The following is a 71651-nucleotide window of genomic DNA, read 5'->3' on the forward strand; positions in this document are numbered from 1 at the left end:
TTTATGTGATTCCTTTGTCATAAATGGCCAAATAATAGAATTGCCCAGTTGAAATGTGTTAATGTGTATAAATTAAAATTTTGATAGGTGCTAATAAATAACCTTCAGAGTTTCATTTTATACTGTTTCCTTACATCCATTTCAACGTCAGATAGCATGCATTTTTGTTTAAATATTTTTTTAGTTGTCAGTGGACCTTTATTTTATTTATATGCTGTGCTGAGAATTGAACCCAGTGCCTCACACATGCTAGGCAACAACCCCAGCATGCATTTTTGGTGGTTGATTAAAGAAATGCTTAAGGTTAAACATTAAGTTGTGCACCCTACATTTTTTTTTAAATAAACACTTAAGGAATTCCTGTTCATGTTGTAATGGAGAGAAAGAGGCCTATACATACATTCATTCAAAACTGTTTATTGAAAACCTGCTGTGTGACAGATATCAATGACCCTGGCACAATAACAAGGAATAATAGAGATGAAAATCCCCAGTCTGGTGTGGCCATTGTTAACCATCAATGGGACTCTTGGGGCATGTCATAAAAGGGACTCTTGACAAAAAGCAGGGGCAGGGTGGGTGAGGCACTGTGTGACTAGGGACAGTAGGAATCATTATTATCACCAGGCTTGATGTGAGGGGAAGGGAAAATTACAAGAACTTGGCAGAAAATACCACCCCAAGGGGAGCCGTGGCCTAGGAAGAGGAATATTGTGATGGCTGTGTCGCCTCAAAGCTCCGTCCTTGTCCCCAAAGCCAATTCGTGCCAATTTAATAATGAGGATACTGTTTGAGAAAAAGGAAGAAAGTTCTGTTGCTTTGTTAACAAAGGAGAAACACAAGGGACACAGAATCACAGGCTGTGATTCTGTCCATCTGGGAGAACAGGGGACTTTTCAAGGAGCTCTTCAAAGGCTGCATTCCAGGTGTGCCCTGACTGGGGTCCCAGGACACCCTGATGGTATGGTAACATTCACTTGTTAATTTGGGAGATACTCACTGGCTAGGTCCTCTGGCAGACATCTCCTTCCTGTGGAGTGAGCACAGATAGCTCTGGGTAATCTTGTTCCCTGCCTCCAGGTTTGGGAGGGGAGAACGAGAGGTGCAAAAGGAAAACTTGTCCCTTTTAAAAATAAGCCTCAGAGCTATATATAGTCAAAAGGTGAAGTGCATCCACGGGTTCTCCAGGGCTTCTTGTGAATTTTTCAGTTAGGTTCTTTCCTGCCCCTCGATTATCAGTCAACTCATTGTGTCATTTGTCATGAGTCACACTTCTAAACTCAGGACGTCTTCATCCACACAAAGTGGACCACCAAATGAACCTCCCTAAACTGCCTCTTCATGTAGGCCTTTCAGGAGCTCCTCCGAAGGGGGCAGTGCACTTCCAGATGAGGCCCCAAGCCAGGAAGATGCAGGCTCCCCCCCGCCCCTTAGTTGTTTATGGTGGGCTCCCCAGGGGGCCTTTGCTGAGGGTCCCACGTCAAGGCATTACAACAAGTACCACGTAAGTGAACCTCTTGCTTACAACACTTGTGCCTTGGGTACTGTGTTCTTTCTTCTTCTTCTCCCCGCCCCCCACCCCGGACCTAATATTTGCCATTCTATCTGACAAAGAAATAGCTTTGCTCACATCCAGTATTTAAATTCAGTGAAAGAGGCGATGGACGTTTATAATGGATACTTTGGTTTGCATGACACTTGCTCTCCGTGTTGGGGAGTTCACTCTATCTGGCTTCCATGGCAAATCAGAAGCTACCTTTAAATGGGGCACAGTCATCATGAGTTGAAGACACGCCTTACTCCAAAACCCTCAGAGCGTGATCTATGGCGAGTCTTCTAATGCAGGTACATAGTATGTCTTACCATTTATTTAGGTCTTTGATTTTTTTAAATCAGCATTATATATATTTAACATGCTTGCATATTATAGAGTTATATACATTTGGTTTTTTAATTTGTTTGTTTGTTTTATGATGCTGGGGATGGAACCCACAGCTTTGGCACAGGCTGGGCAAGCATTCTACCACTGAGCCACATCCTCAGTCCAGCATTTTACATTTTATGAACAGAAGGGAGGAGAATGGACATCCTTACTTTGGTCCTGTATTTTTTTACCTTTTGCATGAAAGACTATGATCTACTTTGTGCTAATTTTTGTGTAAATTATGGAGCAAGGAATAAGAATTGAACCTCTGCCTACCGCCTACCCTCCGCAAACACCCAGTTGTCTTATCACCATTTATGGAAAAGACTGCCTTTTCCTCATTGAAAAACCGTGGCACATCGTAGAAAATCAGTTGCTCAGGCCATCAATGCATGACTCCTTTTCAGGACTTCATATCCTGCTTCATTTATCTGTTTGTGCATCCTTATGCCAACACCAGGCTATTTTGATTACTGTAATTTTATATTAATTCTCTAAATAAAATATTATCAGTCCCCCAACTTTGTTTTTATTTTTTAAAATTATTTTGGTTATTTAGATCTTTTGCATCCATGCAAATTTTAAGGCTTCCTTGTTAATTTATACAAAAGAGTCTGGATGGTATAAAATGAAATATTTTGGAAATGTGTGTGTGTGTGTGTGTGTGTGTGTGTGTGTGTGCACGCGTGTGCATGTGTGCATATGCCCACTTATGGCAACATATCAGAGATATAAAAAGTAATTTTAAAAGTCACATTCATCTAGCATGAAGCTGCATTCACACTAAAAGTTTAAGAATTTTTTTTTTTTTCCATTTGAGATGGAGTCTCATTATGCTGCCCAGGTGGCCTCAGACTCCCTGGCTAAGCATTCCTTCTGCATCAGCCTCCCAAGTGGTGGGGACTATAGGCAAGAGTCACCATGCCTAACTCTGACTTTTATTAATCAACTATTTGACATTTATTAATTGAGATGACTGAAAAATATGTTCACCAAAAAAGGAACCTAAATTCATTAAGATGTCAATTTGTGTTTCAAGATTCAATAGGTCTCTGTGAAGAAAGAAATATTAAAGCTAGGAGAAAGGCTACTAGATCAGGTTTTAAAAATAAAAATGACTTGCTGCATTGTTGGATGGAAGCAGCCTTAGTTATTTAAAGGTTGAGCATATTCATCTGTTATTATTCATAATAAATATTCATATTCATATTAGCATTCATTATTCATTATTTCTTTTTGCAAATTTATAATGAATTACTTTTAAGTTAGAGCACAAATAAAAAATTGGACATTTCTTTTTTTTTTTTTTCCCTCTGAGGCGCTGGGGATTCTAATCGTGGTCCTTGCGCATGCTAGGCAAGCACTCTCCAAAAGGAGACATTTCTTCAGCTCCAAAAAATTGGACATTTCTTAAGAAAAAAAGGTAGACTTCCTTTAATTAGGGATTTTGAATTATCCTTTGATTTTCTTTTCCATTATAAATGAACACAATTACAGAGATCATATTAATTTTAATAAACCTATTTCTTTCTTTTTTTTTTTTTTTTTTTTTTTTAATGGTACCGGGATTAAGCCCAGGGGCAATTAACCACTGAGTCACATCCCCAGCCCTTTTTTATATTTTATTTAGAGACAGAATCTCACTGAGTTGGTTAGGGCCTCACTAAATTGCTGAGGCTGGCTTTGAACTCGTGATCCTTTTGCCTCAGCCACTGGAATTACAGGCATGTGCCACCACACCCGGTTCTATTTCACTTTAAAAGATGGTCTTCATTACTTACTTTAATCTCTTTTCATGTAAACTATGGTACCATGAAGCCTCTGAAAAAATTCAGAAAAGTAGCAACAGGAAAGAATCAATCTCAGTCTCAGTCAGGTGGCAAGAGGCTTATATGCTTATTTTAACTGTGCAAATATGTAGTTTAATGGTGTTTAATTGTGAAATGTCAGTGCCATTACAGAAAATTTAAATCTTAAAACTCTCTTACGTTGGTGCTGTTGGCCCCAAAAGACTAGCCAAAGTCTTCACTGTAATTATCACTGCTGAACTCATTGGAGGGATGGCTTAAGTCTGTCACTGACTCAAAATGAGAATTCCCCCCTTTGTAGATAACCTGTGAACCCAAGTGAGGCCACTTTACCCACTAAGGAACAAAGCAGAGGAAACATGCGTTGCTTTTCTGAGAATGGAAAGAAGGAAATGAAGAAAGCAGATGGAGAGGGTTCTGGGAAGAGAACCGTGGCCAGGAAGGTGTTCAGGGTTTTTGAATTACACTGAAAAGATGGAGCATCTAGATATCAAAACTAAACATCAAGCACCATGGTCAATATTCACCAAACCTCCAAACAAAAAGATGGCAGGATATCCTCACCAAGTCCAGAACAGGGGGCTTGATGACACACTGCTGGAGTCCAGCAGCATCTGTCTATGGAGTGCAACAAGGTGGGACCATCGAAAGCAGCACTTCCAGAAGAAGGGGGTTTGCTGTCTCCAGCACCAGGTGGGTCCCAGGACCCTGTAAGACAGGCTGAAGGAGACACAGCAGCCCATCTCCCATAGGGACTTGGAGTCCGCTTTCAGGACAGGACAGGATTTTGCTTGTAGTGGAATCAAAATGAAGCAGGATAGGGACAGTGGAGATGAGAGAGGGCTGAGGTTAATGTGCGGAGGAGGAAAAGGCAGGGCATCTCAGAAAGCAAAGTCACCGTATTTTTTTTTTTCTTTGAAAAGTTTGACATTTATTTGCTTCCGCATAAACAAGAGGGAAGAACCTTCAATATAAATCTTTTTTAAGTCTCTATCCTTAAAATTTCCTAAGAGTTCTTAACAACATAGAGAAAACAAATTTGTTTTTTTTTTTTTTTTTTCTCATTAAACTTTTGTTTTAATGGGTCTCAAAATTCTGTGACAGATTTTTGGTCAAGTTGTTTCCATTAAAACTGATTTTAAAAACTAATAACTTAAAACTGCCACACACACACAAAAAAACAAATGGTCCACAAAACATTCTCCTTTCCTTCTGAAGGTTTTACGATGCATTGTTATCATTAACCAGTCTTTTACTATTAAACTTAAATGGCCAATTGAGACAAACAGTTCTGAGACCGTTCTTCCACCACTGATTAAGACTGGGGTGGCAGGTGTTAGGGGTAATATTCATTTAGCCTTCTGAGCTTTCTGGGCAGACTTGGTGACCTTGCCAGCTTCAGCAGCCTTCTTGTCCACTGCCTTGATGACACCCACAGCAACTGTCTGCCTCATATCACGAACAGCAAAACGACCCAGAGGAGGATAGTCAGAGAAGCTCTCAACACACATGGGCTTTCCTGGAACCATATCAACGATGGCAGCATCACCAGACTTCAAGAATTTAGGACCATCTTCCAGCTTCTTACCAGAACGGCGATCAATCTTTTCTTTCAGCTCAGCAAACTTGCAAGCAATGTGAGCTGTGTGACAATCCAGTACAGGTGCATAGCCAGCACTTATTTGGCCTGGATGGTTCAGGATAATCACCTGAGCAGTGAAACCAGCTGCTTCCATTGGTGGGTCGTTTTTGCTGTCACCAGCAACATTGCCACGACGAACATCTTTGACAGACACGTTCTTGACATTGAAGCCCACATTATCTCCAGGAAGAGCTTCACTCAGAGCTTCATGGTGCATTTCAACAGACTTTACTTCAGTTGTGACATTTACTGGAGCAAAGGTGACCACCATGCCAGGCTTGAGAACTCCAGTCTCCACTCGGCCCACAGGGACAGTACCAATACCACCAATTTTGTAGACATCCTGGAGGGGCAGACGCAAAGGCTTGTCAGTTGGACGAGTTGGTGGCAGGATGCAATCTAAAGCTTCAAGCAGTGTGGTTCCACTGGCACTGCCATCTTTACGGGTGACTTTCCATCCCTTGAACCAAGGCATATTAGCACTTGGCTCCAACATGTTGTCACCATTCCAACCAGAAATTGGCACAAATGCTACTGTGTCAGGGTTGTAACCGATTTTCTTAATGTAGGTACTGACTTCCTTAACGATTTCCTCATATCTCTTCTGACTGTAGGGTGGCTCAGTGGAATCCATTTTGTTAACACCAACAATTAGTTGTTTCACACCCAGTGTGTAAGCCAGAAGGGCATGCTCACGGGTCTGCCCATTCTTGGAGATACCAGCTTCAAATTCACCAACACCAGCAGCAACAATCAGGACAGCACAGTCAGCCTGAGATGTGCCTGTAATCATATTTTTGATGAAGTCTCTGTGTCCTGGGGCATCAATGATAGTCACATAATACTTGCTGGTCTCAAATTTTCACAGGGAGATGTCAATGGTGATACCACGCTCACGCTCAGCTTTCAGTTTATCCAAGACCCAGGCATACTTGAATGAGCCCTTTCCCATCTCAGCAGCTTCCTTCTCAAATTTTTCAATGGTTCTTTTGTCGATCCCACCACATTTGTAGATCAGATGACCAGTAGTGGTAGACTTGCCCGAATCTACGTGTCCGATGACAATGATGTTGATATGAGTCTTTTCCTTTCCCATTTTGGCTTTGATTTAGCGGTGGTTTTCACGACACCTGTATTCTGGCGGCAAACCCGTTGCGAAAAAGCGAGAAAACAAATTTGAATGCATTTGTTACAGCTTAATTATGTGTCCCGTATGGATCTCTTAATGGAATGTTTTGAAACCAAAGCATAATTTACCACAAAGACAAGTCAGAAAAAGAAATTAGATTTTTGAGTGGTGTGTTACAATAACCTGGACAAAACCAATTATTAACTAGTAAAATACTCATAATAATTAGCACGTGCAACAGAGAAAATTAAATCCTATGTTATATACTGTTAAGTATGGTGTCATACATAAGCAATCTTTAAATGTTTCTATCAATTGTATTCATCTCCCCACATATATTAATTTTTATTTAAAACAAGAAACTGTTCTCTCTTCTCCTGATTCTCATGTTTATCAGTGCAAAGTAAAACAAAGCAATCTCAGTAAAAATGGTTTATTACAATGTTATTTTAGAAAGGTCTATTCCTCAAAATGTCCAAAATGTTCTTAAAAGATGTCCAAATCCTGAGAATGATCAACCTCAATGGCCTCCTCTGCATCCAAGTTGGTTTCACTGTGTCCTTCCTGTGGCCAGGGCCTCATTTGTGTCACTTGCAAAAGTTTCTCGTGATGTATCATCGTCTTCTTGAAAATTCAGACTTTTAATAGCTTGTTTCATCTTTTTACCCAACACTTGTGTCCTCCTCTTCCTAGCAGCTTTTTGATTTTCATATTCCTTTGATTTTCAATGTAGAAGATATCCTTAATTTGTTTTTCACTGATACTAGGGGTGTTTTTCAGGAGATTCAGGAAAACTCCACCTGGTGTTCTTCTGTGGCTACCATTCATTATAAAAAGGCCGCCATTTTGTTTAACTTCTGCAGTTTCCATCAGAAGTTCAATTGCCTTTTTATTCCCAAATATTCTCACTACTCGGGCTATCAGATCTTTCTTTGGTTCCTGTAACCTGAAAGAAATTTCATCAGCTACTTTCTCTTGAGAATCTTCTTCTGTGATCTCATACCGGCCTTTACAGTTCATTTCTAGTCTGCACCCTACTGTCTTTGACAGGTCGTTTCTGGTTCAGATGACCTTGCCCATTTTCCTCTTCCCTTGACCCCATTTTTTGGCTGCTATGCATATATTCATCTAGTTCTTTGTCTAGTTCTTTTGTACATTCTTGAGATTCCCTCTTAAGTTTCTTAGCAAGCAAATAATTATAGGTTTCAGATTGTCTGCTTTTGTCAATAGCGCCCTCCATTCCCAAGATACCAAGTTCAGTGGCCACTGCATCTTGATTCTGTTCCTGTAGCACGGCACCCCATAGATTGTCAACCTTCCTTCCCCAGCAACAGGTGGCTTCTCACTGCTCTGGTCAAACTGAAATGGCTCTGGTTTGGAAGGAGGGTTAAGGCACTTCTGCCGCTTGCGTTTCCAAATAGAGCTGTCTTCATCTGAATCAGAAAAACTCTTCACTCGAATCCACACTTTTAACAGTCCGATAATGTGACACTGGCACATATGCTGTCGCAGTGCTTTGGAAGGACCTCACAGCACTGTCCCCATCTAGTATTTTCGGCACTTGGAGAGGCATGTCTCTGGCTGCGACCGGCACGTCCGTCTCCCGTGTCGGCGGCTTCCCGCGCCTTCTTCCAGCGGCCCGGCGCCCACCGGCAGCGGGCGGTCAAGTCACCGTATGTTTGAGCCCTGCACACAACCAATAGCAGAGAGAGCTCTGAAATTTGAACGGCTTTTCTGAATCTCTTCTTTTTTCTAAGAGTTCAGAAAAACTAGTTTGACCTAAAAAAATGAGCCATAGGAGAGGCCTCTGTTTCTGCCAAGATGGAGTAGCCCCGTTCCTCCCAGGATTGAAACTAGAAATTCCTGGAAATAAAACCACAAAGAAGCTGGGCACACTGTCCCACACCTGTAATCCCAGTGGCTTGGGAGGCTGAGGCAGGAGGATCTTGAGTTCAAAGCCAGCCTCAGCAACTTAGTGAGGCACTAGGCAACTCAGTGAGATCCTGTCTCTAAAAATAAAATACAAAATAGGGCTGGGGATATGCCTTAGTGGTTGAGAGCCCCTGATCAATCCCTGGTACCCGAAACAAACAAAACACCCACGAACCGAATGAGAGAAACTCGGAAAAGGTACACGTAAGAAAACAGGTTGTCCAGCAACCTCAAGGCTGATGACCTATGGGGCAGTGGGCTGCCTGAGTTTCCCCAAGGCTCCCACATCCCAGGCACAGGACCCAGGAAGCCTCCAACTAGAACTGACAGCTGGCACAGATCAGAAAAAAGCCCAAGTCTGTTTTCCTAACCAGAGGTTAGGGCACAGGCAGAGAGGGTCAGCTCCCTCCTCCCACCTCTCATTCTGCCTCTCATTCTTTCTGCCAACAGAAAACCTCTTGCAATGCCTTTTAGCCTTCTTCCAGCCCAAACCAGAGGAAACCCCACGCGCCTCCTACCCCATTAGAAGCAGGCACAGCTGTCTTGACTTGCTACTGTAATGGTGGAGCTGAGATGCAGCGCCCTGCCTGAAAGCAAGTGCTCTGATCGCCCACCAGGGTGGTCAGAGGGGTCAAGCAGCCCCACCCATCACTGATGGAAGCTGGCAAGGCAGCAGAAGGCAGGGCTAGTTACAATTAACCTCGTTCCTCTAGCCGATCATCATGGCCCACCCGGGAGCTGACCCGCCACACCCACTTGGCATGGCCTAGGCAGAATGAGAGGTGGGAGGAGGGAGCTGACCCTCTCTGCCTGTGCCCACAGCAACATGGTGGCACCCATCAGCCTTCTCTCCCCACCCACCCACCCTCCCGGGAGATGGTGGGGCCTGATCATATAACCTGACTCAGAGTCAAATGAGGTGGTGTGAGTCAGTATCCAACAGAAGGTGACTGTGGGGTGAGGAAGGCCTTGAACTTTCACCCCACCCATCTTTAACAATGCAAGCTGAGTCAGTGCCCCATTTTTTGCCAGGGTTTGGAGAAGCTCCACAGGAAGCTGAGCAAACACACTGACCTGCCCCTTGCACTACACCTGCTGGAAATGACAAGTAGGCTCTCTGTCCGTGATCAACAAAGTACCCAGGATACAATAAGCAAAGTGACTTCTCATTCCAAGAAGCAGGAAAATACAAGAATGAGGAAAGACCATCGGTAGACACCAGAATTAAGATAAATCAGACATCAGAATTAACTGACAAGGGTTTAAGGTAATCATGGTAAAAATGCTTCAACAAACAATTATAAATTTGGGGAAAACAAATAAAATTTTTTTTTTCTTTTTTGATACTGGGGATTGAACCCAGGGGCTCTTAACCATTGAGCCACATCCCCAACCCTTTATATATTTTATTTAGAGACAGGGTCTTACTGAGTTGCTTAGGGCCTAGCTGAGTGGTTGAGGCTGGCTTTGAACTCGAGATCCTCCCCCCTCAGCCTCTGAAGCCCCTGGGATTACAGGTGTGCACCACTGCGCCCGGATTAAAAATCTTAATCCGGAAATAAAACATTTTGGAGCTGAAGAAATAGCTCGTTTCTGAGAGCACTCGCCTAGCATGCGCAAGGGCCGTGGTTCGAATCCCCAGCGCCTCAGAAGGAAAAAAACAAACAAACAAACAAAAAACTCTTTAGAGATGAAGAAATAGCTGTGTTGGAGAGTGCTTGCCTAGCATGCGCAGGGACCGCAGTTTGAATCCCTGGCACCTCAGTGGGGGAAAAAAAAAGTATTTCAAGAAATGAAATGAAAATATAACAACCAAAATTTAAAAACCTGCTGAATAAGCTCACAGTGCACAAATAGAGATTGGAATCAGTGAACCTGGAGATAGAGCAATAGAATTTACCCAATGCAAACCAAAGGGAAATAGAATAGAATAAAATAAAATAATGTAATATAAAATTAAAAAAATCTTAGGACCTGTACAATGATATCAAAAGGGTTAGCATTTCTATCATCAGAGACCCAGGAGAGGAAAGTGTGGGATGGAAAAGATATCTCAAATAACCAAAACCCAAGATTTTCTAAGGAATTCTATTAAGTAATCTCTCTTTCAATCTGTACTTGCACCATATAAATGTACATGTACTTTGTTTTAAAATTTTTTTAGTTATAGATGGACACAAGAACTGTATTTTATTTATTTTCATGTGGTGCTGAGGATGGAACCCAGGGCCTCATGTATGCTAGTTGAGCACTCTACCACTGAGCCACAACCCCAGCCCCTGTACATGTACTTTTAAATAAAATCTAATCACATAAACTCATCTAATCACAAATAGAACTTTACATAGGTGCACAATACACTCCATCCTGTTAGTTTTGGCCTTTCCAGGGTTTGAAAGTCCTCTCCTGGCTCTTTTTGAATCTCGACTCTTCTCTTCCGAGCATGTGTTCCCCATCAGGGCTGTGCGTTGTCCTGCCTCCCTGGAGATGACCTCCTGGCTTTCCTGTGGAAACACCACTCTTCAAGTCACTGCTTCCCTGGTGTGGCTGGGTAGACCACCCCCCGCCATCTGAGGTAGGCATGTAACTCAGGCAGGGCAAAGTAGGATCAGCCCCAGACACACAGGGAGCACCACTTTCCTCCAAAGATGGTAGAAGGGTGAGCCTGACTGGGAGTATATCCGATGTGGAGGAAAGCAGATCCCAGACACGGGAGGAGACGGAGGCCGACGATGTACAGTGATCCCTGGATCCAACTATGCCTGCAGCTGCCACGCTCCTCTTCTTGCATAAGCCAGTTTCAAACTGATTTCGGTCACTAGTAGCAAACAGACTTGCTTAACAGACCATGCCTGCATGCTGTCACTGTGGCTTGCCCAGTCATTTATTTTTATTTATTTATTTTTTTAATAGGAGGAGTGGTGGCAACAGAAGGGGCCCAGGGAATTTGTCCCTGAGTAGCATTTCCTTAACAAAGACAGTTTTTATTTAAATTTCATTCGTGTTGGGATGGCTTAATCTGGTGAGATGCATTTGTGTGTGTATGTGTTAATTAAAGGTCCTCAAGCCTCTGTTAGTGTCCCCACTGTGTTCATTTAAATGGCTGATAAAAACCATTGAGGGAGATCTGGTGAAGGCCACGGCCAGGGTATGTGCCACTGGAACCAGCAGTATTTTATTTAAGTGCACTTTAGTTTTCTTTTGTTTGGGTCATAATGCTGGTTTGAACGTAAGATGTTTCAGCTGCTGTGCAAAGCAGCTTGGCAGTTACTCAAAAAGTTAAACGAAGAGTTACCATCTGACCCAGCAATTCCACAGAGACACTTGCCCACCAATGAATGTCCACAGCAGCCAAAATAATAATCATAATCATAGTAGCCAAAATAATAATGGCCATAATAATAATAACAGCCAAAATAAAAATAACAATATAGCCAAAAGCTGACAACTGTTTTAGTCAGCTTTTTTCTGCTGTAACTAGAAGACCTGACTAGAACAACTGTAAAGGAGGAAAAGTTTATTTGGGGGCTCATGGTTTTAGAGGTCTCCATCCATAGATAGCTGGTTCCATTCCTTGGGGCTCCAAATGAGGCAGAACAACATGGCGGAAGAGTGAGGCAGATGGAAGCAGCTCACATGATGATCAGAAAGCAGAAAGAGAGACTCCACTTACCAGATATAAAATATATATACCCCAAAGGCACCCCCAGTGCCCACCTCCTCCAGCCACACCCCACCCACCTTCAGTTACCACTCAGTTAACCTCATCAGGGGAATAACTCACTGATTGGATTAAGGCGCACCCTAACCCAATCAGTTCTTCTCTAAACCTTCTTGCGTTGTCTCACACGTGAGCTTTTGGGGTACACCTCTCATCCAAACCATATTAGCAACCCAAATGTTTATCAACAGATGAATGGATAAGCAAAATGCAGCATAGGCATACAATAGACCATCACTCCACCTTAGAAAGGAAGAAAGAATATTTCAGATATCTCAGGTAAACGGAAGCATGCAGTATTAGTCTTTTTTGCATCTGGCTGAGTTCACTTAGCAAATATGCTCAAGACTCCCTTAGGTTTCAAATGGATCAGAACCTTACTGCTTTTATTTGTGAGGGCTTCTCTCGTCTGTATCAGATTTCTGAGTATCAGGTGATTAGCAACACATGATTGGTCTGACTGTGGACAAAGATCAGGACTTAGGAAGCCAGGGAAAGGCCAGGCACGCCTGTAATCCCAGCAGCTCAGGAGGCTGAGGCAGGAGTATCTCAAGTTCAGAGCCAGCCTCAGCAACTCAGCGAGGCCCTGTCTCTGAAAAAAAAAAAAAAAAAAAAAAAAAAAAAAAAAATTGAGATAGTACAGCACACAAGGTGCCTTTTACCATCCCCAAGTGGCATAAATGGTTTATATCCTTCATGAACATTTTTAAATGCATATACAGGAATGTGTAAGTCTTATCTGTTTCAAAGTCATTTTGAATTATTCATACTGCTCTACATTTGCTTTTTACACTTGAAAATTATATTTCATAGACAAGACTATGTTTCTCTTGCCACAATAACATCAGTTGACTATGAGAAAATGACTCCTTTATAGCTCCCTCCATGTGCTTTCTCTCTGACCTTAATGGGTTTATTCTTTTCAAAGTCATGTGGATTAATTCCAGTGTGTCAAATAAATCTTGGATTCTAAAATGACATGGTTAACAAAGAAAAACAACTCATGTGCTCCCAATTTTCCATCCAGTGACTTGTATGTTCAAGGAGACTCCCTACCCTGCCAAAGTCCTGCTTTGGAAAGGGCACAGCCAATGGGTGCCCAGGGACACAGGAGACGTTGGATTCGCGGGTTTCTTTACTGGCCCATGAACAGAAAAGGAAACATGCAACAAAGAAAGGAGAGGAGCAGGCTTTCCTACCATAGCAGAAGCTGCACATTCCAACCCACAGTTACGGAGCAGGAGACCCTGAGACCCTGATCCTGACTTTTCATGGCCCCAGTTTTGGTGTCAAATGAAGTGTGTCGCACCAAGCACTTATAATCCTCCCTGAGGTGTATTATTGCCTTCATCATTACTTTATGAAGCAGCTTTAGATGGGAGAAGTACACTGTAGCTCATGGAATGTTTCGAGTCTGGGTGGCCTCAGTCCTGAGATTGAGTTGCAAAAAGCATTTAAGGAAAAAAACATCTCCACTTTGAACGCATTAAGTGGCAATAGCAGAAGTAAAGAATGTCCAAGTGCAAGTATTTTGAGGGGTCAGAAGCCAGGAGGAAGGCGAGGGAAGGAGGAGGTGAGAGGGGGAGGCAGGGAAAAGGGAGGAGAGAATGCTCTGGAAGAATGTTTCCATGGTGGTTGGATTTTATGTGGTTGCTCTGTGGAGCTCAGTTGCTTGGATGGATGCTGGGCCAGATGTCACTGTGAAGGTATTGGAGTAGCGTGTGGATGTGACCAGCACCCACAATCGGTTGTCACTGACTAAGGCACATCAGCCTCCACAGTGTGGGCAGGCATCACTAATCATGGAAAGGCCTTCGGAGTGAAAACGGACTTGCCTTGCTGGAGCAGGAGTAACATGGAAACGCTGTCTCAGTCCTCTGCCTGCTGGCCTGCCCTGAGAATTTGGGGCTTGCTAGTCCTCACCATCCCGTGAGCCAATTCTTGAACATTTGGTTAGGGACTGTGGTCCTGGAGGGAGGAAGGCTTAAGAATGAGCTTTCTGACTTGGTTCTGGGGTTTCTGGGATTGGTTCTCACAGCTGATCCAATTTGAGGGCAAGAAGGACGATGTCCCAGTGGACAGGAAGCACCATAGTCCCCGGTGTGATGTGATGTAACAGAGACATGCAAACTGTCACCAATAGAAACTCCTAACCAAATGCTAAGAGGCACCATTCTGGGTGACTATGTTGTTGCAGAAAACAGACTGGTTGAGAAGCGGGAAGCATGTTTACAGAAGCAGAGTGTGATAAAGGGAAGGACTGGCTCCTCTTACAAGAACTTAAATAAATCTCTAGCCTTGGGTTGGAGCCTCCACAGGGCCTTTATGCTTCAAAGAAGTGTGGTTAGATTCCTAGGGGAAGTCATTTACTAGGAAGGGGAGGGGAACCCTCCTTCCCAGGCACTCCTTCTCCTGACAGTGTGCTGTGTGACAGTGATTCTCATGACAGGCCTGGGTCTGTCACCCGTTACAATGTAGGTCATACATTAGAACTTGTCCAACCAAAGGGTACCAGATTGGCTGGTTGCCCGTAATCCTGCTGGACAAAGTGGAGCAAGGAAAGAGGCACTTAGGGTTTTAGCTTCCAGGCTCCGGTGACACAGTTCTGAAAATTTTCTGTATGTTCTGAAAAACCCTTATCATCAGTAGCCACAGAGCTACAGAAAAAAACAAACCCAAAGTCTCTCCCAGTGGCTTAATGAAAATGCAAACTGAATTTTTAGTCTCGCTGCAGGCTGTTGATCAGGAAAGAGGATCCTAAAATTTGGATATAGGGGTGCATCCTGATGAAGCGGGGGACACTGCATCCCTAAATTCTGCTGAGTCTTCTTTGCCAGAAGCATCTGCCTGTATGAAGGGGTTCACTCTGCTTTGCCTGAGAACCCTGGAATGGCCTCCCCTGGGTAGTTACCCTGCAAGACACTGCTCGGTGACCACTCCTGCCAACCCTGCTGCTAGACTCATTTCCAGCAGCCCTGGAAGGGTGAGGCAGGAAGCGTGACCCATGAGCTGGAGCATCAGCACAGGGGCAGAGTACATGCTTAGCAGGTGAGGCCCTGGGTGCAGCCCCCAGCACTAAACACACAGGGAGCTTACCTCCATGAAGAGGTAAGCCACTTTCCAAAAGAAATGCGCGGTGTTTCCAATTTATCCAGAATGAATCTGGGGAATAGGGAGGGAGTGAATGAAGCCTAGGAGGTAATGAAAGAAGAAACAAAGTCGTAGCAGACGGGACTTCTTGACCTGGGTCCATTAAGCAGACATTTTTCATCCAGTGTGGTGGCTTGAGGGGTTGGAAAGGGCTCTGGCAGTTTGCTGGTAGCTGGACTTTGGTGCCTATGCCAAGGAAGTGGCATGTTGGAGCTGCTTGGAACTGTAGACCCAATGGGCTCGGGGACAATGTCCTGGTGACAGGATGGAGGCTTGCCCGGGCTCCGCAACACAAGCATGCAAGCTCCCCAAGGGCGGGGCCGTGATTCTTTGCTTCACTGAGTCCAGCACAGTGCCTGCTGTGGCCTAGGTGCCCAATCAAGACCTGGACAGATGACACACAAACCACAGAAATACTAAAATGCAGAATTGAAGGAAGAGACCATGAGGCCACTCGCAGGAGTTTATTAACATTTAAATATACATAGATCGTGAATATTTGTGAAATTCACTGTGTACAGTCGAGTGGGAAACACACACACACACATACACACACACTAAAAATACTTGAAGATGAGCTTTTTTTGAAAATACTTTTGGATCAGTCAAAAAGGGAATGAATATAGAAAACACAGCCAGTCTCAAACTTCACAGGCCAAACACACAAGTTTGAAATATGTGTTGCTGTGGAGATTTGCTCATTACTCCAAGGCCTTCCCTCTTCTAGTAAGAGGCCCATGTGTTACAGCTACACTCCCCTGTGGGCAAATTCCTCCCTCACCATTTGCTGAATCAGATCAGTCCCCTTGCTTTGCTTCCTTGCTACTGAACTAGAACTATTTAGATGCTAGAGTCAGAAACTACTGGTCTGAAGTTTGTGCTTCAAGTCTGTTAAATGCTTTTAGAGGACAGCTGAGGTTTGCAACTTCTCACACAAAGTATTTCAGAGGTCTCTGAAAATGACAAAACCTTCACCTGGCTACCATTTACACAGTTGAGGGTTGGTCTGCTTGACAGATTTGGAACTTGACTGTCAGTTTAGCACCTAGGTGTTTCCTTAGAGCCTCAATGGTGGTCCCAGGAATCTGTGGAGTGTGGAATTAACTTGTTGCTGCAAAGCGAGAAAAATCCTCTCAGGAGAGAATGTGGTGATGGCTGTGGACACAGGCCCCGCCACGTTCCCCATCTCATTTCCTTCACAACACACTATGGCCAGTTTAGTGTCTTATCTCTTTGACTTTTCTTACTGGATGGAGAACACAGACATACAGATTCACAGGTTTAGGTTATCTATTCACACACTCACACACTCAGCCTGAAGAACACAATATGGTAATATGGCGATAAAAATACACTTTCTACAGAACAAGTTAAAGAAATAATCCCCCACAATTGCCACAGAAGTTTAGCACATTTCCTTCCAGTCTTAAATAAGCAAATACTGTTTCTGGACTTACTAGTATGTCACTGACTAGAAGCTGAGTCTGTTGTTTTCTCGAGGTTATTTTTAAGTCAGGAATCAGGTGGCTGAAGTCCAAGTTTGGCCTAGGGACTTCTGGCCTGTCCTTCACTTGTGATCTCTCACCCATCTTCCAAGGCTGGAGGACTATTTTTGTAGGCTAGCTTCATTTCCTGTGGACCTTGAACACTCTCTCCATCTATTACCAAATACCTGAGATTTGTTAATCACAACTGTTAACTTTAGTTTTGGGAACGCTGGGTAGCACAAGGTTTTCCAGGAGAGTCATGTGCACCCTGAGACCTCATGGAACAGAAACAAAACAATCTCCTTGGCTTCTGGTCCTTCCTGGGACTGCCAAGTAGTCACATGGTCTTCATCAGCAGTTCAGGAAGGTGCTCCAGTAATGAGCTATGTGACTTTCACCCCCTAACCACCTTCGTATGCCTGTTCACTTTTCTAGAGAAGCAATTTCCCCTCGTCCTTCCAAATTATTTGTCAAATTTTGTGATTCAGGAGTTGGGTAACTCTGCATAGCATAGTGACCGCAGTTAGTAATACTACACTGTTTCAAAAGAAACAGATGAGATCTTGAAATGTTCTCAGAACAAAGAAATGACAAATATTGAGGTAATTAGTATGCTTGTTAGTCCCATTTGATAATTCTATCATGTACACATACATAAAATCATATCTGTATCCTATATACACATAATGTCTTTTTTTGGGGGGCAGGTACTGAGATTGAACCCAGGGGTGCTTAACCACAGCCACAGTCCCAGTCTCTTTATTTAGAAACAGGGTCTCACTGAGTTGCTTGGGGCCTTGCTAAATTGTTGAGGTTGGCTTGGAACTCCCAATCCTGCCTCAGTGCCCCCAGATGCTGGCATTACAGGCGTGCACCACCATGCCTGGCTTAAATATATATATACATCATATGTCAATGGAAAAAAACCATAGTTGGGTTATACACAGCCAATGGGCAGCTGACATAAAATCTACTTTTTAGTGAAACACCAGAAGGCCACCCAGCCTCATCTCTCTCTAGTATAACACTGACACATTGCGTCATGTCTTTGGAGCCCAATTACGTTTTCCAATTTAATAAAACGTCAATGCATTACAAATAGTAGTTCCATCTCTATATACTGAACTAATATTTATTCTATAAAGAAAACTTTATACATTTTAAAAAATGAAAATTCAAAAGTCTTAGAATTAAACAATGAGTCTTCAATATCAAAGCTGTTTATAACAGTAGTGAAAGTAGTGGTAACATTTTACCCTTGTAAAAATGTCACAGAATTCAAATCACAACTTGGATCCTCGATGATTCAAGTATTGTTTTCTACAGTAAAGGTTTGGTCAGTTTTAAGAGAATTCGTCTGGACATGCTGTCCAAGTCCTCCACGGCCTCCAGCTGTCGGCTCACACAGTGGGGTAGCTGGCTGCACTGGCGATCCCGCAGTGGTTGTTCCTGTCTCTGGCCATTTTCACATAGCCCTCTGCACCCCATTCTGGACCCCAGCTGAAGGTTTTTCATTTTATTGAAAAAGAAAAGAAAGATTAGCTTTGTTAATAATAGCTAACCCCAGTGCCGGGCACTATTCTGAATCTATCACATTTGCATAGTCGGTCTCCACATGCAGTCTTACATTACATTTCAATAAAGGTTGTTGAAAATTGATCCCAACAACCTTTGAGGTCTGGGAGAGTGAAATGAGATGGCAGGCATCAAGTGACAACAGGAAGGAGTCACACACCTGCTGGATTCCTGAACAATCTTTTACACTTAAAGGGAGGTGGATGTTTGCATATGCTTTATCTTGTTGAAAAATTGGAAATGGAGAAAGGAAATCTGCCCCCAACTTTACAAGTCCCACAAGTCTTCAACTGTTGAGGCCAAATGTTTTTCAGAATAAGAAAATTTTCAGAACTTGGAAATGCAATATTACAAATACCTATTAATAAGCCTAAACGTTTGGTATGGAATCTTATTTCTGTGTTCACGATAAGGAGTACGACTTCTGTGATCTTAACACTGAGCTTCTGTGAACTTATATTCAAATATGAAGCCCAACTAAGAATGCTATTTCCAACATAAAATAATAGAGTTTTTATACCTGTTCTTGACAAGCCAAAACTTCTTATTTGAATCTGTTTCGTCAACACCGTAGCCAACCACTAGAATACCATGATCTAGGTCCTTGCTGCTGCAGTCTGGATCATAATAAATGCCTGGGAGAATAAAATCCACACTGGAATGAGAGGCTCCAAGTGACACATGACAGTGGCCCACCCCATCACCCTGTCGTAGGAAGGCACCTCTAAATTTAGTTGAATTTCATGAACGTTCTAAATACTATAAAGAACTTAAATAGTATTTGCCAGAAAAACAGTAATAGGAGCTGGGGTTGTAGCTCAGTGGTAGAGTGCATGCCTAGCACATGTGAGGCACTGGGTTTGATCCTCAGCACCTCATAACGAAGGTAAGAGAAATGTTTTAAAAAAAAAAAAAAGTGGACTTACCAACCTCTACTTATCAGAAATCAACACAATTCCACAAGTCCAAAATATTTTCTAATTCATTTTTTTCTAAGATCTATTGTTCTATTTTTTGGTACTGAGGATTGAACCCAGGGGGCACTTTGTCACTGAGTTTTATCCCAGCTCTTTTTATTTTGAGACAGGGTCTGAGTTGCTTAGGATCTTGCTAAATTGCTGAGGCTAGCCTCAAACTTGTGATCCTCCTTGTGATTCCAACCTTCCCTGGGATTACAGTTGTGTGCCACCATGCCAGGCAGACCTGTTGTTTTAAAGACAAAGGTCAAGCACTTATTTCCTACCTAACATACTCATTAGCATAATTCCCTTCTAAGTCTAAAAAAATTGCACACATAATATAACCCAAACACCCATATTTGAGCTACAACGTTATTTGTAATTCTGATTAAAGTAGTAAAAGTCTTTTGGAAAAAGATCTGACAATCAGAAATGAGGTTTTATCTATAGACTAATTAGTAGTCATTTAAAAACATTTGTGAATAATAATCATGAGAAAATGCTTACTTATGTCAAATGGAAACGTTACCATGTTAAACACGCTTAAAAATCCTAACAGTCCTGGGAAGGGCTTCACACCAAAGATTCAGTCAGGGCAGAGTTTTCCATCCTGCCTGAACTTCTTGTAAGGTTAAGAGGACGAACACCCACCTGATTTGTAGAACTGGAAGGATGCGTGGCCTGCATCGATAGCAGCCGAGATGGGCCCCACTGTTGCCACTGCCTTCATGAGGGCTTTCTCCCGCTGAGGGATGTCCACAAATCCAGTATCATTAGCAACAGCAAACTCTGGTTTGTATTTACAGGTTTCATCCTTTTAAAGTTAAAGGAGAGACTTGATCACTTGCTTTGCCTTCTAGGGAACATGAGGTCTAGGATCAGAACACTTAGCAATTTGCAAATTATGACTTAAGTAAATACTAGTATAAACCATCCTAGGAAGTGAAATGCCTTTTAGTTGATTTGAACTTTAAAGAGATTAGTTGAAGTGCTGGGGATATAACTCAGTTGGCAGAGTGCTTGCCTAGCAAGCACAAGGCCCTGGGTTCAATCCCCAGCACCACTACCAAAAAAAAAAAAAAAGGGAATCTATATTAGTTGATATTTTTTCAACAAGATCCCCTAGGTCGACTTGTCCACAAACATTTCTTTATTACAATGGAGAAAATGTACATTACGTGTAAAATGGTTTGCATATTCTCCATGTGACATAAAGGCAAGAGCTAAACATCAAGCATCCAGAGAACTGTGCAGAGGCTAATACTATCAATGATGGGTGGTACTGACGATTTGAGATATAAATTCTACTATCTAAAATGTGAATTTTGAATAAAGTGTTATCTCGGAAAAGGGTCCCACTTGCCAAAAACAGAGCTGGAAGGCCCAAGATGCTTCATTTTACCTGTGCTTCGTATGGATAGGAGTCCTCTGAGTCCAGGCCTCCATTTTCCTTAATGTACTGGAAGGCATAATCCATCAGGCCACCATTGCAGCCCTGATTGCCTTGAGGCCGAGAGCAGTCAACAAGGTTCTGCTCACTCAGTGAGATAAGTCTGCCAGTTTTCTGGAACATCTGTCCTTCCAGGGCCCCAGTTGCACTAAAAGCCCAACAGGAACCACACTGACCCTGAAAAGGTAATAGAAAAGCAGACAGTTTGCAAGACAAGACTGACACCTTATATTTGTGAAGGTCCTTTTTTTAAAAGTAAAAATAAAAAAGTGAATTACATGTTGCTTCACAGTCTACCAAAGCATGGATGCCCCTGCCTAGCTCTGCTGTGGGAGATACAAGGTCTGCACCCAACACCATCATACCTGGTTCTTTACAGGAGTCACGTAGCCTTTTTCTCTCCAATCCACAGATTTGGGGGACCGAAACCACAGAGGTTCCTGAAACAGTCTCCCCTTCTGGTGCTTCTGGTGCTTCTGGTTTTGAAAGCCATTCTTCAGCTGCCTGAATTCTTCACTGGTCTTCAAAGAAAGATAAATAAAATGTTAAAAAGGCAAGAGATTAAACAAACAAAAAGCTGAGGAGAGGAAGTGCCCCCTCCCACCCCACGCACCATGTCCCCAAAGGCGTTCATGGCCATGGTGAAGCCGTGCTTCCCTTGGCTGTACTCTCCGTTGTGCTGCTCGATCATTCTCAGGTTCTTCTCCCACACTGCTCGCCTCCATCCTTCTTCATTCTGGAAGTGAGCACAAGGGATGGTTTTTATCTCTATTTAAAAGCCAACCCATGCTCACCACAGGAACACATCTGCTGGCACATATGGGAGAGAAGCCACGGCCAGGGAGGGCTTTCCACTCCTGTGAGCTGGTCTCCAAACCCAGACACCACTGTGTGCACAACAGGGCCCCTGGGTTACTGCCTGGTAAGAGTTGGCCTCTAGAAGCCTCTCTCAGGCCATAAACTCTCAACAGCAAGGATCACTTTCTCCAGGGTCCCTCTGGACAATTTCAATGTCACTAACCATGCCATATAATCTCTTGTGCGTAGCTTTCCACTGGTACCACTGTGTATCTAAGTTTTGATCAAATTTTGGAGTAGCTGAGGCTATTCCCAAGCAAAGGGCAGACAGGAAGAGTGGAAGACTCATGGTTCAGAAACCTAGGAAGTGAAAAGAAACATCTGATGAAACCAATTCTTTTAAAAAATTAAAGACACCATAATGGAGTAAAAGCATTTAAATTGCCTTCTCAAGTATTAACACAAAAGCTGAAAAGGCTGAGGATGCAGGTGTAGAAAAACAAGGCTGGGATTAATCGTGGGAAAAAAAAGGTAATTTAATTGAGCTACCAAAATGAAAAACAGCCTGATAGTGTTACAGGAATGAAAAGTACCTGCAATTCCTAGAGTACAATAATTTAGGCTTTGGTAAGTCTCACGATAGCTTATGATTGGGATTCTTAAAGGCAACCTAGAAAAGGAGATGGCTGGTCCAGGCATCGACCGACAGTGCCTAGATCATACAGTAAAGCCTCACCAGCGAGGGCATCTGACCCAAGGAGGAGCAATGGGCTCCCCGGAGCTGGGATGCCACCTCGCACTTCCCTCTTGGCCAATGCACAGCAGGCGAGCTGTGTCGGAACCTGCCCCTAGTGACCTGGACCTTTCCGAGATTCCTCCCCCGGGCGGGCCGGGGCGCGACGCCCGCTCCCCTTGCGCACTTGCCAGCCGCTGCCAGCGGGCGTTATGGCGGCGCAGGGAGCGACGGCACTGCGACCCGGGGAACCAGGTCCAGCGGCCCCGGATGGCCCGGCCAGGACCCGAGACGGCGCGGCCTGGGACCACCCGGCCTCGAAACCTGTGCCCGCCGGAGCCCGAAAGCGCCGCGCAACCCCGACCCCCGACCCGTGGCCTGGGGCCCTCCTTGGGTTCCCCACCCCAAGAACCGCAGAGTCCTGGACAGACGCTCCAGAACCCGGGGGCGAGCCCGCCTCCGCGAGTTCCCCTCCTCCGGTGCACCCCACGCGCAGCCTGCCCGGCCGGGGGCGCTCACCTGGGCGGCCGCAGCTGCGCAGGCGCACTCGGCACACGCAGCTCTCCTGAGGTCGCCGAGGTCCGAGCATCTGGCCCGGCGGGCCTGTTTCGGACTTTAAAGCCCAGAGTCTGCGGCCTGGCCGGCTCCGCCCACTCCGCCTTCGCGCGTCGCGATTGGCTGGGCCGTCAGCTGGGCGGGGCCTCCGGGCGCTCAGGTTCCCGGCGCGTGACGCGGGCGGGGTCTTCTCTGTCCCGGGGCGGGGCGAGCCTCGCGGACCCCGGGGGAGGTGCGCGACCCCAGCCCGAGGAGTGGCAGGAGCCGCCCTGGACCTGCTGCGAGCTGTCGACTTCCCCGCCCGGATGCTCCAGGCGGGTGGTTCGTGCAAAGAAACCGAGAGCAGCTCTGTGGATTTTCATCCTGACCCCTCTTTCCCTTTAGACCTACGGGTTTTGGTTAAAGATTCCTGCAGGGTCCGGAGCCGGTTTACTCTAGAGGTTCCCGTTTAATCCGCACCAAGGTGGGACCGGGGGAAGAATGCACGGCCCCGGGGCAGACGCCTTATTTCTCAGTTTCTGCGTCTGGGTTTTAGAAGAATTTGGTAGAGAAAGCGATTTTCAACAAGCGAGGTCCTAACCCCAGAAGGAAAAAGGAACTGTTGGAGAGAAGGGGTCGCCTGCCACGGAGTGGCATGTGTTCAGGGATTCTTTCCCCTCAAGCCTTTCTGAAACCCACCAGAAATTATTTGCACAAAAAATTTTAATAAAAAGAAGAGAAGTGGTTGAGAAGGATGAAGACAACTTTTATTAACTACCCTCTGGATTATGTCTTCCTCAGACTCTAAATGCTACCCTTGAGATTTAATAAATTCATTTAAAAATAATGAGGGTTGAGGTTACACAGTTTGAGGAAATGATTTAGATGGACAAAATTCATATTTATAGATCGATAAGGACTTATTGATAAGGACAGAAATGTTTCCAAATTTTAAAATTATACGTTTATTGTAGAAAACATTTTAGAAAGTAGATATCCCTTGTTCTGCCCCATAACCTTTTCCTAGGAGTGTGTGTGTGTGTGTGTGTGTGTGTGTGTGTGTGTGTTCGTTTTACAAAAAACTGTTGTTCGGGGCGGGGTGGCACATGCTTATAATCCTAGGGACTCTGGAGGCTGAGGCAGGAGGATGGCAAAGCCTCAGGAATTTAGCGAGGCCTCACGAATTTAGCAAGGCCTTGTCTCAAAATAAAAAAACGGAAAGGACTGGGGTTGTAGCTCAGTGTTAAAACTCCAAGTACAGAAAAAGAAGGAGTCACAGTACATATCAACTTGTAAACTCTGAAAGATTAAATGGAATGAGATGTCCATGATTTTTATTTCTCAACTTAAAAACAAAAAATTGATAACCTTTCTAGAAGCACAAATAAATGTTTTAAAATTTCCATTTATTAAGATTTTCATTTACATCCTTTGAAGAAGTAAAAGTCTTTCCCTTAAACACAACTATGGGCCTGGAGTTCTCAGGTAGTTACAAAAGTACATTGCATTGTACATAGCTGGAGTTTTGGCTTTTTTGTTTTTATATTAATCAGGTTGCTCAACACAAACAACAGTCATACATGGGAATAAATGAAGACCACCCTTGGGAACAGTCTATTCAGAAATTGCTATAATAGCACCCCATGATCCGCATGTCTATAATCCCAGCAGCTTGGCAGGCTCAGGCAGGAGTATCCTGAGTTCAAAGCCAGCCTCAGCAATTTAGCGAGGACCTAACAAAGTCGGGAGAGCCTGTATCTAAATAAAATATTTTAAAAGGGGCTGGGGATGTGGCTCAGTGGTTAAGCATCCCTGGGTTCAATCTCTGGTACAAAAAAAAGAAAGAAAGAAATTGCTATAATAAGAAACAGTTTGAAGATAGAGGAGATGGAAAAGCTGTATAGTTAAAAACAAGGTGTTTGGTTTTTTTGGGGGGGGGTATCCCTTGGAGGTAGTTGTCATGGGGAAGCTGCCAAAGAAGTAACTAGAAATGGAGCATCTTATGTGATTAATTTGGGAATCATATTTGGTTGGAAGGAGATCAACTAGTAATGGGACATTTTATGTGCTTGGTTTGGGGAGGTTATTTGGGGTTCTCTGGTTATTTGGAAGTAGAGGCAGAAGTAAAGAAGTAGCCAGCTTCTTTACTTCTGAGTCCGACCCGACAGTTCTGAGTAGGGCCCAATGGAGATTACGTGGTTCTTTTCCTCTGTGGGTCAGAGTTCTGTGCTGTATAGTTGGTTCATTGTATGTTTGTTTATTTAATCTATCACAAGCAATCTAAGTTATTCTAACACGTGGGTTTTACAGCTGCCCTTGGGCCACAGCTCCCTGCGATTGCACAGTGTGGAAAAACCTGCCATTGCATTAAGATCGCTGCCTTGAGCAATAGCGTGCCGGAGCTGCTCCAAAGAATGGCGTCCTCTGTGTTTCTTGGAATGTGATAGGCGTGCACTGGAGGGAACCCCCAGATCTAAAACTAAACCATGAAATATCTAAAGCTAGGAGAAATATGAAAGATGGCCAGTAAGCAAGAGAGTAGAAGATTTATTCCAACTCAGAACACCTATTTATATATATTTATGTATAATGTGTAAGACATTGTAGAAATGTAATATTATAGCCATTTTATTCCTTCTCCTATTTTTTGATTCCCACTTCTTTGAAAAATAGTTTTGATAAGTGCTGATTATTAAAATGGTCACATTTTCGTCAAATGACCAATCCTTAGCTGTGCCTTTGACAAAATGTAGTTGGCACAACTTTTTTTTTTTAATGTGTGCTGGGGATTGAACCCAGGGGGCACTTAACTGCTGAGCCACATCCCCAGCCCTTTTTATTTTTTATTTTGATACAAAGTTGTTTACAGCCTTGGGAAGTTGCTGAGGCTGGCTTTGAACCTGTGATCCTCTGGCCTCAGCCTCCTGAAATGCTAGAATTACAAGCATGAGTAATGCTTGTTCTGAATTGACTGTTCTCAAGGGTGGTCTTCATTTATTCCCATGTATGACTGATGTTTGTGCTGAACACCCTGATTAATATAAAAACAAAAAAGCCAAAACTCCAGCTATTTACAATGCAATGTACTTTTGTAACTACCTGAGAACTCCAGGTCCATAGTTGTGTTTAAGGGAAAGACTTTTACTTCTTCAAAGGATGTAAATGAAAATCTTAATAAATGGAAATTTTAAAACATTTATTTGTGCTTCTAGAAAGGTTATCAATTTTTTGTTTTTAAGTTGAGAAATAAAATGAGGCCCACTGTGCCTAGGCGAGAAGATATAATTTTTTACCTATTCTATGGAAGTTTTAAACTGGGGAACTGGCAAGTTTATGAATATAAATAAAAATGTTTATCCCTTCTTAATATTAATATTCAGGACACTGATGTCACCTAACACATCTCCCCTTTCAATTTGTCTAAATTCACTGAGCCAAGAATTACTCTTAAAAAACATTATCCAGCAGACTGTCCATTTGCAAAGTATTTTATTACCATTGATGAGCATATAGAAAATAGCCTGTTTATGATTTGATATTCATATAAAACCACTTGGAAAATAATTTACTTTTCTGATTTGCTACTTTCTATTTCCTATAGAGTTAGACTGTCAGCCAATTCCTCAAATACTTAACTCAATCAACAAGAATTAATTAAGCTTTTATTTTGTGCTCATTTTTCTCTCCTGGTGTTAGAACATCTGCTTACACATTCTACATGTACATTTCCTAACAGCTTTTCTGAGGCTCAGCCTTTCCATGTTAGAATGAGATTAATTGTAATAATCCTGATTTTACAGCAAATGAACACAGAACATGAAAAATGTATTTAAATGAAATTATGGTCAAGCAGCTTGGAATAGTAACAGGAAGTTGACCATATGGAATGTTTCCCCTCTTCTAAAACTATAATCCACAAACTCTCAGCAAGATGCCAGAGGATCTTTTCCTCAAATCTGAAAAATAAACTTTTCAAGAACTACAGTGCATTAGTTTTCTATGACTGCTGTAGCAAGTTCTCACACACTTGGTAGCTTAACAGGACAGGATTTTCTTCTCTCTCAGTCATGGGGATCAGAAGTTCAAAATCTGCATCACTGGGCTGAAAACCAGGAGGTGATGGAGCTGTGCTCCCTTGTTCTGGAGGCACCAGGGGGAGAATTTGTTCCTTGCCTTCCTGCTTCTGGTGGCTGCCTGTACTCCTTGATGGATTTAGGGTCACTTCCCTCTAATCTATGGGATGACATTGCCTTCTCTGGTTTGTGTCAAATCTCCCTCTACCTCCCTTCCAAATCCCAAGGACACTTGGGATTGCATTCAGGACTCCTCCAGGTAATTCTCTGTAATCTTTTCATCTCAAGATCCTTAATCACATTTGCAGAGATTCTGCTGTGCAAATTAACAGTTACAGGTCCCAGGAATTAAGATCTGATGTCCCTGGGGGCTGTATTCATCCTGTTGCACACAGTATGAAGAAAAGTCAGTTTCTTGACAAGGCTGAAGAAAAATTGGTCCTTCCAATCACTTGTGGCTGACCTGACTCGGACCACTAGGCCCCAAACTACTGGAACTTTGTGCCCTCACTTCTTTGCTGTAGCTCAGGTCCAGATCCCTGTCCCATGTGCCTGACGACAGACAACGTTTTCTGCCTCAGCTTTCCCTTGTGATGTGCCACCCCCTATTTTAGGACCCCACACAGCAGCTTGTACTGTGTACCCCCTCATGCTCTTTCACAGCCTCCTGTCCTGTGGTCTCTGCAAACAAAACCACTCCTCACCCATCCCTTTCCTGAGACCCTCCTGGTTTAGAATTTTAGCATCTTCCTCTTATCATAGACCCATTAATAAATTATTTCCTTAATACGCAGGGACTTCCATTTCCCCCCTCTATACCCTGTACGTCATTAAAATCAGGGATAAAGCCCGTGGAAACCTTGACCCAAAGGTTTAACTCGCATCTTTTCATGTCCTGGGGCTTGTTCCAGAGGAAGGGTGTCTCCATCTCTGAGTACCTGGTATTCTTGGAAATTGAAGCATTGTTAGAAAAGATTCTTGGCATGGTGCTTGAGATGGTGATGCTAGGAACAGCAAGTAACACCTGGGTGCCTGGCATGTTCTGGGCATTTTACACAAACTCCTTATGTCCTCTCTGCAGCAAACCTAAGATAGTGGTTCTCAGACTTCAGCTTGCTTCAGAATCACCTGGAGGACCTGGGAACACTCCGGGGGTGGGTTTTGGCAGTCTGTAACCCATGTCCCCAGTTTGTGATTCGGAAGGTACCAGCATTTGCTTTTCGAGCATGTTCTGAAGGAATATGGATGCTATTGGTTAGGGACCCCACTTTGAGACTGCCTGAGAAGTTGGGTGCTCTTAAGTACCCCCTTTTACTGTGCAGGTGGTCATAGTAAGTGGGGGATACAGAATCAAGGGTGATAAGTGTCTGATTCCTTTCAAAAGTGAGGAAAAACTTTAATTGAGGCCAGCAACTGGGCTTTTGGACCTGCCTCCTCCAGCTTCCACCACTTGCTTGGTCAATCCACCTCCATGGGCCCCAGGGCACCAGGAGAAGTGGACGTGAGTCCTGTGGACATGGGAGGCAAAGCCCCAAGACTCCCCAGGGCCAGTCTCTTGACTTTGATGAGGATGCCAGCTCACCTGGTGTCACAATGGAAGGAGGAAAAGACAGATGAGCCGCACAGAAGGTATGTGCCTGGACTGGGCTGGGACTCCTCATCTTCCTGCCCACCAACATCCAGGGCGCTTGGCCCTGTGCTTCCTGGAAGTTTCTTCCCTTGACATGTTAGGAGACCAACATCCCTGCTCCTGCCCTAAGCCCATCCACAGTCGGGCTTTGAAGCCTAACTGAATGACGTGTTCAGTGACAATCTCAGGTATTCAAAAGTGAGGTTCTTTCATTCTCCAATTCTCCAAACAAATGACTAAAATATTCTTTAACAAATGTTGAGACTACATAAAGGAAATAAAGCCATATAACCGAGCATCTCAGATTTCCTCTATGATCCCCTCAAAAAGCAAAACCAGGGAAATCTTCCCAATAGAAGCTTTGGAAATTTTGCTAACGTGCCAATTCCACTCTGGTGGTTTCTGTTTTTATTTTTTATTTTTCTTCCTTCTTGTGTTCCGTTCCCTTCTGCAGCTTCCCCACGCCAGCGGCTGTGGCCTCCCTCCTATGGTTCATCGTCATCAAGGCAGACCTCAACTCCAGTACAGCTCAACTTGAGTCCTCAATCCATAGGATCCACTGAGGCACACAGCTTACCATTTTTGAGAGTTCACCTAACTTGGATTAAGGAATCTGCTCTTCCTTCAGGATCTTTAGGATTCTTGCTGCAACACCAGATGAAATAGCATCTAAGAGTCCAGTGTAGAACGCCCCGTTCAGATCCAAGGAAGCAACAGTTGCTTCTTTTAAATCCATTTCACATTTGCGGGATCCTCTCTGCCCAGGCGCTGTTCTCCTGTTGAAGCGGAGGAATCCGACGGTGGCAGGAGGCACAGGTGGCCCTGGTTCTGCAGCCCAACTCCATGGTACTTGGAGTCTGGTGGTTCTGCCTCTTTCCCTGGGGGGCACTTCAGGTTACTGCCGGGGAGCAAGGACCACATGAGGTGGCCATTCCCAAATGAATGGGCATCTGTGCAGGGAGTGTGTCCTGCCTGTCCCCTAAATGCACCCACACCTCTGCACAGCGCCGTCTCCTGCGTAGCTTTGCCAGCTCCCACACATCCGTGTGCTCCTCGAAGACACTTGCTGGCAGGTGATGCTCAGCGTCCAGGGACAGTTTCATGACTTTGTGGAAAGCGAGTGGAATTTTACCAAGTAAATTTGGGCCGTGACAAAGGACGGTTTTTCTCCAAGTTCAAAGAGCAAAATGGAAGTAAATAATAATTTGGATGACTGAAGAAACAGCATTTAGTTATGTCAAGAGGACAAGCAAAGCTAAGTTACACATATATCCCGTCTCCCCAACCAAAGCCTCTGGAGGAGAGAGACTTTGTTTTGTGTGGTTGGGGTCCCCGGTGTGTGATGGAGACCCAGGAAACACTTCAGAATGGCAGTTATGAGATTTGGAGAGGAATGGTTGCAACTTGGCTGAAACCCCCTGGGGACCCTGGTATTCAGCTTAGAGCTCAGGCGTCTCAGGTGGACCTGGGAAACTTCTGCTCCCAGGACATAGAAATCCCAGACCCTCTTCCTGTCCTGGAGGTGCTTTGAGAAGCCTCAGGCAGCTTAGAACTTCCTTGCCCCTTAGGGACTCTGTGACCCGGAACTAGCGAGTCCTTGGAAAGAGTCCCCTGAGGCCTCACCATTCTCTTCTCAGGGTCCTGGGGGATGATGGAGTCCACCAGGGCAACAGGAAGAGTCCCTGTGGGTGGCCTCTGGGTATGGCAAGCCAGGCTGGTTCCACTGCCTCCCTGAGCCAGCACAGGTGGTCATGGAGGTGAGACAACCCTCTTCTGCTGCTCCCTCCCAGGAAAGCCCTAGCGGGACATTAGGGCAGAGAGAACATTTGAGGTGTGTGACACTGATGGCAAAAATGAGCCAGGCGCAGTGCCACATGCCTGTCATCCCAGTGGCTCTCGGGGCCAAGGCAGGAGGGTTGCAAGTTCAAAGCCAGCCTCAGCAAAAGCGAGGCACTAAGCGACTCAGTGAGACCTTATCTCTAAATAAAATAGGCTGGGGGTGTGGCTCAGTGGTTGAGTGCCCCTGGGTTTAATCCCTGGTACCAAAAAAAAAAAAAAAAAAAGCATAGAGGCATTTTAAGGTCAGACACCAAGTGTCAATCTTGATATCCAGGAGTACCCAGCGTAATGAAGTAATTTGGTGTGATACTCTTGCATTTCTCCTAAAGGTCCCCAGTGTTATCCATATTTCATATTTCATTGATGTCCTCTAAAAAAACAAAGCCTTTCTATAAGTACAATGAGGACCCACCACCTGAACGTGGACAACTTGATTGTTTTGTCCAATTGATGAAAGAGAAGAAAATTGAGAACTTTTCTGAAGTTTTGTTTCTGTTTTTATCTTTCTGGTTTTTTCTCTTGGGTTGTAGAATCAATCATTTGTTTTTTCTCTTCTTCCCATGTATTATTTTGAGGTGAGAGTTGAGAAATAAGATTATTTTGCTGATAATACTGAACTATGATAACCCAAATTCAGAGTATCCCAAAACTTCCATTTAAAAATCTTCCTCAAATGATTATTTATCCTTTTTCCTCTCAAAAGTCAAGCATAGGGCTGGGGATATAGCTCAGTTGGTAGAGTGCTTGCCTCACAAGTCACAGGGCCCTGGGTTCAATCCCCAGCACTGCACACACACACGAAAAAAAAAAAAAAAAAAAAAAAAAAAGTTAAGCATAAAAAAGAATTAAAAATAAATAAAAATAAAAATCTTCCTTGATTACAACCATGTCAGCATTAAAAGCCAGTAGTGGGGCTGGGGTTGTGGCTCGGTGGTAGACGCTTGCCTAGCATGCGTGAGGCCCTGGGTTCAATCCCCAGCACCACATAAAAATAAATAAATAAAATAAAGGTATTCTGTCCATCTACAACTAAAAGAAAATGTAAAAAAAAATTTAGCAGCATTATGTTGTATACTTTGGATTCATATAATCTTTGACAATTAAATGTTTAAGATTTAAAAAGTCATTGGAAAAATGAACCAATAGAAGCCACAATTTTCAGTATACTTTGGCCTGATTTATCAATCAGTTCACCAGCTTTGGAAGTAGTTAATCCCAGACTCATTTCTGGCAGCCATGAACTCTGGGCAAATGATTGCCCTCTTCAAGCTTTGGTTTCTTCCACTCTGAAATATGGATAACACTGATGGCCTGGCAAGACCTTATTAAAAATTAAATGAGACAGCATGAGTGTTGATATCACCAGCCATTCCCAGAATCTCTCCCTTGAAAATCCACCCATCCTTAAGAAAGGACATCCGATCCAAAAGTCCACTAATACTGTTGCTCTTGAGACATTGCACACTGATCGTGTTTATTGCCTGAACCCTGCTTGCTCACCTGGAATCCTGCTGTAATGCCTTGGAAGAGTCTTATCTTGAGTCAGGGAAATGTTCCTCTGTGGTCATGGAAGCTCTCTCCCATGGAAGCATCCCTCCCATCAGGATGACTCTCTGGCAGTTTTCTTCTATTTTTTAGCCATATTGTCTAGGAAGCTACCCCTCCAGGAATTCCGCATAGGCTCTGAATTTGATGTCCTCTAAAAAAGTGATGAGCCTGGCCTGGTGGTGCATGCCTGTAATCTTAGCAGCTTAGAGGCAGGAAGATTGTGAGTTTGAAGCCAGCCTCAGCAGCTTAGCAAGACCCTGTCTCAAAATAAAACATACAAAGGGTTGGAGATGTGGCTCAGTGGTTAAGCGCCCCTGGGTTCAATCCCTGGTACCAAGAAAAAAAAAAAAGCGATGGAATTGTAAAATGTGTTTCCAGTTTCACTTGGGAAAAGGTGTTAGATTTGAGGCAGAGGGTCTTGAGCAGTTCAGGTTTGGTTTACCCACCAGGTGTTGGCAGACAGCACCAGGCCTGAGTCCAGAGTAAACACAAATGTCAGGCCTTGTCTTACCCTCAAGTGCTTTAGAAAAATCTGTGTTGGGTTCATCTCTTTCTTTGCAAATGATCTCCACTCTTTTCCTCCTGAGTCAGTGGTATAAATGTTGGTGTGGGAAGGGGAGGAAGCTTGGGACAATGATGGCTGGATGCAGGAGATGATGGTTTCCCATTTGGTCTTTCTGAAATACCTTACTGAGTGTCTTATGTCAGGCCTGTGCTGACGACTCCTTGTGAACTAACTCTGGAATATTTCCTGTACTAGGGGAGATTACAATGAAATGGAGCGATAGGCAGGAATCAATACATCTACTTTGAAAGATAGTGGACATTGCATGTCCTTTCTTGCCTATTGTCCTAACAACTTGGGCAGTTTTCTTATTTTGTAAGTGCCTTAGTGATGAGATGTCCTAGTACATTTTATGTCACTATAACAAAATACCCAAGGTTGGATAATGTATAAAGACAAGAGGTACATTAGAGCTCATAGCTGGAGGCTGAAAGTCTGGGAAACATGGTGCCATCTGACAAGGGTTCCCTGACTCTGTTACAACATGACTGAGAGGTGGAAAGGGAAATGGCCATTTGTGGAAGGGACATATATGAGTGAGGGAGCAAGGGAATGGGCAGGGACCTACTTACTCTTTTATTACAGCAAGACCCACCCAGGTGGTGCACCCAGATCCGATCATCTCCCACGAGGCCTCTTAAAGATCTACCACCTCTCAGTAGCACCACCCTGGGGACCAGGATTCCTACACATGAGCCTTTGGAGCACAAATTACATCCCGACCACAGCGTGAAGGCTGCATATAGCCATGTCCTCCCCGCCCGAGGAAACCTCCACTTCCTGAGATTTTCCCAGGAAAAAGAAAAATCCTTAAATGACATTACATAAGAGCATCCTGTGTTACTGAGGGTCTCAAAAGACCTTGAGATCAAGGCTACCTGATGCCCTTAGTCAGGGATGGAGCCTCCTTGCTGATTCGGGAACTCCTGCCCTCGTCACAAGGACCCCTGTCTGTCGTGTGGCTCTAAGGCTCTAGCCGACCCTGTCGTGACCCGGCACCTGGTCTCAGATTTCCAGGAGTTGTATCACTGCATATTGCACCATCCGGTGGTGGTGGTATCTCAAGAACAAGGGCAGGTCAGGTCACGGCGGGAGAGGTGCAGCTGCTGGACGTCTTAATCTGGACCCATCGCCACCTTGAACTTCTGTCTGAGGTGCCAAAATATTCATGTTCACAAAATGGGTACAGAATCCACCCCCTGCCCCCCACCAAAAGGTAGTAGCAAAATGTCCATCAAATAATGCAAACTCTTCTATTTTACATCCAGTCTTTTACCATGGATTTTTTTTTTGGGGGGGGGGGGGGCGGTGGTCAATACATGTAGAACATTCCATTGTCAGAGCTGAGGTTTCCCTGAGGAAGAAGGAACTTCACCTATGTACACTGGGTAGTTCCAGTCTTGCTTCCCTGTCCTATAGATTTCTGCCTTGCTCAGCCTAGTCAGCCCCCACAAATGGATGGGTCAAGTTTTAAAAATATTTTTAGTTGTAGATGGACACAATACCTTTATTTTATTTATGTATTTTATGTGGTGCTGAGCATGGAACTCAGTGCCTCACAGGTGTTAGGCAAGTGCTCTACTACTGAGCTATAATCCCAGCCCCATGGATCAATTTTTGCAATAAATCTCTTAGTACATATCTCCCACTGTTGGAATACGACAGGGATGTTTTAAAATGAAGGTAGAGCTCTGCAGGGTACTTTGTGCGATGGCACAGTCTGCAGGTTTAAAGTGCTGGGGAGGGGGACGGAACGAAGAAGACTGAAAAGCTCTCTGGTGGCGTGCAAGGCCTGACTTGGGCCCTTCCAAAGAGGTTGCATGGGAGACTGCAGAAAGGACTGCACAGACTCCCTGCAGGGTGGTCTAGCTCTCTCTAGGCCTCATTTTCCTCATTTATAAAATACAAAAGGAAGGGGTTGAAACAGATGATCTCTAAGGACATTTTCAGGGCTAAACAGTCTCAAATTATGAGTGTGCTTTATTGGGCATTAGAATCTTTTATCGGCACTTTTATTGAGTAGAGTTTACATGCAATAAAACTAGTCAGCCTTTTTAAGTGTGGAAGATGAGTTGTGAATACTTAGAAAATACCATCGCCACAAATTGGTTTTGTTCTGCAGGGTTTCATTCCAGTCTGCTCCTCTCTGGTACAAGAAGGAATTGAAGAGGCTATCAAGCAGCAAGGAGCAATCTGAAATGAGGAAGGTGACAGTGGAGGAGAATGGTCTTGGGTCCATGCCAATGCCACCTAAGATCTCTTTAATCAAGAGCTATTAGCAGGAAAACAATTGCTTCGTGGACTTCCTGTGAGAATTTGGCAAGTGTTTTTGTTGCAGAATTTCTTTTAGGAAATCTCCAAAATTTCCATCTCCTCACCTGTGGCATCTTCCCTGGAGACTGAAAACTCACCCTTTTTTTAGAGACTTGCTGGCCACTCATTGAAAAGGGACCCTGTAAAAGGATTCTAGGGACTTTGGCTTGATGGTCCACAGAGACCCTTCCAAATCTTTGGAGTCTGATTCTGGGGTTCCCCAGGCATCTGGGAGCCCTTCTCCACACCTGCCATGTGGGAAGAGCCCCTGCCTCATCCTCTTGGCACACAGGAGCCACTGTGAAGCTCCACGGTGACTCTCGGTGTTTACCCTGCCGCGTGTGACCGGGTAGGCTTGGGTGCGCAGGTATGTTTGTTCTGTGGTTCATATTCAGATGAACAGTTCCGACAGCTGACTTTATCAGGGGAGCTCTTTGTCTCCCTCGTACTCCATGGTGCGTGAAGTTCAGTGTCATCTCCGTGTGGGTGCTCTGCCAAGGCTAATTGGTGGTGACCGGGATAATGATGTTGACGAAGGGCCCCATGAAACCGGTGAGTCATTTGGTTGAAGGGGCCCGGCTACTGCTGTTATGCAATTTGCTCCACCAAACAGGTAATGTTTCATACCTCAGAGCAACATGGAACATTCTGCCAGACAGTGCTGAGTCACCATTACCAGGCAGAGCCGAAAAAGCATCTCCCAAGAAAGAGCCCTCTGGAAATCACCGACCCTGGGGACAGACCCTGCAAGGGAGAGATACAGCTGCTCCTGTGGTTCAGGTGCCACCGGCACTGCTACCAAATTCCACAGCAGGTGGCCGTCAGGTAAACAGGAAGATGAAGGAGAGCCTGAGTCAGATGATAAAAACAAACATAGGGACAAGAGGCCTGGCTCCAGGGCTTGTTCCCACCCTCCGAGGAAAGAGGCCCAGGTGCTTTAAGATAAATCAGCTGGGGAGTAGGTCAGTTCATAGGTGAATTTGTGGTTTACTAAAATTCTGACCGTATGTGACCTTTAAAATGACAATTTAAGGAGACTGAGACAGGAGGATCGCTGGTTCAAAGTCAGCCTCAGCCACTTAGTGAGACTAAGTAACTCAGTGAGACCCTGTGTCTAAATAAAATACAAAAAAGAGCTGGGGATGTGACTCAGTAGTTAAGCATCCCTGGATTCACTCCCCAGTACCAAAAAAGAAGAAAAAAGAAAAAAAAAAAATGACAATGTGGTTCAACCTAACAAAAGATGTAAGAATTCTTTTACTCAGACTGCATATACTTAACAATAGGTCTATATTAATGGAAAGATAAGCAGATTTTTAAAAAAAAAATTTTATTGTAAACAAATGGGATGCATGTTGTTTCTGTTTGTACATGGAGTAACAGCATACCATTTGTGTAATCATACATTTACATAGGGTAATGCTGTTTGATTCATTCTGTTATTTTTTCCCTTCCCCCCAACCCCTTCCACCCCTCTTTCCCTCTATACAGTCCCTTCTTCCTCCATTCTTGCCCCTTCCCCCCCATCATGTGTCATCATCCGCTTATCAGTGAGATCATTCTTCCTTTGGATTTTTGAAATTGGCTTATCTCACTTAGCATGCTATTCTCCAATTTCATCCATTTGCCTGCAAATGCCATAATTTTATTATTCTTTATGACTGAGTAATATTCCATTGTATAAATATACCACAGTTTCTTTATCCGTTCGTCAATTGAACAGGGCATCTAGGTTAGTTCCACAATCTGGCTATTGTGAATTGAGCAGCTATGAGCATTGATGTAGCTGTATCTCTGTAGTATGCTGATTTTAAGTCCTTTGGGTATGGGCCAAGGAGTGGGATAGCTGGGTCAAATGGTGGTTCCATTCCAAGCTTTCTGAGGAATCTCCACACTGCTTTCCAGATTGACTGCACTAATTTGCAACCCCACCGGCAATGTATGAGTGTACCTTTTTCCCCACATCCTCGCCAACACCTATTGTTGCTTGTATTCTTGATAATCGCCATTCTAATTGGGGTGAAATGGAATCTTAGTGTAGTTTTGATTTGCATTTCTCTTATTACTAGAGAAGTTGAACATTTTTTCATATGTCTATTGATTGCTTGTAGATCTTCTTCTGTGAAGTGTCTGTTCATTTCCTTAGCCCATTTGTTGATTGGATTATTTTTATTCTTGGTGATAAGCAGATTTTTAATGCTGACTTTCTGAAAAGTTTATGCTTGCTCTTATTTTACTTGATATTCCATGTAATTGTAAGGGGAAAAATACATGTTTTCTAAAAATTAAAGTAAAAAATTTTTAATTGGACTGGAGGTGTAGCTCACTGGTAGAATGCTTGCTTGCCAGCCTACCATGTGCAAGGTCCTGGGTTTGATCCCCAGCACTGCCAAAAAAAGAAAGAAAAAAAAAAAAAAAAAAGAAAGAAATTTTAAAATTGAGGGTTAGGCATGTAGTTTTGTGGCAGAGTGCCTGCTTCGCATGCATGCGACCCTTGGTTCAATCCCCAGCGTCACACACACACACACACACACACACACACACACACACACACAAATACACATTTTATTGAAAATCTGAAGTTTGAACTTAGAGATTTTTTTTCCCCAGTGGAAGCCAAAACTCAAAAGTTAAATTGGTATTTCTTGGACAGTAAGAGTCTTCATTGTCTTATATCAGATATGACCCACACATCTGTGGTAGTCAATCTGCACAAAAACTGTAGTAGAAAGGTTGAAATGACAAAAAGTATAAGCTGGGCGTGGTGACGCCCCTGTAATCCCAGCAGCTGCGGAGGCTGAGGCAGGAGGATCGTGAGTTCAAAGCCAGCCTCAGCAATGTAGCAAGACTCTAAGCAGCTGAGTGAGACCCTGCCTCTAAATAAAATACAACAAAGGGCTGGGGGTATGGCTCAGTGGTAAGTGTCCCTGGATCCAAACCCAGTACAAAAGGAAGGAAGGAAGGAAGGAAGGAAGGAAGGAAGGAAGGAAGGAAGGAAGGAAGGAGGGAGGGAAGGAAGGAGGGAAGGAAGGAAGGAAGAAGGAAGGAAGGAAGGAAGGAAGGAAGGAAGGAAGGAAGGAAGGAAGGGAGGGAGGGAGGGAGGGAGGGAGGGAGGAAGGAAGGAGAGGGAGAGAGAGAGAGAGAGAGGAGGAAGGAAGGAAGGAAGGAAGGAAGGAAGGAAGGAGGGAGGGAGGAAGGAAGGAAGGAAGGAAAAAGAAAAAAAGGAAGAAGAAAGAAAGAAAACAAAATTATAAAATATAACTAGCTACAATAGTTGTTAGGTGACACGATATAAAAAAGATGTAAACTGTGACATCGAATACAGAATGTGTGTGTGGGGGGGAGTAGATTTTGTATGTGATTGAAGTTAAAATGAGGTAAGTGTAAAACAGTGTAGTGTTCCTGTGAGACGCTTTAATAAGCCTCCTAGTAATAATAAAGAAAAAAACCTGTAGCAGATACAGAAAAGATAAAAGAATAAAAGAGTCCCACTACAGAAAACCATCAAATCACAAAGAAAGACAGAAGATGGGGGAAGGAACACAGAAGCTGTAAAACAGTCGGAGAACAACGAAAAATGGCAATAGTAAACCTTTACCTGTTGATAATTACTTTAACTGTGAATAAATTCACATATCAGAAGATAGAGTGGCCAGGCGTGGTGGCCCACGCCTGTAATCCCAGAGGCTTGGGAGGCTGAGGCAGGAGGATTGAAAGTTCAGTTAGCTGCAGCAGTTTAGCGAGGCCCTAAGCGAATCTTGGAGACCCCATGTCTAAATAAAATACAAAAAAAGGGCTGGGGATGTGGCTCAGTGGGTAAGTGGGTTAAGTGCTCCTGACTGAGTTCAATCCCTGGTACTGGGGCGGGGGGAGGGGGAAAAAAAGATACAGAGTGGCTGAAGGGATTTAAAAAGACTCATGGCCTGATGTGGTGGTGCACTCCTGTAATCCCAGCAGCTCACGAGGTGGAGGCAAGAGGATCACAAATTCAAGGCCAGCCTTAGCAATTTAGGAAGGCCCAAAGCAATTTACATAGACCCTATTTCAAAATAAAACATAAAGCTGGGTGTGGTGGCACACGCCTGTAATCCCAGCAGCTTGGGAGGCTGAGGCAGGAGGATTGACAGTTCAAAGTCAGCTTTAGTGATTCAGCAAGGTCCTAAGCAACTCAAGGAGACCCTGTCTCTAAATAAAATATAAATAGGACTGGTGGTGTGGCTCAGTGATTAAGCACCTCTGGGTTCAACCCGTGGTACCAAAAAAAAAAAAAAAAAAGACTCAAAGTTATGTTGCCTGCAAGAGTCTCACTCCCTTCACCTTCAGGATACACGTGGACTGAAAGAGAAGGTATGGAAGAATTTTCTTCTATGCAAATGCAGACCACAAGACAGCAGGGGTAGCTGTACTTACATCAGACAAAATAGGATTTTAGTAAGAAACTGTAGCAAGATACAAAAATATCCAGCCCGTTATGGTGGCACAGGCCTGTGATCCCAGCAACTCCGGAGGCAGAGGCAGGAGGATCACAAGTTCAAAGCCAGCCTCAGCTGGTCTTCCTAAATTGCTAAGACTGGCTTTGAATTTGTGATCCTCCTGCCTCGAGGTCCTAAGCAACTTAGTGAGACCCTGTCTCAAAATAAAATATAAAAAGGGCTGAGTCTGTGGTTTAGTGGCTAAGGGCCCCAGGATTCAATTCCTAGTAACAAAAAAAGAGATAAAGAATATCATCATATAATGACCAACAGTATACGATAATTATAAACATATATGCACCCAATATCAGGTACACCTAAATATATAAAGCAAATATTAATCTCTCTGAAGAGAGCAGTAGATAACAAAGTAATAATAGTAGGGAAATTCAATATTCCACATTCAACAATGAACAGATCACCCAGACAGAAAATTAATAAGGAAAAACTGGACTTGAACTACACTTTACACCAAATGGACTTGACGGACAACGTGCAGAGCACGTCCCCGATAGCGACAGTGCATACATTCTTCTCAAGCACAGAAAACGTTTGCCAAGACTGATCATAGGTCGGGTTGTTGTTGTTTATTTAAATTTTTTTTTTTATTTTTACAGACTGCATTTTGATTCATTATACACGAATGGGGTACAACTTTTCATTTCTATGGTTGTGCAACTTTTCATTTCTATGGATGTAGATTCACAGCATTCATGTAATCATACATGTACATAGGGTAATTCTGTCTGTCTTAGTCCACCATCTTTCCTTCTCCCACCCCCTCCTGCCCCATTTTCATCTACACCATCCAACGTTCCTTCATTCCTCTCTTCTCCCCTCCCACCAACCCCCCTCATTATATATGGTCATCCACTTATCAGAGAAAACATTTGGCCTTTGGTTTTTGGGGTTTGGCCTATTTCACTTAGCGCGCTATTCTCCAGCTCCATCCATTTACCAGCAAATGCCATATTTTATTCTTCTTTATGGCTGAGTAATATTCCATTATGTTTATATACCACAGTTTCTTTATCCATTCATCAGTTGAAGGGTATCTAGGTTGGTTCCACAATCTAGCTATTGTGAATTGAACTGCTATGCAAAACAAGTCCTAATGAATATGAGAAGAATGAAATCATATCAAGATTTTTTTTTTCTGATCATAATGATATGAAACCAGAAATCAGTAACAGGAAGAAAACTGGAAATTTGTAAATATGTGGAAATTAAACAATATGCTCCTGAACAATCAAAAAGGAAAATAAAAATATCTTTAGACAAAAATGGAAATACAATTTACCAAAATTTATGAGGTGCACCAGGAGCACAGTGGTAAAACACCTGCGTTAAAAAAGAAAAAAGGCACCTCAAATAACAACCTAGTGTTACAACCTGAGGACCTAGAAAAGGAGATCAAACTCAGCTCTGAGTTAATGGAGGGATGGAAATAATAAAGATGAGAGCAGAAATAGATGAAATAGAGACTGGAAAATCCACAGAACAGATTCATGATACTGAGTTATTTTTTAAAAGCTGACAAACAGCCAGGCTTGGTGGCACACTCCTGTAATCCCAGTGGCTCTCGGGAGGCTGAGGCAGGAGGATCAAAAGTTCAAAGCCAGCCTCAGCAACTTAGCGAGGCCCTAAGAAATTTAGATTCTGTCTCAAAGTAAAAAATAAAAACAGGTTGGGGATACAGCCCAGTGGTTAAGTCCCCGGCGTTTAATCCCTGGTACCTGCTTCCCCCAAATTGACAAACCTTTGACTAAAGAAAAAGAAGGCTCAAATGAACACAATCAGAAACTGCAGTCGATGCCATAGACATACAAGGACTCATGGCAGCTACTCTTACTATGTGCCAACATATTGACTGATCTATAAGAAATGCGAACATTCCCAGAAACATGAATCCAACCAAGACTGAATCATGAAAATAGAGAATACAAACAGGCTGATAAGGATTAAGGAGTTTTGACTCAGTAATGATACATTTTTCCATCAAAGAAAAGCCCCAAACCTCATGGGTTCACTGGCGACCCTCTGCCATCAACCAAGGAACGACTACTGACCCACGGTCCGGGCGAAGCTCAGTGGGAGAGCACTTGCTCAGCATGTACAAGGCCCTGGTTCAATTTCCGGCACTGAAAAAAGAAAAAAGAATTAATATTAGTCTTTTTCTAACTCTTCCAAAAAATGGAAGATGATCAAACAATTTCAGATTCATTGTATGGGGACAGCATTGCCTTGACTCCAAAGCCAGACAAGGACACTACAAGAAAAGAAAATCACGGGGCAGTAGTCCTGATGAGTGAAGAGGCAGAGCGACCCTCGACAAAATACTAGGAATATTAAGCAGCTCATAACACGTTGATCAACTGGAGTTCATCCCCGGAGGCCAGGATGCTTCAGTGTGTGAAAATCTCTAAGCCAGGAACCCAACGTTAGGAGAATGAAGGACAGAAACCACACGAGTGAACGGAACATGTATGTGACAAAATTCAACAGCCTTCATGATAAAAAGAAATTACCTCTCAGTCAATGAGGTGCTGGAGCCTGTACACCAACATGATAACAGCCACGTGCACCGGCCCATGGCGAGCACCCTGCTCGATGATGGACAGCTGAACGCGTTTCCTCTAAGGTCAGAGACAAGGATGCCTGGCCTCGCCATTGTTTTCTTTGCACATGTTTTTATTGGTGCACTCTTGCGGCTGTCCATGATAATAAGGTTCGTCCTTGTGTATTCATGCATGCACACGATATAACAACATAATTTGGTGCATATGGCCATTTGTTATTAGCCGAATTATGGAAGTCCTTACAGCTCAATTAGAAAAAGAAATAAAAGGCATCCACCTTGGAAAGGAATTTGTAAAGTTGTCTCTGAGTGAAGATGGCATGATTATAGATGCAGATTCCTAAAGACTTCACCCAATACACCGCTAGAATTAGCAATTCGATGAAGTCACAGGATGCAAGATCAACACAAAAAACCAGGTGCGTCTCCAACCACAATGAATTATCTGAAAAAGAAATAAAGAAACCAATCCTATTTATAATAGCATCAAAAAAAATGACTGAAGAATAAATTTACCAAGGATATGAAAGAACTGTTCACTGAAAAGTATAAACGTTGATGAAGGAAGTTAAGGAAAATAAAAACACATGGAAAGAAATCACTTGCTCGTGGGTTGGAAGGATTAATATGAAAATGTCCATGCTACCCAATGTCATTTTTCACAGAAATAGGAAAAACAATCCTCAAATTAGTATGGAACTACAAAAGACTCGAAATAGCCAAAACAAACTTCAGCAAAAAGAACAATGCTGGGGGCCCCATACTTCCTGAATTCAAAACACATTATAAAATTATTGTAATAAAAAGAGTATGAGCATACCCTAATCCCAGCAGCTTGGGAGGCTGAAGCAGGAGGATCCCAAGTTTAAAGCCAGCCTCAGCAACTTAGTGGGGCCCTAAGCAATTCAGTGAGACTCTAAATAAAACATAAAAAAGGGTTGGGGATGTGGCTGAGTAGTTAATCTCCCCTGGGTTTAATCCCTGGTACCTAATAATAATAATAATAATAATAATAATGTAAGACCTGACACATCGACATTACTAGAAGAAACCATAGGAGTATGATGTTGATATGGGCAATGTGTTTTTGGATATGAAAAGGATAGGCTATCAAAGCAAGCATAAACAGATGGGATGGTATCAAATGAAAATGCTTCTGCTCAGCAAAGGAAACAGCATCTGATCACAGGTTGATACCCATTATCTGAAGAGCAAGGAAACACAGCTCCATTAAAAAATTGGCAAAGGGCATGAACGGGAACATAAAACAGCATCAGTAATACTTGCAGAAATGCAAATTGAAAACATGAGCTTTCCTTGAAAATGAAAGTTAAGTGAGGGGAGAGAAAGAGGAAGTGCTGGGGATTGAAATGGAGAAAACTATGTACTATGCCTTTAGGAATAGGTCAAATGAACCCCACGACTCTGTGTGACTATAATGCACTAAGAGTTAAAAAGAAAAGAAAGCTAAATGTATTGAAGAGAATTTGGAGGGAAGGAAACTCAGCTGGGGAGAGTTTGACCCCTCCCAGAGGACAGGTGGCAGTGCTGATAGAAGATTCTTGTTTCCATGACTGGGAGATGGTGCTGCTGGCATCTGCTACACAGCCCAGGGATGCTCTTAAATGCCCTACACTGAAGAATTAACTGGGCCCCAAATCAAGAGTGCTTAAGGTGAGAATCCCTGCTCTATAGGAATATTAACAATTACTGTTAGCATTGATGGGGGTTTGAGGGCCTGTGTAGGGGACCCTTAAATGTTTTTTAAAATGGTGTTTATTGTTGGGTGTGGTGGCACGTGCCTGTAATCCCAACAGCTCAGGAGGCTGAGGCAGGAGATTCAAAGCCAGCCTCAGCAATTTGGTGAGGCCCTAAGCAACATAGTGAGACCCTTCCTCTAAATAAAATAAAAAAATAAATAAAGGGCTGAGATGTGCTTGAGCACTGGGTTCAATCCTCGGTACCAAAAAAAAAAAAAAAAGTTCTTTCTCTCTCTCTCTCTCTCTCTCTCTCTCTCTTAGTTAATAAAGTCCCTAGCTGGGTGTGGTGGTGCACACCTGTAATCCCACCAATTGGGGAAACTGAGGCAAGAAGATTGCCAATTTGAGGCTAGCCTCAGCAAGTTAACCAGCTCCACAGCAACTTAGCAAGTCTTGTCTCAAAATAAAAAAACAAAAAAGGCTGGGACTGTAGCTCAGTGGTAGGGCACTTCTGGCTTCAATCCCCAGTACTAAAATGAAAACAGAAAAAAAAGTCCCCAGTTTATCCACCTGCCACAAAACATAAAAATGAAAAGTTACTAAACACCGAATCTTCCCTCCACCGCAAGCTGGACAATACCTGTTGTCAGTTCCTCCTCGACGCCTCCTTTCAGGATGCATTTGTGCTTATGAAAAACACACAGACTCTTCTTTTTTCCTCCTGCACCATAAGGTGGCATGCACATCACATTCAGGGGACACTTCTCCCCTCCAGTCGACAGTGGGCCTTACATCTCTGCACTGCTGTCCACACCTTTTACCATGACGCCCCTTCCCGGGAGATAAATGAGAAGCGTGGAGCCTCTCGGGGGGCCGTACCTGTAGGGGGTTCTGCACCTGTGGAGGAGTTGCACCTGTGGGGGGGCTGTACCTGTAGGGGGAGCTGCACAGGGGGGTGCTGCACCTATGGGAGGGCTGCACCTGTTGGGGGGACTGTGCCTGTGGGGGGGGGCTGCACCTGTGGGGGGGCCCTGCACCTGTAGGGGGGAGGCATACCCGTGGAGAGGCTGCACCTGTAGGGGGAGCTGCACCTTTGGGGGGGTTGCACCTGTAGGTGGGGGCTGCACCTGTAGATGGGGGCTGCACCTGTGGGGGGAGCTGCACCTTTGGGGGGGCTGCACCTGTGGGGGGGACCGTGCCTGTGGGGGGGGCTGCACCTGTGGGGTATTACCCATTCCCATTTCCATTTCCAAAGATGGCGGGACCACTTCTGGCAACTGGGAAGCTGAAGAACAATCTAAAAGGTGAGACAGGAATAGCTATTGCAGTATGGACCGAATGCCAGGGGACAGTAACACACGTGCCCTCTCTGCTGGCTTTGCCGGCTTTGGGAAGTGATTTCCACATCTTTAGTATCAGCACTTCCTTACCCGGGAAGAGCTCTAAAAACCACCCCCGCGTCATCTGCTCCTGTGTTTGGGCCCCTGTCCCTCAGCCCCTGTGGAACTGAAACTCTGCCAATAGCCCCCCAGCCTGAGGGCAGGTTCTCCCCTTGTCCCTCCTTCACAGGCCCTGCCTCTCCCAGGGGCCTGAGCAGCCTGCTGAGCTGTGTGGACTCCTGGCCCATCAAAACAGTGAGATAAGAAATCTGGGAAATGGGGGCTGTTTGGGGCCACCAAGTTTGTCATCACTGTTATGCAGATAAGTAATCACCATTGTGAAACCTCACAGCTTTTGAGGGTGACTCAGCGCTGGGCTGCGGCTCCCTGAGTTTTCCTGTCTGGAGGGCCCTGGCATGTTGCTCCCTGGCAAGAAGCGCTGTCTGCAGGTGTTTTCCTCTGAAGTATTGTAAGATCTGCTGCAGGCATCCTCCGGGCCCACCACGGAGAACAAGGGCCGGCGATCCGCCGGGACCTTGCAGGGAGGGGTGCCCTGTGCCCGGTGGGGGCAGAGCTTCCACTGACTCGGTAGAAAATCAGTTTCCCAGAACAGAGACTTTGAAAGTGTTGGGAGGCGAGTCATGAGAGTCAACTGACCACAGCCCGTAAAACCTTGGTGTTACATTGTCAGAAATGGGTGTCATCAGATACAGAGCATTTTAAAAAGTTGATGTCCCTGGACTGGATGGGAGTTCAGTGGTAAGCGCTTGCTTAGCATGTGTGAGCCACCGGCTTGACCCTCAGCACCGGACAAAAATAAATGAGGCAAATAAAGGCATTGTGTCCATCTACGACAAAAAATATGTATATATTAAACAACCACAAAAAAGCTGATGTCCCACGGCAGCAGTGTGGACCTCCCACAGTCACCCCTCCAGAATAAGCCTCCTGCAGCCCTGATTTATTCTCGTTTTATTATGAGCTAGGATCTTGCTTCAAGCTCCTTTTAGGAACACAGATCACTAATTTGAAATTCAGTGGCACTTGTAAAATAGATCTTGGTGACATTATTTCCTTCTGGTCACTTAGTCTGCACCCGGCATTGTGGTAAGTGCTGACATAGACTGCCTTAGAAAACATGCTGTCACAGGACTGTGATTAATAACAATCTTTACTGACCATTTCACAGAGGAGAAAACTGGGGGTGTAGCACCTGCTTTGCCCAAGGTCACCTAGCCATGAAGAATGGGGACAGAGAGTAGATACCCAAGGGTGGTCAGTGAGCAGTTTGGTAAGTCCTGATCTGGCTCCGTCACCTCAGGAAAGGAGAGAACTCGCGGATGCTTGTGCCTGGATTCCTGGGACCTCTTCCCGTGTGCCTTTTCCCTTTGATGATTTTTCTCTGCATTCTTTCCATGCAGTGACCACAGGGGTCACGGCGCAGCTCAGTGCCCCGTAGTGGAGCGCATGCTTGGATGCAGACTATTCAGGAAGCCCTGGGTTCAACCCCCAGCCCCAAATAATATCATCAACAACAAAAGCCCCAGTAAATGTGAATATAACAATTTCTAGGCCCAGCGGATCCTTCTAGTGAATCTTTGAGGCTGAGGACAGTCTTGGGACCCAGAAATTCCACTCTTCTATATACACCCAGAGAACTGAAAGAGTCACTCAGACACTGTCACATGAGGTTCAAGGCAGCGTATTCACACAGCCAGAAGGTGGAAACAACTCGGCTGTGTATCCATGCCCGTATGAATGAACAAAATGTGCTCACCATACAATGGCATGTTTTCAGCCATGAAAAGGAATGGATTCTGAAGCATGTAACAACATAGGAGGACCTGAAAATATCATGCTAAGTTTATGCTAAGTGAAATGAGCCAGACACAAAAGGTCACGGTGCGAGATGATTCCATTCATGTGATATGTGTATAATAGGCAGATTCACAGAAGCATGGAGGGTAAAACAGCTTACTAGAGAGGAAAAATGGGAAGTTATTGTTTAATGGATATAGTGGCAATGACTCTACATTATGAATATCCTTGTAGTTAATATCTCTGAGTTGCACTCTTAAAAATAGTTACAATGACTCAGGAGGCTAAGGCTGGAGGATCACAAGTTCGAGGTCAGCCTCAGCAACTCAGAGAGGCCCTAAGCAACTCAGTGAGCCCCTGTCTCAAAATAAAAAATAAAAAGAGCTGGGGATGTGGTTCAGTGGTTAAATGCCCCAGGGTTCAATCCCTACTTTAAAAAAAGAAAAAAAAAAGTTCTGATGGTGAATTTCATGTTATATATATATATATATATATTTTACAGTTAAAAAAAAGAAAGCAGGGGCCTGGAGCTATAGCTCAGGTAGAGTGCTTGTCTAACTTGCACTAGGCCCTGGGTTTGGTCCCCTGTATCCCACAACCAAGAAACAAAACAAGACACTGCTGAACTTTTAGTAGGGGCAAGAAAGGCCCAGATGTTGCCTTGAGGTTTTTTTTTTGTTTGTTTGTTTGATTTCTTTTCCAAGTAGAGGGAGAAAAGACAGGGCCCAGACATTTCCAAAAATGAAATTTGGACCAAAAGTGTTAAAAGTTTGTGTTGCTCTCTTCTACAGAAAATTAAACCAGGTTCTAGGGCTGCAGCACAGACCACCAACAAAAAAACAAGAAGGAAAGAGGAATCTATGTCCCGGGCTCCTCACCCTCCCGGCCTGCAGACCCCTCGGCAGCCTAAGAGAACCCTGGAAGTGCTGTTTTCCGCTGGGGTGGGGTGGCTGGGGGTGGGTGAGACAGCAACAGACCCGGAATTTTAAAATATTCACAGGGAAAGAGAATTTTAAAGAAATTATCTTGTGTTTAGTGGCTATCGCAGCTGGGTAAGTGATAAAAGCTAATATAAAATGTTTTGTGTTTGTAATTTCAGAAATGTTGGAGGAATCCTCCTGATCAGGAAAGCTGCCAAAAAACCACCAAAAAACAAAAACAGAAACACCCCAAACGGTGCCCAGCTTCCTGGCTTGTCCCTGCTGGGGAGCGAATTGAAAACTCAAGTCTTTGAGTTTAAACCACAAAACGAGTTTCCACAACTGATGTTTTTGGTGCAACTCGAGTTTATTTTGAGCCTCTGAAGAAGCCAGACATAAACAGCGAGGCCTGTCCCCAGTGGAGAAGCACTTCTGGAATTTCGAGAAGTTTTTCGGTTATTCAGGACCTACTGTGACTCAAAAGCCTGATCCTAGCAGTTGCCATCCCCTGGCCTCCGGGCACGCTTCTCCAGGGTCATCTGGACTCTAGGAAGCGCCAGCGAACAGGGCTTGGGGAAGCCTGGCCTGCGCGTGGTCCTGGCCTTGGTCACCGCAGAACCGAGCTCCTCTGGGGAGTCCTGGCTTGCACAGCGAACCGCCTGGGCCTGCCTGTCCCGGAACCGATCCGGCACGCTGCGGGCTCTTTCGGCATCAGCGCCAGCCGAGCAAGCCAAGCAGACAGCGCTGCGTCAACACAGCTTGGAACCTGGAGTCCTGCAGCTTCAGGACACGCCTGCGTGGGGGACAGGGGCAAGGAAGACACCCTGGATCCTGGCAGGGCTGCGGGGCCCGGCCTGCAAGCGAGGGCTTGTTCCCTATCGGAACCAGCTGCTCTCAGGCTTCATTTAGCTCCGCGTTTCTGACATGAAATCTAATTGTGTTCCTACCTTGTGATTTCTGCACCGAACTACAAGTTCAGGCTGGCACGTCACGGGGTCTGTGAACTGGCAGGCTGGACTCCTGACCTCCTTCTGGGGGCGTCTCCCTGCTGTCCCGGGCTTCTATTGGGCTTTGGGGATTAGTTACAGTTTGCAACAAGAGTTAAACTTTGTGCTCTCCCTCTCTTTTCCTGGTGCACAAACTTCAGTAAAGCAAGTTGATAACATTATGTGCAGCTATCTCTAACAAAGGATTAATCTTTTCCAGTCAGTCACTGGATGAGTCATTAAGGTTAGGAGGCTGCCTAAGCACATTTCGAAATTGTAAAAATTCAGTATTTTGTTCTGACCACTTGCAGGACATGGTGTGTCTTCTTACTTAAGTTGTGTGAAAATGCTTTTCTGTGACAATGTTTCTATTCCTACTGCAGACAACCCTTCCTGACGAAATGTCTGCATGAAAGTAGGAGATGATTAAAAATAATATAAATTTAGAGCCAGGCCTGGTGTCATATGCCTGTGATCTTTGGTACTCAGGGGTTGAGTCAGGTGGACCACAAGTTGGAGGCTAGCCTTAGCAATTTATTGAGGCCATAAGCAACTTAGTGAGACCCTGTCTAAATAAAAAATAAAGAGGGCTGGGGTTGTGACTCAGTGGTTAAGCACCCCTGGGTTCAACCCTTGCTACAAAAAAGTACATTTTATATTGATTTTGCAATAATGGAAGAAGAAAAAGCAACAAACAACTCAGTATCTGGAAGGCACAGGGAAGAGGGAAAGCAATAGGGAGCTTTGTTTTTCAAAACTGTTGCTGAAAAATTCCCTCTTCCTGAGGAGATGCCCCCAGGCAGCCTCTCCCAGCCCTGGAGAATGTTTTGAGCCCCGACTGACTCCGGATTGGGAGCCCCTGAACAGCGCTGACTATTGTCAAACAGAAGCAGAGCCAGGCCCCAGCTGAGTGGCGAGGGCCAGCTTTACTCAGGAACTGTCGCAACAGGGGAAGAGACCTGGGAGCACAGGCTGTGGTCCAAAGACAAGCGCCGGCTGGTATTTATGGCCAAGGGAGGGGGAGCTCAGCGGATGGAAATTACTGAGAGGAAGCAGCAGGGGTCACAGGGATTCTGGTTGCACTGACTCAGCAGGATTCTTGTGTGCGCAGGCTGGCTGAGGGCAGAGCCCAAGACTGGCACCTCCAGGGTTTAGCAGGGCCAGCCTGGAGCTGGTCAAGGAGAGTCTATGACTGGAAGGTACGGAGGGCCTCCGGCTCCTGCTTTTCCTTAAGGAACCTCTCTGGATGGTCATTCTCCCCTGAGGCAGGGGAACTGTGGTCCCAGTTCATTTGAAACTGTCATCTTGCATCCCCCTAAGACCAAGGACTCAATTAAAAAATTTCAGATTGCCAGATTGCTGGGCGTGGTGGTACACGTCTGTCATCCCAGTGGCTGGGGAGGCTGAGGAGGCTGAGGCAGGAGGATCATGAGTTCAAAACCAGCCTCAGCAAAAGCTAGGCACTAAGTAACTCAGTGAGACCCTGTCTCTAAATAAAATACAAAATAGGGCTGGGGATGTGGCTCAGGGGTTAATAACCCCTGGTTCAATCCCTGGTACCCACCCACAAGAGAATTTTTTTTTTTTTTTTCAGATTGAGCTGGAAGTTCACAGTGGAAAGCCACATGGGGGCCCTATTCACGTGGACTCCCAATGTCTGTCTGGTTTGGGATGTGCTGACAGCTGTGGTGCCCTCTGGGGTTGTACTTGTCTGGTAATAACCCTGACTGCCGCCAGAAGGCCTTTGTCCCCGAAGATGTTGAGATCAGCTTCAGTTTACTGGCCAGAGTTATTCTGCGGCCAAGTTGATGCCTCAGGTAAATTTTACAAGACTTTTAAACCAGGTGGTGCAGGCCTGTAATCCCAGTGACTGGTGAGGCTGAGGCAGTAGGTTCAAAACTTTGAGGCCAGCTGGGGTACACTTACCTAGCATGTGTGAGGCCCTGGGTTTGGTCTCCAGTGCAACAGGGGTAAGCAAAAGATTTTTAGAGGAACTTACGTAGGAAGCCACAAAACAGAGCTGTGTAAATAATGGGATTTGTTCTAATCCTATATCTGAGATAAGTTGAGGCTTGGCCTTACTCTGATACATGGGGTCTTACTAATATTAATTTTTTCTATAAAGGCAGTTTAGTATTTGGCCAAGAGCCAAGGGGATAAACTGTGCTGAAAAGAGTTAACACAGCAGGCCATAAACATCTTCCTTAGAAAGGCTGCTGGCAGGCAGGGCACTGGGTGCACGCCTGTTACCCCAGCCACTCAGGAGGCTGAGGCAGGAGGATGGCAAATTCAAACCGGCCTCAGACACTTAGCGAGGCCCTCAGCAACTTAGAGACACCTTGTCACTAAATAAAAAATAAAAAGGGCTGGAGTTGTGGCTCAGTAGTAGAAAACTTGCCTTGCGTGTGTGAGGCACTGAGTTCGATCCTCGCACCACATAAAAATAAATAAGTAAACAAAGTAAAGATATTGTGTCCGTCTACAACTAAAAAATATTTTAAAAATAAATAAATAAAAAGGGCTGAGGATGTGGCTCAGTGGTTAAGCACTCAGCTTAACCAAAGTACCAAAAAAAAAAAAAAAAAAAAAAAAAAAGAAAGAAAGAAAAAGAAAGGCTGGCCCTTGACCAGCATCTGGGAACTCGGATTTTGCAGCATTATCACCGGTTCTAAATGAGAAGGGTACCTATTGCCCCTGAACTGTTTGCTCCAGCCATGTGTTTTGTGCTGAACAGGTTTTCCCTGGGAGGCTGGGATGTTTGTAGCTGGTAAGCAGAGAGTGCCTGTCCAGCAGCCTGGGCCTGGCCGCTAAGCCCCTACGGAGCGACCTCGGATGGCAACAGGATGAAGTGCCATGGGAACGACTGTGTCCTGGGCCCGCCCTGGGAGAGAACCCTGGGAGGCCTGTGTTGCATCTTCTCTGAAGTTTCTTCCTTTGCCTTTTCCAATGTGCACGTTCCCTTGCAATCTTTCACTGCGATAAACATTCACCAGGAGGACACTGTCTAGGGAGTCACTGAACCTGGGGGTGATCTCGGGGACTTGGACTCAGGCCTCTCTCTCAAACACCTTCTTTTGGAGAAATACTTAGACTTCTCTGATCTTCATAGATTGTTAAAAAAAAAAAATCCAATTATATCCCTTTAGTGATCTCATAAATACCAGAAAACAATAATCCAATCTGTATGTTAGAGACTTTTAAAATCTTGAATTTTCCCCCCCTCAATAGAATTGTCAACTATTTTAAAATTAATATAATGTAATGCCATTCAATGTAATATAATATACAATTGAGTCTTAATTCTTCCTAAGTACATTTAGGTTTCCTTGGGTTTTGTTTTCATCTTTATCAAACTTAAGAAGAATGCTTCCAAATGATGTGATCTTGGGAATTTCCTCCTCTCACAGATTGGCGTTAGGATTTGGGGAAGTTTGTTAATGATATTTGTGTCCACAGGTCTGTATTATTTTCTAGAGTTGGCATAATAAATACTAGGACTGAGTGGCTTACAAGGACAGATATTTGTTGTCTCGCTCTTTGAGAAGCTTCGAGACTGAAGTCAAGGTGTGGTGCAGGGTGCTCTCCCTGATGGCCCTGGGGGATCCTCCTTCCTGCCTCTCCCAGCCTCTGGTGTTTACCAGCAAGTCCTGGTGTTCTTTGGCTCACAGATACACCATTCAGGGCAACGGCTGTCTCATTACTGAATGTTTGCTCTATGCCAGGGAGTGTTCTAGTGACTTGCTACTTGCCATCTCATTTAATTTCTCAATGATCATTCAAGGAGTTATCATCCTCAGAAGATGCGTGACTCACTCATTTCTGTAAGCACGCTCATGTCGTAACTGTGGTTTCGAACCCATCCTTCCCAACTTCAAGGTTCATGTTTTTAACCCTGTAATGCCAAGCGACTTGCCATAGATGATGCCCATTTAAGGTGAAGTTCAGCAAGTGCATTTGTTGTGAGAAGTGTCTGGGGGCAGGGTGTAGGACAGAGCAGGGAACGCAAATTGGCCAACCAAGGGTCTTGATGAGGCGTGTGCCCGAGGAGCTCCAAATATACATATTAGACTTAAAATAATGAAACTCGTTTGGGTAGTTTATTATACTATCAAAGTGAAAGTTTTGAGAAAGAATATGAGGTCTATGATTTTGAAGGTAACTGGAACAATTCAGTCAGAAGTCGTGAGGCCTTTGACCAGGTATAAACAATAGAAATGGGTAAGAAGGAAAAGAGAGGAGAGCTTTATATGGGGATAAGCCTGGAATCATGTTGCAGGTAGATATTTAGGAAGTGTTAGGATTTAAGTAGTTATTTAGAAAGATTTTAGACTTAGGAAGGTCATTGGGATATTTTAGACCCAATAACTCTGCCATTAATAAAAAAAAAAAAAAAAAAAAAAGAATAGAACCCAAAATAAAGCCACAACATATAAGCAAAAAGCAGGTTTTGAAACAATGGAAAATCACCATCTGCTATGGTCTGAATGTGTTCCTCCAAAATGCATATGTTGAAACTTAACCCCAAGGTTATCCAGAGGTGGGTCTTCGGGAGGTGATCACGTCATGCGGACTCTGCCTTCTTGAGTGACCAGGGTCAGTGCCCCTTTTGCCATCTGAGGACACGGCCACTGAAGGCACTGTCTGGAGCTGGGAGCAGGTGCTCACCAGACACTGAATCTGCCCACACCCTCCTTGTTCTTGGTCTTGCTGCCTCCAGAACTGTAAGAAATAAATTACATAGTAGAAAGCGTTTTGTTACAGCAGCCTGAAGGGACTAAGACACCCTCTGGTTCTTGGTCTGGCCCTGATATGACAATGTGTTCCAGCAGTGAGGGCCACAGGCTGAGCCCAGACTCCATAACCAGAAGCAGAACGAAGGCCCGAGGCCTGGGTGTGTCTTGCATGGACGAAGACCTTTTGTACTGTGTTCAATATGACTGAGGCCTGGTTCCCATGCTGTGGTCCATAAGGTGAGTGGATAGTCCTTCTCCCTGGGCAGCAGAAGGCGGGCAGGAAGCTGAAGTCCCTGGAGCAGGTGGATGTGCCGCTGAGTGTAGCTGTCTCTCCAGGACAGCTCTCTCTCTGGACCTGGGTCTCTGGGGTCCCTTGCCTGGAGGGAGACGTGAGTCTCCACACAGGTGAGTAGAATGTGGTATTGGCTGGCAGGAACCCAGCCCTCAGCACAGAGACTCTTGTTCGGAAGCGGACTCTTTCCCTCTGGTTTCTGCGCATTTCCTTTTGTCGTCTCCTTCAGTTGTTACCTTTACCTGATAGTCCAGTGTTCTCCCTCAACTCTTTGTAGCAGGGACATACAGTTGGGCACTTATAAGTCCACGAGAACGTACGTGCAGGTTTTCTTTCCTTTTTTTGGTTAAGTACGAGGTGACGTTATGACATTGCCCTAATGCCTTTTCGATCCAGACAGGCTTCTGCCACCTAACCCTCGTCACCTCCTTCCCCTCCTAGCTGGCACACTCCAGACTCTTCTCCCTAAGATCTTGCACTTTGCTCCACACAATAACGCAAACCTCCCTGCAGATTTTCTAACTCTGTACCAACCCAGAACTTTCCATTTATTTTATTCCAGGAGTTCGTAGTTTGCTTTCTGGTCCTATCCAGTATTCTCCTTTGGAATAGAGTGACTTTATAAGCCAGTGTGTGACATACACTAAGATACCAGTTCCTTTAGGGAGTACATACCCCGGAGGGTCTTCAGGCAGAGGTATTTCAGCTTTCCCACAGTCCTCCAGGCAGGACGGCCCTCCTGTAAAGCCTTCCTCACCCGGAAATAGGCTTGGAGCAGGACAGGGTTTGTCCCTGGATGAAGGCTTGTGTGTATAAAGTTGTCTTCTCTGGGCTCCTAATATTCATCATGATACGAGACACACCTTGGTCACTGGCCATGAGGCTTCTGTACGTACACTTAATCTTTTTTACTTCCTGAAGAGAGGCAAGGATGCTGTCGTTCCAAGGGAAGGGCTGTGCTCTCTGGCGGAGGTGGGTGACCCATCTCAGAGACTCTGCAGTGTAGCTCCACTTCCCCGGATGAGCGTCTCAATCAAGAAACAGAGAGTGAACCCTTATACACTGTGGGTGGGGATGTAAGTTAGTACAGCGGCTGTGGAAATCAGCGCAGAGGTGCCTCAAAAAACTAAATCTGGAATCAACATTTGACCCAGTTGTACCACTCCTGGGTATTTATTTAAAGGAATCTAAGTCAGCGAACGGTAGAAACACCTGCATGGCTGTGTGCATCGTGGCACGATCCACAATATCCAGGTTGCAGAATCAGCCTAGGAGCCCGTTGACAGACGAGTGGGTAAAACAAATGTGATATGTATATACTCACTGGAGTACCATTCAGCCATAAAAAAGAATGGAATCATGTCATTTATAGGACAATGACTAAAATGGAGAGCAGCATGTTAAAGTGAAAAGGTCAGACTCAGAAAGACAAGTATCACACTTTCATATCAATATGATATGAAAGTAACAGGGAGACTGTAAGAGAAAAGGAGGGGGACCAGTCTGGATGGGAGGGAAGATGATGGGGTAGATATGACTGACCTATGTTATTTGCCTATACAAATTTCCTGCAATGAAATTCATTCTGCGTTATTAAAATACACTAAAAGAAAAAGAAAAGAAACAAAGAAACTGCTCAGAGAATGAGCCATGAAAGACCACATAAAAATGCATTTGGACATCCAAAACCTAGCAGCCAATAACACGAGATTATAGATTCTTAAATCAAATTCATTGTGGTCAGAAAACAAACACTAACATTGCAATGTTTAGAAATTCATTGAGATTTCTTGTGGCCTAGAATGTGAACTCTGTAAATCTTTCCTAGGCATTTACAAATAATGCTTAGACCAAGTTGCCTGAGGGAATTTTTTAAAGCCTGACGTCCTTGTAGATTCCTTTTTTGGTCTAGTTCTATCAGTTACTGAGAGAGGGATGTGGTATTAGTCACAGAAGTGTAGAGATTCATGGTAGGGAACGGGCTCATGTGATTGTGGCCCTGGCATGTCCCAAGTCTTCCCGGAAGGTTGACAGGCTGCAGATGTCGTAGGAGTCCGTGCTGCAGTCTTCCAAAAGATGTCCCGATGGAAGGAGGGCCACACGCTTTATGAGGGGTCATCTGCTTTACTCAGAGTCTGGTGATTTGAATGTTAACTGCATCTAAAAAAAAAAAAATAACCCTCCACAGCAACATCTAGACTGGTGTTTCACCAAGCCACGGGGGCACCCTAGCCTAACCCAGCTGACACACGAAATGTCTACCCCTTGCTGGCTTGCTCTCCATACACAGTCCCTTAAATCACGTTCGACCTCCAGATCAAGAGACTAGCAAGGACACACTCTGCCTCCCATGGTACATACACTTCAACGCGCGCAAGCCTCTCTCCCAGAAGAGGATGCAAAATTCTTGGTGACGTTCACTCTTCTCCTTGATTTGCTGTAATTTAAATACTATTAGGTAAAGTTCGTCCATCTTACATTGGATGATAAAGGATGAGAGAGGGAGGAGAAGAGATGATGGATATAAACACACACAGGCATATTCATGACGAAACGATGAAAAGCTGTCATAACAATTAGTCTTTGTTTCTTTAACCGTCACACGGTCATAGCTGGTATTTATAACTACCTTCTTCTACTACCCATTTGGTATTTTCTTTGCCTGCAGCAAGTACCTCAGCTGTCGGGGTTCTTTTGCTAGATAGGGTGACTCGAACTTTCATTCCTCAAGGGTCTGGGCCATTAGTTGTCCTGCCTGAATTGAGTTGTTGTGTTTTCCTGTTGACTTTAGTCCCAGGGTGTGGTCAGACTGAGCTGCCCTGGGGACTCCTGTACTCCAGGCAGGCTCTTCTTACTGCCACTGCAGTCTGGTTCTCCCCTGATAATTAGGATCGGTGTCCCCAACCCCCCAGCACGGTAACTCCTGACTTTGCCTCTTGGTTGAGTTATGAGGAACCCACGTTGGCCAGGGGGCTGTTCAGCCTCCAGCTCAGTGGATCACTGAGGAGCCTGCAGAGCAGCAGAAGGTGAAACTTAGCTAACACATCACCCAAGGGAATGGTGCGGCTCCCCTTCCCGCCCCCTGAGTCCTGACCAGAAGAGAAACAGCGTCATAGGCTGGGTGCTGACCCGGGGCTCCTGCAGCCTTCTGAGAGCCTGGCCTCAGCCCTGCCTGGCAGGTGCTATGACAGTCTGCAAAAGCCATTCCACTCGTGGGTCAAGCCAGATGCTGCAGGGGGTTAAGGAACTTGGTAAACACTGAACTCCACGAACACAGGCCCAAAGCTACCTCACCGGATGCTGAGTGATGGGAAGGCTACATGGAATGTGACAATGGCCTAGAAAGCATTCCTTCAGAGACCTGCATGCGAGGAGGGCAGGTCTGCATCCCCAGCGGCTCCTCCAGGATTGAAGTAGCCAGTGTAATTGAGCTGCCATTAGCTAGGTGACAAATCACTCCAGGGAATCACCCCATACTGGGTGGGCACTCAGGGTTGGTCTCAGCTGCAGGCAGACTGGCCATCAGCAATGGCAGCAGCCAGGTCCGACTTGGTGACTCAGAGCCCACGTTTCTGAGCCCATGCATAACCTTCTCCTTGCCACACGGCCACTCGTTCATGGGCCTGTTGGGCAATGACAGGAGTGATTGGGGAAGCAGGCCAACCAGTACCATGGAGTGGACCATCCTTTATAAAGTCCTCCTGTGCCCAGCTTTCTCTGGTGATGATTCACAAGGGAAGCAAACATCTTCACATTTTTTTTTTTCTCATTCAGAGAGGCCTGTCCACATGTCTCTTCTCCAGACTGCTCTGTCATCAGTTTTGTAAGAACCCAGAAAACCACGCTGGACACGGGAATTGACATAAGAGGGTTTATTCAGCAAACAGAGTGTCTCCCTACAGGGTAAGAGAGAAAATGAGAGGAAAAGAGAAAGGGCACGTGCAAGAGAGAGTGTGAAAAGTGAGGAGGAGAGAGAAAGCATGAGAAAGAAGATGGTGGGTAACTATCCTTAAGTAGTCGAAGTCTGCTGGGCTAACAGGGGACCAATAATGGAGAAGGATACTTGCAAGCTGACTGATGAACCAATAGCTAGCCAGGATGTTCGCAGACTGACAGGTAGTTGGGAGGCGGGGAAATGAATGCAGCGTAAAGGGCGGGGGAGCAGCTTTATATTATATTACAAGTTTTATAGCCACGGCCCTTCTGAGTCTCTCACCATCCAGCCCCAGCCCGTGAACTGGTGTGCCCACCACAGGTGTCACCATTTCTCCTTCTCGTGTTTTTTGGTACCAGGGATTGAACCCAGAGGCGTTTACCCACTGAGCCACATCCCCGGCCTTTTTTATTTTGAGACAGGGTCTTGCTGAGTTGCTGGGCTGCCTTTGAACTTGTGATCCTCCTGCCTCCCAAGCTGCTGGGATTATAGACGTGCGCCATGGTGGCCACCATTTTTCTTTCTCAGTGAAATAAATACATGGTTACGCTTACGAAGTCCTCTTACAGGGAGGACTTCCCTGCATCTGTGGTCTCTGGGGACATCCCAGAAAAGGCTGGGTGGCTGCTGCCCCCTTCAAGGAGGCATTTGCATGCTAAGCAGAACCATCTGAAGACCAGGCTCCGTTTCTCTTTCTCATGCAAATGATGCTAGAGAACTCCCCATGAGACCCAGCTGTGAGCTGGAGGGGAAAGTCACACGGAGCCCAGCACAGGCATGAGGCAACTTCCTCCTGTCACTTACTTGTGCCTCCAGGGTCTGCTCAGGACTGATCTCATTTACATCACTTCCACCTGATAATGAAGTGAGCCCAATTTTATGACTTGGTGAGTCAGACAACACCCAGTTCATGATGGGCAGCTCGCAAGTGGCCTACGGTGAAGCACTCAGATTCCATGAAGGCCCAGGAGTGACCAAGAGCTGTTTTTCAAAAGGCGAAGAGTCATCTGAAGACTTTGCTGGCGTGGATCTTCTCAAAACTCCTGCGGGCCTGCCTGGCGGTTGGCTCACAGAAGCCTACCAAAAAGCTCTTAACGCAGCCATATCTGCAATCAGATTCTGCACCATGAGTTCCACTAGACCACGTGACCCAAGGGCACAGCAACCTGGACCTGTTGCTCGGCCTTTTCTCGTTTTGTGTTCCTATTGAAATGAACAACTTTGTGTGACATGTGGGGCAGCACATACGAATGAGGTACACAGTGTCTCCCAGGTCCAAAGAGGCCAGGAAGGTGTCGTGCCTGTTTTCGGAATGCAGGAATGCAGGAGAGGCCAGGTGCGGCAATGTGTGCTTCACCTTTACAGGAATATCTCCATCATGGACCCTTTGAAAATGAGCTGAGGTATAAGGTCCCTGAATCTCTTTCGGGTGCTGGGGATGGAACCCCAGGCCTCGAGCTGCTAGGTATGTGTTCTACCACTGAACTCCACCCTCAGTCCAAGGCCCATGAATTCTTGTCAGATTTATTTCCCATTCTCTGACATGAAAATGTCTTGCCAGGAAGGCCAGAGTAGTTGCTGCTTCTTATTGCCAGTTAGCATAAAGCCATCAACGGAGCCGGCCAGTGCGATGTCATGTGGAAGGGAACACAATTAAGATCCCTGCAAACTAAACTGTGACCCGGAGCTAGAGAGTTGATATTCTCGAAGCAGGACAGGGAAGGTGCATTGCTGGTCTCTTTGGCTAAAAACAGATCGCTTCTGGCTGTCATTATTGACAGATAGGGAGAAAACAGCACTACCATGCCAGGGCTGCGTGGAAGGAACCATGCTTTGCTCAAGCAACGAAACTGCATCTGGTACACAGCAGCTGTGGACTCGCTGCTGGGTTAAACTCATAACCATTGCCGTTGGAAATATTATTCTGTTTTCTGCACAGGACAAACTGGTGGGTTCAATGGTATGTGGTGGGGACCATCTTTTCATCCCCCCCACCCCCCCACCGCCATGTCCCTGGTGGTGACTGGTCTCTACTATCTCTCCATCTATGTTGCTTTGAGTTATTTTTTTTTCCAGGTAGACCCAGTTTTAGTGGCTTCTCCTTGACCTTTTCCACTATAATAAACCCCAGCTTAAGGTCAGGGTATCCTTGTGAAGATTCTGCCAGTTGCTGAGTAAGTGGCTGAGTCAGTGGGTCACAAGTCATTAGTACTCTTGTGAAAGATTATGAGTCCTTTTGAAAAAGGCAGAGATCAACAATATGAAGTTTTGATAACATAGCAAAATCCTTCTTCAAAGAGATGCTGCCTCTTCTCTATTTTATGAGCCGTAAATCTGCAAATTGCCTCAAGTCTGGGAATTGATCATGGGACGGTGACTCTGTTTATTTTTTCTATTCAAGTTGCATTTTTGTTCAGGTGTAGAAATCAAATAAAACTCTACTTGTGGATCTCCTCCCCTCTTCAAGGAGCACTCTGACCAATCGGCAGTGTACTACTGATCTGACTGGCAGGTCACTCAGATTGTTGTTTGGACTCTCTCCTCCGTCGTGGTGATCACGAGCACCTGGTCTCAGGGGCTAACGCCGTCCTTTGTTTCAGTGGCCCCAGTCCCTCCCATAGGCGTCCCCATTCCATTTTCAGGATCTCATTTCTTCTCCATCAGTGTCTCCTTGCTTTAACAGCACGTACGTGAAGCGGGAGGTTTAATTTGTGATGTAATTAGCCAATTGCAGAATGAGGCTCTGCACTTGATATTCAGCAAACTTAGCCCTGTGACTAGGATAGGAGGATTTCTTGGGGGTAAATAGAAAACTTTTCAGCTCAATTTTGTGGCCCAAAACTGATGCTTTTCTTTCCCCATTTTGTCCCTATCAATGAGCAGATTTCATTATATTCAATTTGACAAAAATGACATAATGTATTAAATATATGGTCACCATGTACTTCACCTCTTATAAGTAAGTATTTGATTAAGAGTACCACATGGTGACATCGTGTGTCTCTAGTGCCATGTCGTGACAGTACACTCTTTCCTATTGGAAACAGAGTCTTTAGCACCTTTAAGTCTACTCAGATTAGAGAATCAATTCCAGAAAACCCAAAATGGATTCATAAAATTCAGCCTTCAGATTCTGTGCCTACAGAACCATTTTTGGTTCCAAAGTCTGTACTATAGTTCTTGAGGTAAATGAAGCCATTAGGATACGTGTGTGCGCACGCGCGCCACGTGCTGAGTCTGAAAGCAGTCTGGAGGTGGATGTCCTCAGTCCTTGGAGGACCTCGGTCCTCTTGAGGTTTTCAGCTGATTAGATGAGCATCCCCCACCCCGACCTCCCCATACTATGGGAGGTATTCTACTTAAAGTCTCAGAGTTACTTGTTTATCACATCTAAAAACTGCCTTCACACACTCGGGGGCTGAGGCAGGAGAATCACAAGTTTGAGAGTAGCCTTGGCCACTTAGTGAGACCTGGTCTCAAAATAAAAAAGTCTGGGGCTGTAGAGTGGGTTCAATCCCCAGACGGAAAACAAAACAAAACAAAACAAAAGCACCTGTCTTCACAGCAGCATCTACACTGGTATGTGACCACACAACTAGGCCTGTCAGTCAGGATTCTCTAGCAAAAGAGAACTACAGTGTGTGTGTGCGTGTGTGTGTGTGTGTGTGTGTGTGTGTGTGTGTGTGTACAATTTATGCTGCATCACAGAATAATATAGACATAACAATGAAGAAAGATTTATTTCCTACATTCTGGAGGCTGGGCAGTCCAAGCTATAGGTAGTAGCTAGCGGTGAGCAGTGAAACGCAGGCAAGTTCACAGTGTTCTTTGAATTACTGTAGGGTCTTCCTTAAACTACTTCCAAAGTAGACAGAAAGCAAAGGGTGGTAGTTAATTAGTAGAAAATAAACAGAAGCAAAGGAGCTAATAGGAAAATACATCAAAAGGAAAGGATTAATGGGACTAACTCTTGACAGGGTCCTAGGAGTTACGTTGATGTGAAGCTAGGAGTTACTGCGATGAGTCTCCACTGGTCTGGGCAGGAAGATTCCTTGAGTAGCGCAGGCGCACTAAGGTAACTTCTGACCAGCTATTTACCCCAGTGTCCACAGGAACGTGGGATTGACTTGTAGATGAAGCCCCTCCCTCCAATAGGATGGCCTCCATGACAGTTCCGGAGAGGACCAACTAGGGTAACTCCACCACCCAACGTGAAGGAGGAGTTGAGCCCTGATTGGCAAAGAGTATAGAAGGTGGTCTTCCACTCTCCTGGTAAACATCAAACAGTAATAAAATTGGGGACAGCATTGTCTCCTTTGTCATTCTCTGCTCAGAGACAGCCCACTCTCTCTCTGCTTGAGCCTCCCTTTGCTTTTACCTCACTTCCACCCATACTAAAGTTCTCCTTGGCTTTTGGTATCTGACTTTAAATCTTCTTCCATGGGAACACAAGAGCCGAGGTGTGGAGTTCAGCTTCCTGCCTTCCTGTGACATATGACTTGGTGCCTTGGCTGGGGTCAAGAGCCAACTCCAGGACAGGAATTCACACTTGTTCATCTCCCAGCTTTGGTTGGGATGATGTCTACCTTGGCCTCTGATATCTTGCCTACCTTGGCCTCTGATATCTTGCCTTTTGCTTGGACTTCTCTGTACGTTGTCCTCTGCCTGAAGCTCCTCGGGGTGTCGTGCTCATGAACTCTGTTTTGCTTAAGTCCTCCTGCTGCATTTGCTCAGCTTTTTGTGCAGTCACACTGCAGTGACACTTTGCTCTGGGTGCATGCAGACTCATAGTCCCCCTTGCTTTTTGCAATATCTTTTGGATTTCGCTCAGGGCCACTACAGAGGCGAGGCCATCTTTGCTGCTGTGGTCGCCATCCTGTGGCATACACCTGGCTCACTTTAGGAATGGGCATTATACCATCTGGTTTTAGAGGCTGTGTCCAGAAAGGTACTTAAGTCACTCTCTTTGTCTGCTACAATCCTTGTTCTTTTTTACGGAATTTATCCTGTGGTGATTTTCTGTTTCCAACATGGTGACCCCAAAACCTCTACCTACCTCCACTTTGCAACATCTAGTCTAAGCTACTCTTAAAATGCAGTGCAGAAGGATGAAGGGTCACGTCCTCAAGTTATTAAAGATGTTTCTCAAGTTAGATTGTGAGCCTGAGTGACAGTGGGTTCAGCTATAGGTTGCAGCACTTGGGCAGGCAAGCTACACCAAGTTCTCGGGGACCAAGGCAGGGACGCCTTCTGGTTCTGGGGTTTAGAATGGAATTGGGGGGGGGGCGCCTGGATATATCCATCCCTCTTGGACGTCATGCTGTTGAGGGACGTCTGGGGTATCGACAGACTCTGGCTTTATCTTGCAGATGGGAGATACTCCCTCCTGGGTTTCCAAGCACACCAGTTACAGCAGATAGCCCGGCAGGCTTCAACCTTTTCCATGACCACTCACGGAAGAAGAGACAAAGAAATTACCAGAGCACTAGGAAAATAATGGTCTAAGCGCCCTAGGAATGAGCCTTCTGCCTCTCTTGATCAAAACGGCAGTTTTCCTTGCTGCTTATCTGCCTGTCTGATATCCATCTGAATGTACGCTGCATAAACAAGTGCCCGAGCCAATTTGAGACTGGAGGGGAGAGTGTCACTCTTAAACCCAAGCTGCTGTGGGACAAATAACACTGTTTCCTCTTTGCTTGTGCTCTGGGATTATGCTCTGTAGTAAATTCCTCCCTAAATGTTTTTCTCTTCTCTCCAGCTGGGCACAGGGAAGAAAAGTGGAAAGAGTCTATATGTACAAGTGTTCTTTATTAAAAAAAAAAAAAACGTTTTTGAGGACTTCACAGGCTCCCACATTCTTTAAATATTTGGGCCAACTCCAGTCTGATCCAAAAGTACACTCTGGTCTGATAAAGTTGTTCTATGTGCTCTTTTTCTAGAGTAATTATAGCCATTTCATTTTTTTTTTTCTGAGTTCAAGGTTTTTTTTTTTTTTAATGATAAATTCACCTTTTCTCCTGAACCAATTTGTCTTGTTTTGACTAACTGAAGCTTATTACCCTCTCTTTTTCTTTCTGCTCTTTTTATTCAGCAGCCAGTTATTCAAGGATTAGCTCTCGAATACACTAGAAAAAGAAAAAGACCTTCTCCTTTGAAAGATCCTAAGCAGGGAAAATAAACAGTAGTAACGGGGAAGTGAATATACCTCCATGAACGAGGAGTGGCCCGATGGACCTCCGACTTCACATCCGCTGCGGCGGGTGGCCTTTATTCCTAACCTTCCCAACCTCGCAGGCTCCGTTTTAATTTCTAAGGGGCTGAATTTGACAGTGTGTATAACAGACCCTCATAGCTCTTTTGTATCCCACCCCTGGAAGTTGTGTCTGTAAAATCTTTGTTTTCTGTTGATTTTTATGTCCATGTGCATGCACATGTTTTTTGTATATTGTGTCTACATGTGCACAATTTGGTATCTATATACCAAAATCAGAATATAGATAAATAAGCACTCATAAATTAAATGGATCCAAATACCTTTGAGTTCACATGACTTAAAATGGTTAGAGATAAAAATAAAGATGTCTTTAAAGTCACAGACCCACATTCCCCTGCCCCCACCAGGTGATCAGCCAATGAAGAGTGTTGTTTTCTATAAAATGTTTAAAGTGTAGTGTGCATTTCTTCTAGGATTTTTCTTCAACAGAAAAAGATGGCTTGTTTTCCTGGGTTACCTAAGTTAAAAATGAGTAAATCATATTTAACATAAATAGTATTATTGGTCAAGGAAGAAACAGTTTAAGATTACTTTGTTTCTGGGTCTTCACTAAAAACAAGATGATTGAGGGTTAAAATTCTATTTTCATGTATTGTTCTACATGCAAGAAAAAATAAGCTAGTTTCAATGAAAAATATATAAGAAAAACAAAGTATTTTATTTCATTAAAAAGTATTTTGTATACATTCACAAATTTTAAAGAATTGTTTTAAAATGTAAACTTAAAAGTTTAGTAACTAGGAAAGAAAAATAAGAGAGTTATAGGTGTGAAAATATCTTATGGTAAGAAAAATTAAAAGGGAAAGGAAATATTTCTGGATGAAAAAAGTAGCTTTAGGGTAAAGTCATATTTTTGTCCTAAATTTCACGATAAAAACAAGAACAAAACTGAGGATGTAAACTGGTTGTGAAATATCCAAATAAGGTTTGTAGAATGTAAATCTCAAAAAGTTTGTGTGTGATTAAGTTGACTGTGATCAGCACAAAGTTATTTAAGGTTTTTTCCCTTTAAGGTCAACATTAAAAGTAGCACCCCAACCCTTTTTATTTATCTATTTTTAAACTTTGAGACAGTGCTCACAAAGTTGCTGTGACTGGCCTCTAATCCGTGACCTTCCTGCAACAACTTCCCAAGTGGCTGGGATTATAGGCATGTGCCACTGTGCCCAGCATCTCAGGTAACTTTTATTGACTTCTTATTTTTCTGGATTTTGGATCACATTATGCAGCTTCCCATTTCTAGCAATCGTGGACACTATGTTGTGTTGGTCCTGAGTTATATTTCCTCCATTTCCATGAGCCCAGGTTGTGTTCAGGCAGGCAGGTGGCTACAGCAGGTGGCTACTGGTGGACACTTTCTGCTGTGTCTGGCTTTGTTTATTTAATTTTTTGTGTCAGGCTTTGTTTAGACTTTGGTATGTTGTGTTAACTGTGGCATTGAACTTAATCCCAGGGCATGGTCCCTTCTCTAGGATGGAGTCCTTATCCTTTAACCATGTCCCTGAAATACCAAGGTGTCCATCAAGCTTTCTCCACTCTGCTTAGCCAGAGTCCTTATGTCTCTCAGCAGCACATCTGGTATTAAGATTTCTCTCTCAGTTACCCAGCAGACACCCTCTGGGCCTCATGAAATATTTGCCTGCATAATTAGACTTTCTCCCAGTTCAGATTCTATGTTAAATTCTATGGTATTTATTTATATATTTGGTCTTTGTCCCCAGTTCTTGGCACAGAGTTCCTAAAACCCTTGGACTTCCCTGAGTGACAGGAGTGCCTTCTGTTACTCATAATGAGCTTTTCGTCACACTTGAGTTCAAGCTACTTAGTTGACTCAGGCCCTAATTCCAGAATGGAATTAACCACCTGAAAGACCAAGGGACTAGAGGTAGGGAACTTCTAGCCTCACCTGCCAGCTACCAAGGAAAGGGATGGTGGCGGAGGTCAGGGAGGCAGCTGGAGACTGAACTCTCTGTAATGAGCTTCAAAGCTTTTGGGTTGGTGAGCAAGTCCATTGGCTTGCTGAGAGGGTAACCTGCTTCGAGAAACCGTGCTTACCTTCTACACCTTCCTCACGCACGTCTTCAGTACCTGAGCTGTTCCTTTCAAATCAACTGGCGAACACTAAATAAGCTGCTCTCCTGAGTTCTGTGAGCTGTTTTAGCAAATGCTCATACTTGACAGGGGCCAGGTTATTTTTGAGACTCCCCTGATTTGTAGCCAACTCAGATGAAAATGTTTCCTTGGGGACCCAAAGCTTTGGGTGGCATCTGAAGTGAAGGCAGTCTTGTGGGTCTGAGCCCCTACGCCTGTGGAGTCGGATGCTAACTACCCTAGTTAGCATCAGAGTTGAGTTAAACTGTAGGCGCCCACTTGGTATTGGAGGGTTGGATACTTGGCTGGTGTAAGAAAACACACACATACACATTCACACATTCAGTATCCAAAGTGTGGTGAATGAAAACATCTCAGATCCCAATCAAACTTTTGCCACATATCTCCTCCCCACATGCTAGAGATTCTACTTCTTAAATGTCCTGAACCAAGTTCCAGTTAGCTCAAGACCCTTGCTCTTTTTGAACTTAACCTCATGGTGCCTTAGCAGGAACATGTTCACAGAGCAGAGAGAGAGAGGACGGAGGGATGGAAATCTTGCATCTCTCCTCCCTCGAGGGTCAGCCTCCTGAATGACCACTGTGCACCATGCCTGTTGTGCAATCAGTTGCTTCACATTTTGTCAATTCTTCTAGTTGTTCCTTTGGGTGAAGGCAGCCTGACCTGCTACTAACTTGGGCAGAGTGGAAGTCCCAGGTACTGAGCCCATACGAATCATTGTAGCTATTGTGCAGATGTCACCAGAGTTCCAGAACAGAAGCTCAATTCAGGGAGGGGGAGTGTCAGGTCTGGACACTGGACCCAACCAAAACAATGGGAAAAGTAACGGCGTAAAGCAGGAAAGGAACTTTAACCAGTGTGGCTATACCAGCTTGACAAGAGGGATCTGTGCCCTTTGGAGGGGCCGACAATGACTGACTGACTGGTTTAGAGAAAGGGGAATGGGGCAAGGGGTGGGGGTGTGCATTCGGGCTGGCCTCCTTCATTGTTATCTCAGGATAAGACAGGCAGGGCTTCTTCTGTGATAAGAAAGCAGCTGTTGCCTGGAGTAGTTTCAACTCATCACGAGATGTTTATTGATCAGGCCTGTTTTTCTTGGGATTCAAGGTGACTGAAAGCAAAGGAGACAGATGCAAAACGGAGGCCGAGATGCTAAGTCTTTCATCCTGCTGTTGGCTGCCCATCAGACAACTGCAGGTGAAAGTGCAAATAAGTCCTTGTTACACAGATAGTGTGTTGAAGGAGGCAAGGTTGATTAGAGTTAGTTAGGAGGTTTCTGAATAAGTCCTGGAATTTTTGGAGTAAGCTAATGACCTCACGGAAAGGAGGTGGAAAGAAATGGGTTAGTGATCTAGGAGTTAAAAGGGAAAAGAACCAGTCTTTCTTTGGGGCTGCTGGGCAAAAGGGTTAAGGATAACTTCTCCGGTTCCTGCTTGAGTTTCGTGAGTTGGTAGCATCCAGTGATAAGGTCAAAGTCTAGTGCATGCATTTCACAAAGAAATGACTGCATTTACCAAGAGAGTAGCAAGTTCCATTTCATAAAGAGCTCGAGGAACCTACTCAGTGTATGACTGCATGCCCACAGTGGCTCCCGAGGACACACATACACTCTATTCACAAGTGCAGGATATGCACACTGCTGTGTGAAGTGGACACACACAGAGCACAGGAACCAACATTTTCAAAGCCTGACCTTGGCTTGAACCCCTCCCAAGGGTGAACCTGGAAGGTACACTTCCCTGAGCTCTAAGCAGGCTGGTGTCCTGTCAGGGTCCTACGCCTGCGTCTGGAAAGCTTCAACCTAGACCACCTCGCAGACACCCAGAGGGAATTGCAAGAAGCAGAGTTCCCACAGGACAGAGAGCCATGTGGGGCTTGCACAGCCTGATTTTCTCCCCAGTCCTGAATCTAGAGACGGCAGACAGGCACACTGGAAATGTGAAATGGGCTTGGAAGGTAGATCACAATACTCATGAGTCTTGGTGAGTCTTTTTTTTTTTTTCTTGGTGCTAGGAATTGAAGCCAGGGGTGCTTAACCACTGAGCCACACACCCTGTCCTTTTTATTTCTTGTTTTGAGACAGGGTCTGGTTAAGTTGTTGAGGCTGGCTTTGAACTCACAATCCTCCTGCCTCAGCCTCCTGAGCTGCTGGGATTACAGGTGTGCACCACTATGCCCCATGGGTGAGCCTCTTTTGACTGGTGGTTCTTGACAGCTTTGGATCATTTAAGTTACAGTGATCTTAACAATCTGATTGAAAACAGAAGCATCCCCTCTACTCGGCAGCTAATATACTCAACAGCTCATTGGTGGTTGTCTGTTTAGGGACAGGCTGGAGGTATCTAATTAACTGATGTCAGAGTGTGTAAGTGTGTTTGAAGGAGGAGATGACCCTGGTCCAGAACACAGAGGGGCCAAAGCATGGAAGCAGTGGCAGTCACTTCTGATACTGCTTCCGGCTTTGCTCCATCTGGTGGGTTACACAGCCTCGCTGCCTGTCCTCCTGACTGTCGGGTCAGAAAGGATCCAGGGTTAAGTTAGTCACTCCCTTGGCGAGGCAGGCAGTGAAGTCGGTTTAGTAAAGTTATTAACAGTTCAGTTCCCGAGGTAGTCAAGCAGTTAAGATCAGCATCAATCACTGAACTAGACAGGCATTGTGTTAGCAGCTCTTCATCACTATAACCAAATACCTGGTGAGAACAACTTAGAGGAGGAAAGAAAGATTTATTTTGTCTCAGGGTCTCAGAGGATTACGTTCCTAGTCAGCTGACTTGAAGGCAGAAATATGGTAGAAAGAAGTGGCCGGGGAAAGATGGCAGCCAGGAAGCGGGGGCAGAGGGTGAGGGCTGCTACGTTCCCCAGGGCACACCTGCAGGGACCTGCCTCCTCCAGCAAGGCCCTACCTGCCTGTAGCTTTCACCCCCTCCCAGTAACTCAAATTATTAATGGGCAAATTAATAAATAAATGAAGTGGTGAAGACAGAAACATTTCCTGGCAATGATAAATGCAGGTTAACCATCAAATGGGTCAATCTGCTGATGAGGTCCGAACCATAATGGTCCAATCATTTCACCTCTGAACACTGCTGCATTGCTTAGCACATGAGCTTTTGGGGACAGTAGTCCAGATTCAAACCATAACAGGCATACAAAAGGGGACAGAACAGGACAGTAGTGTGAGGTCTCCTCCAGTGTCGTTACACTGCAAGGATGTGATGACGCTCTGTACGTAGGTTTCTTTTCTGCCTGTCATGACTAGGAAGTGCCAGTTTGCAGGTACCCAGAAACCCAGCTCCAGATGAGCACAGCCCTGGTGAGAAAGAGCACCAAGCTAGCGGGGTAGCTCAGTGATGGAGCGTGAGCTTAGAATGGGCAGGGCCCTGCAATCCGTCCCCAGCACCAAACAGGTGAATGCACTGGGCATTAATGGCCAGAGTCTGAGGATGAGGTGTCCTCTGGAGCTGTTCCCAGCAAGCAAGAAAACGGAGTTCTGAACCCAATTATTGACATCTATCTCCTGCACTCCAGGTTCACAATTCAGCTGGCTGCGTTGTTTCCACCCATGAGTTCATAACTGATGCTAAGTTTAATGCAATTAAAATAAGAATTTTAAGGAATTTAGAGGAAAGAAATGGCTTATCTCTAAGTAAAAGCACCAACACTTTTAATAAAACAATGAAACGCTTTACAGAGTTTTGCAAAAGGCAGAGTTAAACATTATCGTGATCAGACCAAATATAAACAGAGAGGTGAAACCGAAAAGCTCAGAGACACACGAGAGGAAACAGGTTCCAACTTGAAGGGCTTCCTACTGTGGGAATCTGAGATAGTTTGAGCACCTGCTCACATGTGTGCATGTGAGCACACACAAGTCAAAGCTTATAACCTACTGAATAAAGTAAACATCCATGGATCTAGAGTGACATAAAAAAATAAATAACAAGGTGAAGAAAGGAACATTTCCTGGCCACCATAAATGCAGAAGGAATGATGAGATTTAAAAAACTAGCTTTTGGCAACCATAAATAATCGACCTGATCAGATATAAAAAAATGCTAAATCTAGAGATGGGTGCTTGGGGATTAATAAATTTTGCTAGTGTGTGTGCATGCATGTGCATTTCTGGGGATTGAATCCAGGGCGCTTTACCACTGAGCTACATTCTCCATATTTTTTGGAAGAGTTGAGAAGCTATTAATTATGTTTTAAATGTAGAATTCATCAGTGAAAGCCAGGCACTGTGGTGCATGCCTGTAATATCAGCAACTGGGAGACTGAGGCAGGAGGAGTGCAAGTTCAAGGTCAGCCTCAGCAACTTAATGGGACCCTAAGCAACCTAGCAAGACCCTGTCTCAAAATAAAAAATAAAAAGGGCTAGGAATGTGGCTCAGTGGTTAAGCAGCCCTGGGTTCAATTCCTGGTACAAAAACAAAACAAACAAACAAACAAAAAACCATCAGTGAAGATCTCTGGTTCTGAGCTTTTCTTTGTTGAGAGTTTTGTTTTGTTTTGTTTTTGATAACAGGGATTGAACTCAGGGACACTCGACCACTGAGCCACATCCCCAGCCCTATTTTGTATTTTATTTAGAGACAGGGTCTCACTGAGTTGCTTAGTGCTTCGCTGTTGCTGAGGTTGGCTTTCAACTTGTGATCCTTCTGCCTCAGTCTCCCAAGCCAATGAGACTATAGGCGTGTGCACCACACCCGGCCTGCTGGGAGGTGTTTGATTGCTGATTCAATCCTGTTATTTGTTATGGGTCTATTTGAGAGTTCCAGTTTCTATGTGTTCAGTCTTAGGAAGCTCTGTGCTTTTAGGAATTGGACTTTTCCCCCAGGTCATTCACCTTGTTTATTTAGGGGCTCACGGTTTCAGAGGTCTTGGTTCATAGACAGCTGGTTTCATTCCTCTGGGCTGGAGGTGAGGCTGAACATCATGACAGAAGAGTGTTGTGGAGGGAACCAGCTTACAGATGATCAGGAATCAGGGAGAGACTCCTCCAGATACAACATAGTACCCCAAAGTCACGCCCCCAAAGGCCACCTCCTCCAGCCACACCCCACCTGCCTCCAGTTTCCACTCAGTTAACCTCATTGCGGGATTAATTCACTGATTGGATTAAGGTTCTCACAACCCAGTCATTTCTCCTCTGAGCCTTCTTGTGTTACCTCACATGTGAGCTTTTGGGGGACACCTCACATCCAAACCATAACACCCTTCTTTTGAATACCAATGCTTCTTAGAGCACTGTGTTGAAAGGAGGACAGATCAGTGGACATTTGCTTTGACACAGAGGAATGAATTTCTTCACATCATAGTGTTTGGACTGTCTCTACCAATGAGCAAAAATGGCCCAAATGTGGGGTGACAAGAAGAAATCAAGTCTGAAATGATGACAACTGACCCTTTCTTCATGGTTCTCAGGTCAGGGTTGTGGGGTGGTTTGCCCAGTCCTGAGCAGCGGAACCGTTCCAAAGCCTCTGGTCTCCTGGGAGGCTCTGGGGAGAAGGTTCTTGCTGAGAAGCTGTAGGAAGTTCTTCCAGGGTCTGTAAAGGAAAATCACAAAGTCCGTCGCAGTCGCAAGTCTTGAGAATGAGAAACATTAAGTTCTGGAATGTGACAGCACTCACATTAAAGACTCCC

At 44.7% G+C, this 71651-nt stretch overlaps 2 protein-coding genes and 1 pseudogene across 3 annotated transcripts; all 3 read right to left on the minus strand.

The window, feature by feature from the left end:
• Positions 1-4937: 4937 nt before the first annotated feature.
• LOC306642812 (elongation factor 1-alpha 1-like) lies at positions 4938-6510 on the minus strand. Its single transcript, XM_079108615.1, is given in 2 exon segments — positions 4938-6236; positions 6240-6510. Coding segments are annotated over 2 exon segments (1386 nt in total). The 5' UTR covers positions 6471-6510; the 3' UTR covers positions 4938-5081.
• A 34-nt stretch (positions 6511-6544) lies between these two features.
• LOC306642813 (phosphorylated adapter RNA export protein-like) lies at positions 6545-8101 on the minus strand (annotated as a pseudogene). The gene has a single exon. The product of its transcript is annotated as a phosphorylated adapter RNA export protein-like (transcript).
• Positions 8102-15735: 7634 nt separating this feature from the next.
• On the minus strand, positions 15736-22963 carry LOC306642912 (procathepsin L-like). The gene is made up of 8 exons (XM_079108714.1): positions 22828-22963; positions 21799-21935; positions 21391-21513; positions 21143-21298; positions 20730-20954; positions 19979-20141; positions 18889-19003; positions 15736-18293 (listed from the first exon to the last, which is right to left on the minus strand). Exons 2-8 carry the CDS (start codon positions 21922-21924, stop codon positions 18194-18196), a joined length of 1008 nt encoding a protein of 335 aa, XP_078964840.1. The 5' UTR covers positions 21925-21935; positions 22828-22963; the 3' UTR covers positions 15736-18193.
• Between the last annotated feature and the right edge of the window lie 48688 nt (positions 22964-71651).

This window comes from Sciurus vulgaris, assembly GCF_902686455.1.
Source record: "Sciurus vulgaris genome assembly, chromosome: 13".
NCBI lineage: Eukaryota > Metazoa > Chordata > Mammalia > Rodentia > Sciuridae > Sciurus > Sciurus vulgaris.

Bases quoted from the DNA above. Each gene is read 5' to 3' on its own strand.
- LOC306642912 (XM_079108714.1), bottom strand. From the start codon at position 21,924: ATGAGTCTTCCACTCTTCCTGTCTGCCCTTTGCTTGGGAATAGCCTCA. The intron at 20,955-21,142 runs GTATGATGGTGT...TTACCTTTTCAG, and splicing joins TGACTCCTGTAAAGAACCAG to GGTCAGTGTGGTTCCTGTTG. The intron at 18,294-18,888 runs GTATAAAAACTC...AAAAACCTTCAG, and splicing joins TTTTGGCTTGTCAAGAACAG to CTGGGGTCCAGAATGGGGTG.